A 72,089-nucleotide genomic window follows, 5' to 3' on the forward strand; every position below is an offset into this window, starting at 1 on the left:
ACAGTTGGATTCCAATAGACAGTTCAATTGGTCGTGAATGTAGAAATTACAGATATATATTTATTAGCTTAAAATAGACTCATTTATGTTGTGTTCTGTATGTTCTGTATAGATTTATCCTGGGGTTAGTAATTATCATACTTCTGAGATGGTCCTACTCGTGTAGATATATATTAATGCTATGCATTATGGAATATAAGTTTATGGTTTAACATGAACTATTCACTATGCAACTCTATTGGCAGGAGAATGCTACCCTAAAGAGAGGAGCTAATTATTTTAAATACAAATTCGCCAAATTCACTGAATTTTTATAAAATAACTTATTGAGGTGAATTGATTGTCCGTGAATCAAAAGTACTGCAAAATATCTAGTTGCCTTGAAAAGATGTGTATGACACGCCGAGGTCCAGCGTTCAGCGATGTCAGCACTTGCCCTTCAACAGCTCAAGTGAAGTTGTTATGTGACGCGAGCCCCAGCTTTTCTGTCCCTGCCTATGGCCATATAAGTTATCAACAGGCAGTGAGAGCTGAGGATGGCCACTCACTTCCTGTAATTACTTATAGTGGTCTGAAAAAGTGTTTTCCTTCCTCCTGAATTTCTATGCTTTTGCATAGACAAATTTAAATATTAGACAAATATAACACAAGTAAACACAAAATGTAGGTTTTAAATGAAGGTTTTTATTATTAAGGGAAGAAGAAATCCAAACGTACAGTGCCCTGTGTGAAGAGGTGTTTACCCCCCTTAAAGCATAAATTTACTGTGGTTTATCACATCAATAAATCACTTAACTAGGACCTGTCTGACAAGCTGAAGTAGACCAAAATATCCTCAAAAGCTAGCCATCATGGCGTGATCCAAAGAAATTCTGGAACAAATGAGAAACAAAGTAATTGGGAAATACACTGCTCAAAAAATAAAGGGAACACTTAAACAACAGCATATAACTCCAAGTAAATCAAACTTCTGTGAAATCAAACTGTCCACTTAGGAAGCAACACTGATTGACAATCAATTTCACATGCTGTTGTGCAAATGGAATAGACAACAGATGGAAATTAATGGCAATTATCAAGACACCCTCAATAAAGGAGTGGTTCTGCAGGTGGGGACCACAGATCACTTCTCAGTACCAATGCTTTCTGGCTGATGTTTTGGTCACTTTTGAATGTTGGTTGTGCTTTCACACTCGTGGTAGCATGAGACGGACTCTACAACCCACACAAGTGGCTCAAGTAGTGCAGCTCATCCAGGATGGCACATCAATGTGAGCTGTGGCAAGAAGGTTTGCTGTGTCTGTCAGCGTAGTGTCCAGAGGCTGGAGGTGCTACCAGGAGACAGGCCAGTACACCAGGAGATGTGGAGGGGGCTGTAGGAGGGCAACAACCCAGCAGCGGGACCGCTACCTCCACCTTTGTGCAAGGAGGAACATGAGGAGCACTGCCAGAGACCTTGAAAATGACATCCAGCAGGCCACAAATGTGCATGTGTCTGCACAAATGGTTAGAGACCGACTCCATGATGATGGTCTGAGTGCCCGACGTCCACAGATGGGGGTTTTGCTCACAGCCCAACACCGTGCAGGATGCTTGGCATTTGCCGCAGAACACTAGGATTGGCAAATTCGCCACTGGCACCCTGTGCTCTTCACAAATGAAAGCAGGTTCACACTGAGCACATGTGACAGATGTGACAGAGCCTGGAGACACTGTGGAGAGCAATCTGCTGCCTGCAACATCCTTCAGCATGACCGGTTTGGCAGTGGGTCAGTAATGGTGTGGGGTGGCATTTCTTTGGAGGGCCGCACTGTGTTGGGCTGGGAGCACAACCCCATCTGTGGACGTCGGGCACTCAGACCATCCTCATGGTGTTGGTTTCTAACCGTTTTGCAGACACATGCACATTTGTGGTCTACTGGAGGTCATTTTACAGAGCTCTGGCAGTGCTCCTCGTGTTCCTCCTTGCACAAAGACGGAGGTAGCGGTCCTGCTGCTGGGTTGTTGCCCTCCTACGGCCCCCTCCATGTATCCTGGTGTACTGGCCTGTCTCCTAGTAGCACCTCCAGCCTCTGGACACTATGCTGACAGACACAGCAAACCTTCTTGCCACAGCTCACATTGATGTGCCATCCTGGATGAGCTGCACTACCTGAGCCACTTGTGTGGGTTGCAGAGTCCATCTTATGCTACCACAAGTGTGAAAGCACAACCAACATTCAAAAGTGACCAAAATATCAGCCAGAAAGCATTAGTACTGAGATGTGGTCTGGGCTCCCCACCTGCAGAACCGCTACTTTATTGAGGGTGTCTAAATAATTGCCAATAATTTCCATCTGTTGTCTATTCCATTTGCACAACAGCATGTGAAATTGATTGTCAAACAGTGTTGCTTCCTAAGTGGACAGTTTGATTTCACAGAAGTTTGATGTACTTGGAGTTATATTGTTTTTTAAGTGTTCCCTTTATTTTTTTGAGCAGTGTATTAGTCTGGAAAAGGTTATGAAGCCATTTCTAAAGCTTTAGAACTCCAGTGAACCACAGTGAAAGCCATTGTCCACAAACAACAAACTGACTGTGGGAAACCACAGATGGGCAAGTCTGCAGAGCTGTTCACACACTCTATCCCTGAGGACAACTGTATGACTCTGTTACTTCTGCACTAGCTTGATCCCCATGTGAATTACCATTGCTCTCAACAATGGTGTAGTTTTATTGCACAGTTTTATGTAAGCTCACAGTACATTTCTCAAATAAGCAAAATTCATAATAATTTTATAACATTTTTTTCTTTTTAAAACCCCAGGTGATTAATCCATTGCACCTCCAATTTTTGCTTTTAATTCATTTACAATGTATTCTAAATAAATTAATAAATATGAACCCAACACACACATTTTAAAATTTATTTTAGTTTATTAAAGCAAAAAGTAAGGTTTAATTTCACTCTCAAAGGCTGCACTACAAGAACAGAGGAACAACTGATACTGATTACATAGTCCTCTTGACAAGGAGGCTCATTGATCAGGGACGCTTTTTTAGTTTTACGGTTGTCCTCAGGGTTCATCACACATGGGCATTTTTTAAATTTTATTTTCCAGGTGAATACACCGTTTCATTTTATGTATCTTCTCTCAAGTTTCCACTTGCGAGTCCTTTGAAAACAGATTTCTATATAGGTTACTTTAAAAATGACTCTATTGTATTGCATTAAAACTTAATAAAGTTTTTGTATATCATGTGTCCTACCATGTGGTACTGGACTGAACCCTGACATGTTGTCATGTGGTTCAGTTTTTTGGCGCCAACATTCAAAGCGTTAACATATTTAAATGATACTCCTACTGTCTCGTCATACATGTGATTTTTCCTGAAGAAGTTATATATTTTGAAATGCGTTGAAATAAACCACCACCTTACTTACCATGTTGGGATATACGTCTCCATTCTGTTGGCAGCGCGGAATTTGTCAACTAACTCCCTTTACAGTCTGATGCCTGATGGTCACTTGCTGACCCATGGATCCGCTGCGGCTGATTTTCTACATTGTATGCGTTTTTAACAGATTGAAAAGGTGAGTTTAGTCTGAGTGCAAAACTTACTGAATTTCTCAGATAAGACCATATTTGTGCTGATCTTTCCTACAGTTTCTTAGTAAAGTTAAGAGTTTGAACCCAACCATCTCCAATCTGTTGATCACGGAAATGCTGCCTTTCCACGTGTTGGATACAGATGGTTTCCAAAACTGATGCCATCGCAGTCCAGCCAGTACAAGTTGCCCAGTCGCCAGTACTTTTCTAAGAAAGCTGTGCCTGTGCTACACCAGCATGTCCCAGACAACATCACCCGTTCCTTGAAAAAAATCTGTCTGCCAGGGTGCATTTCAACACTGACACATGGTTCATCAATTTCTCCTCCACTATACTGGCCTGGATGAGCTGCTTCAGAAAACGCGGTCGCTGTATGCTCACTTCTGCTATTTGCACCCCGCAGGTCATCAACTTGCATGGCTACAGAGGTCTTTCAGCCTACCAGTAAACTGTTTGGTATGCGATTTGCCAGCATGGTGGAATTTCACCCTGCACATGTTGCAGTGACTGTGGCAGCAGCGGAGAACCCTGCTATAATATGTTCTTTTGCATAGCCTGGGCCAATGAAGTAAGGACATGGTGCAAATTACCCTTGTGAAGTGAGCACAGATGAAGGCCCTCTGCACCCTTCTGTGCAACTTTGAAATGACAACTAAGATGGTTAGAGCTGATGAAGCCATCATGAGCATCACTATTCTGCTTATTTACATGCTGCAACATACTTTGAATAGTCTGAGGTAGAGGTGGAAGCAAAGGAGGATGCGGAATGGATAATAGTATTTCTAAGTTCCAGACTGTTGTCACACAGGCGGGTGCCATGGGAGGGTGGATTACAGTGATCGAGGGGGGCTCATGGTACCAGATAAACTGTCAGTGAAGGTGCAGGAGGCAAGGAAGAAATGGAGGAGAATGAGGACGAAGTGGTGAAGGGTGTGCAACAGTCAGGAGAAGATGATATTGATCTCCTCTCTGTTGTTCATGCTTGGCAAGTGTTGATGGAGGAAGCAAGCTTGAGTGGTACCTCACTACAAACACATCATGGATTTGGACCTCATGGAAACGCCCAACACATGAGAGCCTTCTTGATGCATATTTATAACATCATGATGCCTGTATTCTTAGGGTTAGAAATAGTGCTGACTACTGGGTTGCCACTCTGCTTGATCCACTGTACAAGAGTAAATTTTGCCAGATGCAAATTAGCATTCATGAACTTGTGCATGCTGGAAGATCGAAACACATGTGTAGATACAGTATTCATTGCAGTTATTGACTTTGAGTCATCAACGCAAAAGCGTTAGCATCAGCAACAGCAGTTTAAGTGACAGAAGCAATTTTTTGTGAGATTAAAACTTTTTTTAGACCAACCCGTGCACAAGCGGAACAGAGTACAAGTCTGACACGTTGTGAACGACTGGAGACAATGGTGCAGGAATATATCGAGGTCAATATGAATGCCATCAGGGGGAATTTGGACCCTTCTGAAATTTGGACTTTAAAAATGGAAGAGGACTGCCTGAAGTCACCTGTCACACCTTTGAGGTTTTGTCATGCCCGTAAGCTAGCTTTCTCTCAGAACGTCTCTTCAGCGCTACTGGTGGTGTCCCTGATGGATAAGTGCTTCCAGCTGTCCCCTGAAAGTGCAGACTGCCTAACTTTCATCAAGGTGAACAAGTCAAGGAGTATCTTTATTGTGGCTTCTGTGCCTGCTGTTGTTACTGTTGCTGACGTTCCGAACAATTTTTTGAAATGTGGAGACTCCATGTTGAGTCTCCATCTTGTGGGTTGCCTGTAGAGGAAGGGGTTTCAGAGCCATATTTTATACTATTTTAACTCTGGGGAAATTGTTGCAACTTTAGTGGAGAGTGGCAAAAATGTTTTGAAATGTTTTGCACTTCAAGTTGGGTCTCCTTCATGTGTGTTGCCTATTGCAGTAGGGCTCCCAGACCTGCACTTACTTTCAATCAATGGGTAGCATGGTGGCTCAGTGGTTAGCACTGCAGCCTTGCAGCTCTGAATTCCTGGGTTTAAATCCCACCCAGGACAACATCTACAAGGAGTTTGTATGTTCTCCCCATGTTTACCTGGGTTTCCTCCGGGTACTCCAGTTTCCTCCCACATTCCAAAGATATACTGATAGGGAATTTAGATTGTGAGCCCCATGGGGACAGCAATGAAAATGTGTACAAAACCATAAAGCGCTGCAAAATATACAGTATTAGCGCTATATATTAGCTCCTATCATCGATATGTACCTTTTAGGTTATCCCTCAAGTACCCTCACTTGTCTTCCCTTCTATCAAGGTCCATGCTGTCAGACTCTACATCCCCTTCTCCATGTGAGTGGTGGTGGTGTATCGTCCTTCAGGACCCTCCCATCAGTTCTGGATCACTTTGCCACCTGGCTTCCACACTATCTCTCCTGTGACATCCCCACCCTTATCATGGGAAACTTCAACATTCCCATTGCTCTTCCCCTCTCACCATCTGCTTCTCACCTTTTATCTCTAGCCTTCTCTTTCGGCCTCTCGCAGCATATTAACTCCCCCACGCATGAAGATGGAAACTCTCAACTTGGTCTTCTCCCGGCTTTGCTCAGTGGATGATTTCACAAACTTCCCTCTCCCGCTCTCTGGCCACAACTTTCTATAATTCACTATCAAGAAGTGCCATCCCACCCAGGTCACCTCCACTTTCCACACTTTTAGAAACATACAGGCCATTAACACCCAGAAACTTATGAAGAACTTTCAGTCATCATTGGCCCCTATCTCCTCCCTCTCATGTCCTGATTCTGCACTGAAGCATTACAATGAAATACTTCAAAGGGCCCTGAATGAAACTGCACCTCCTATATATAGAACAATTAGGCACAGATGGCGACAACCCTGGCACACGCTGCAAAAACGCTTCCTACAGCGGTGCTCCAGGTGTGCCAAACGTCTGTGAAGAAAATCCAATCTACACGAAGATTTCATCCATTATAAGTTTATGCTTAAAACATACAACACTGCCCTTCACCTCTCAAAACAATCCTATTTCAACACCCTCATCACCTCATTATCCAATAACCTGAAACATCTCTTTGACACTTTTCATTCCCTACTCAACCCAATAGTGCAGGCCCCAACCACAGATCTCCACACTGACGATCTGGCTAATTATGTCAAAGAAAAAATTGATCATATCTGACAGGAAATTATCTCCCAATCACCTCATACCATGCACTGTCCTCCCTCCCCCACTGTATCTAGCTCACTCTCTGATTTTGAACCAGTAACAGAGGAATAAGTAATCAGGCTCCTTGCATCTTCTAACCCTACCACTTGCACCAGTGACCCCATTCCATCACATCGCCTCCACTCCCTTTCCCCTGTTGTCACCACTCACCTAACAAAAATATTTAACCTCTCTCTCTCTTACAGTATCTTTCCGTCCTCATTTAAGAATGCCATCATACAGCCATTACTTAAAAAAAATCCCTTGACCAAAACAGTGCCGCTAACTATAGACCTGTCTCTAATCTTCCCTTCATCTCTAAACTCATGGAATGCCTGGTTCATGCTCGACTTATCCGCTATCTCTCAGATAACTATCTTCTCGACCCTCTACAATGCAATTTCCGCTCTCTATCCTCTACTGAAACTGCCCGCACTAAAGTCACTAATGATCTTCTAAGAGCTAAAGCTAATGGTCACTACTCCATGCTAATTCTCTTGGATCTCTCCGCAGCATTTGACACTGTGGCTCATCAGCTCCTCCTCACTACGCTCCGCTCCATCGGCCTCAAGGACATCGTTCTCTCCTGGTTCTCCTATCTCTCTGACCGCTCCTTTACTATATCTTCCCCTTGCTCTTGGGGTTCCTCAAGGATCGGTTCTAGGCCCCCTCCTCTTCTCTTTGTATACTGCCCCTATTGGTCAAGCAATCATTAGATTTGGGTTCCAGTACCATCTCTATGCTGATGACACCCAATTATACACTTCTTCTCCTGATATCACGCCTGCCTTTTTGGAAAACACCACTGATTGTCTTACCGCTGTCTCTAACATCATGTCCTCCCTCTATCTGAAACCGAACCTGTCAAAAACTGAACTCCTCGTGTTTCCTCCCTTTACTAACCTACCTATGCCTGACATTGCCATTTCCGTGTGTGGTTCCACCATTACTCCTCAGCAACATGCCCGCTGTCTTGGGGTCATACTTGATTCCGAGCTTTCATTCACCCCCCACATCTGATCACTGGCGTGCTCTAGTTATCTGCACTTCTAAAACATTTCTAAAATTCGACCTTTTCTTACTTTTGACTCTGCAAAAACTCTTACTGTTTCTCTTATTCATTCTCGTCTGGACTATTGTAACTCTCTACTAATTGGTCTACATCTTACCAAGCTCTCCCCTCTCCAATCTGTCTTGAATGCTGCAGCTAGGGTCATAATCCTCACCAATAGTTATACCGATGCCTGTACCTTGTGCCAGTCCTTACACTGGTTATTCAGTATAAACTTATTACCCTCACCCACAAAGCACTTCATGGCTCAGCACCACCCTACATCTCCCTCGTCTCAGTCTACCACCCTACCTGTGCCCTCTGTTCTGCTAATGACCTGAGGTTAACATCCTCAATAATCAGAACCTATAGAAATAAAATTATTATTATTAATAAAGATTATTATTATTACTTATGTTACTAGTATTGTTGAGCATTCCGATACTGCAAATATTGGGTATCGGCTGATATTCGCTGTATTGGAATTCCGATACCGAGTACCGATATTTTTTCAATATCGGATACCAGAATCGGAAGTTCCCATAATGCAATGAGCCACTGTTGTGGCTGTGATTGGCTGCTGAAATGATGTCGGTGGTCTGTACGGGCCTGCAGGGGGTCTGTGCCGGCTGCCGGGGGTCTGTGCGGGCTGTCGGGGGTCTTTACGGGCCTGACGGGGGTCTATGCCGGCTGCCGGCAGTCTGTACGGGCCTGCCGGGGGTCTGTGCCGGCTGCCGGGGGGGTCGGTGCCGGCTGCCGGTGGTCTGTACGGGCCTGACGGGTGTCTGTGCCGGCTGTCTGTGCCGGCTGCCGGCAGTCTGTACGGGCCTGCCGGGGGTCTGTGTGCAGGCATCGTCCGATGGGCCTACAAGTCCCATCGGGTGATGCCTGCTACAATGACAGTGATTGACACATTAGCCAATGATGGGACAGTAGTAGTCCCATCATGTGGCTAATGTGTTGAATGCAAAAAAAAAAACATACATACTACATACATACAACATACATACTACATACTACATACATACTTCATATATACTACATTCATACAACATACATACATACTTCATACATACTACATATATACTACATTCATACAGCATCCACACATACTACATACATACTACATATATACAACATTCATACAACATACATACACACTACATATATACTACATTCATACAGCATACATACATACTACATATATACTACATTCATACAACATACATACATACTACATATATACTACATTCATACAACATACATACTACATACATACTTCATATATACTACATTCATACAACATACATACATACTACATACATACTACATATATACTACATTCATACAGCATACTACATACATACTACATACATACTACATTCATACAGCATACTAACATACTACATACATACTACATATATGCAACATTCATACAACATACATACATACTGATAAGAAAAGAAATACACTGCGCTATACTGGGAAATTAAAAAATAATATAACTGAGTACTCACTTGCTGGTGTGTGAAAAAATCACATGGTGGTGGATGTATAGCAGTATCCTGAGACTATTCACCTTGTCAGAGATGTATATTGCCTTTCATTTGGATGCCAAAACTGCTGAGTAGATAATACAGGGTTAAATGGGGGTGAGCCTTTAGTGTGTTTCCGAGGAAAAAAAAAAGTGAACTAATCTTGATTTACTCACTTAAGTATGTCAGAACCATATAAAATACATGCTGTAAATGTAGCTGTTGCTAGGTATTAAGATTGTAATGTTGAAGCCTGTTTCTGATGTAAAAAAATATAATAGTTGAAAAATAAAATGAAACACCAAAAAAAGAGGGGGATAAATAGATGTTTGGGATGATACCTGAATGCTGACCTTACTGCATGGCAATTTCAACAGGCGAGGTCAGAATGATTAATCCTGTGCAAAACAAATGGTGGCACAGGTCCTGCAAAGTGAATGAGCGTTAGTGACAGCTTGTGCCCGCTAGTGGAACGGGGTGCTTGATTCTGGTGCACTTACTTGCAGTGCCAGTGCTCAGTGAGGCAGACTTGGGTGCTCAGCGTGGGGGCTGGGGCTGCTGCTGCTACTGCTGCTGCTGCTTATCCGTATGAAAGTGGAGACTGCCGCTGCCTCGCGTGCTCCGGCCGAGAGCAACGCTGAGGGAGTCGGCGTGTGATGGGGCGGGGCTAGCGTGATGTCACACTGGGGTTAAGATGGTGGCTCAAAGGCAGCACAATACCGACATGTTTCGAGAGATGGCTACTCTCTTCATCAGGGTTGACTTTATGGTAAAAGCTGCGTTGGAATTTTCTCACAAGGCAATGCCAAAAGTGAGGCTAGGGACTATTTTTTTTACAGTGGCGGAGGAATACAGTGCAGAAGGATACCTACCTCCCATCATTGGATTCCTGCAGCCCCTAGAGAACGGTTGCATCAGCTGATGCTGCTGTTCTCCACGGGAGATCGTCGTGGGACACTCACTCGTGGATTTCTGCAGAACAGGGAGTATTTGGTGGTTTGTTTTTTTCATATTTTTTATAGATGACACTGGCTTTGGGGATCAAAGTGACAAGTAATGGTGAGTATGTACTCTATGTTATATGTACTGTATGTCTATATGTATGTATTGTATGAATGTATTGTATGTAGTATGTATGTAGTATATCTGTAGCATGTTTTATGTACATTGTATGTATGTATGTAGTATGTATGTATGTTGTATGAATGTAGTATATATGTAGTATGTATGTAGTATATATTAAGTATGTATGTAGTATGTATGTATGTTGTATGAATGTTGTACATATGTAGTATGTATGTATGTTGTGTGAATGTAGTATATATGTAGTATGAATGTAGTATATATGTAGTATGTATGTAGTATGTATGTATGCTGTATGAATGTTGTATATATGTAGTATGTATGTATGCTGCATAAATGTAGTATGTATGTAGTATGTGTGTATGTTGTATGAATATTGTATATATGTAGTATGTATGTAGTATTTATGTATGTATGTTGTGTGAATGCAGTATATATATAGTATGAATGTAGTATATATGTAGTATGTATGTATGTTGTATGAATGTTGTATATATGTAGTATGTATGCAGCATGTATGCTGCATAAATGTAGTATATATGTAGTATGTATGTAGTATGTACGTAGTATGTATGTATATTGTATGAATGTTGTATATATGTAGTATGTATGTAGTATGTATGTATGTATGTATGTTGTGTGAATGTAGTATATATGTAGTATGAATGTAGTATATATGTAGTATGTATGTAGTATGTATGCATGTAGTATGAATGTTGTATATATGTAGTATGTATGTAGTATGTATGTATGCTGTATGAATGTAGTATGTATGTAGTATGTATGTATGTTGTATGAATGTTGTATATATGTAGTATGTATGTGGTATGTAGTATGTATGTATGCTGTATGAATGTAGTATATATGCAATATGTATGTATGTAGTATGAATGTAGTATGTATGTATGTTGTATGAATGTTGTATGTATGTATGCTGTATATATGTAGTATGTGTGTAGTATGTATGTAGTATGTATGTATGTTGTATGAATGTTGTATATATGTAGTATGTATGTAGTATGTATTTATGCTGTATGAATGTAGTATGTATGTAGTATGTATGTATGTTGTATGAATGTAGTATGTATGTAGTATGTATGTATGTTGTATGAATGTTGTATATATGTAGTATGTATGTAGTATGTATTATGTATGTATGCTGTATGAATGTAGTATATATATAGTATGTATGTAGTATATATGTAGTATGTGTGTATGTGTATGAATGTTGTATGTATGTCGTATGTATGTAGTATGTAGTATGTATGTATGCTGTATGAATGTAGTATATATGTAGTATGTATGTAGTATATATGTATGTTATATGAATGTAGTATATAAGAAGTATGTATGTTGTATGAATGTTGTATGTATGTACTATGTATGTTTTTTTTTACATTCAACACATTAGCCGGATGATGGGAACGTCTTTTTGTAGGACTGCACATACAGTTGTGGCCAAAAGTATTGACACCCCTGCATTTCAGTCAGATAATTCTCAGTTTCTTCCTGAAAATGATTGCAAACACAAATTCTTTGGTATTATTATCTTCTTTTAATTTGTCTTAAATGAAAAAACACAAAAAGAATTGTCCTAAAGCCAAATTGGATATAATTCCACACCAAACATAAAAAAGAGGGTGGACAAAAGTATTGGCACTGTTCGAAAAATCATGTGATGCTTCTCTAATTTGTGTAATTAACAGCACCTGTAACTTACCTGTGGCACCTAACAGGTGTTGGCAATAACTATATCACACTTGCAGCTAGTTGACATGAATTAAAGTTGACTCAACCTCTGTCCTGTGTCCTTGTGTGTACCACATTGAGCATGGAGAAAAGAAAAAAGACCAAAGAACTGTCTGACGACTTGAGAAACCAAATTGTGAGGAAGCATGAGCAATCTCAAGGCTACAAGTCCATCTTCAAAGACCTGAATGTTCCTGTGTCTACCGTGCGGAGTGTCATCAAGAAGTTTAAAGCCCATGGCACTGTGGCTAACCTCCCTAGATATGGACGGAAAAGAAAAATTGACAAGAGATTTCAACGCAAGATTGTGCGGATCTTGGATAAAGAACCTCAACTAACATCCAATCAAGTTCAAGCTGCCCTGCAGTCCGAGGGTACAACAGTGTCAACCCGTACTATCCGTCAGCGTCTGAATGAAAAGGGACTGTATGATAGGAGACCCAGGAAGACCCCACTTCTTACCCCGAGACATAAAAAAGCCAGGCTGGAGTTTGCCAAAACTTACATGAAAAAGCCTAAAACATTTTGGAAGAATGTTCTCTGGTCAGATGAGGCAAAAGTAGAGCTTTTTGGGCAAAGGCATCAACATAGAGTTTACAGGAGAAAAAAAGAGGCATTCAAAGAAAAGAACACGGTCCCTACAGTCAAACATGGCGGAGGTTCCCTGATGTTTTGGGGTTACTTTGCTGCCTCTGGCACTGGACTGCTTGACCGTGTGCATGGCATTATGAAGTCTGAAGACTATCAACAAATTTTGCAGCATAATTTAGGGCCCAGTGTGAGAAAGCTGGGTCTCCCTCAGAGGTCATGGGTCTTCCAGCAGGACAATGACCCAAAACACACTTCAAAAAGCACTAGAAAATGGTTTGAGAGAAAGCACTGGAGACTTCTAAGATGGCCAGCAATGCGTCTAGACCTGAATCCCATAGAACACCTGTGGAGAGATCTAAAAATGGCAGTTTGGAGAAGGCACCCTTCAAATATCAGGGACCTGGAGCAGTTTGCCAAATAAGAATGGTCTAAGATTCCAGCAGAGCATTGTAAGAAACTCATTGATGGTTACTGGAAGCGGTTGGTCGCAGTTATTTTGGCTAAAGGTTGTGCAGCCAAGTATTAGGCTGAGGGTGCCAATACTTTTGTCTGGCCCATTTTTGGAGTTTTGTGTGAAATGAGCAATATTTTGCTTTTTGCTTCATTCTCTTTTGTGTTTTTTCATTTAAGACAAATTAAACAAAGATAATAATACCAAAGAATTTGTGTTTGCAATCATTTTCAGGAAGAAACTGAGTATTATCTGACAGAATTGCAGGGGTGTCAATACTTTTGGCCACAATTGTAAATAAAAACTTCACTTAAAAAGTACAATTCAGTTGAGTGCCAAGTTACTTTATTATTATTCACTTGGGTCTGGGTAACCTACTTGTGCACCTTGTGGTAGTGCTACGCTATACTTGACATTGCAGACACACACAGACCCCCGGCAGCCGGCACAGACCCCCGGCAGGCCCGTACAGACCCCCGGCAGCTGGCACAGACCCCCGGCAGACCCATACAGACCCCCCGGCAGCCGGCACAGACCCCCGGCAGGCCCGTACAGACCCCCGGCAGCCGGCACAGACCCCTGGCAGGCCCTACAGATCGCTGGCAGCCGGCACAGACCCCTGTTAGACCCGTACAGACCCCTGAGAGGCCCGCACAGAGCCCGCCTGTGCACACAGACACGCACAGTGTCCGCCCACGCGCCGCCCACACTCTTCCCCCTCCCAAACTGGATGTACAAGGAAAGAAAGGGGTTTTTTAAATCCGATATTTCTGTCCCATTGACTTGAATGGGACTTCCGGTATCGGAATCGGCAATAACCGATACTTTTTGTGTATCGGGCCGATACAATCCGATCCGATATTTCTGGATATTGGATGGTATTGCTCAACACTAGTTACTAGCCTTAAATGTTTCTAACAATAGTAGTGTCATGATCCAGACCGGGGTTGGAGTCCTGTTTTCCCTTTTTCCTGGTCTGGTCATGAAGGGGTTAACCTTTCTCAGCCTCAGTCTGTGTTGAGGTTTGCTATATATCACCGCTGCTTCATGCAGGCTATGTTTGCTTATTGTTTTGCCTAAGTCTGCTGTAGCTGACTCTTATTTTTCCTCCTGCGTCTGCTGTCTGAACCTGTGTCTCTGCTTTCCCCATTCCTGTTTTGACTCAGTGTTCTCTTTCAGTGTATTGACCTCCCGATTCTGACTTGGCTTGTATCCTGACCTGCTTCTGTCTTTTGCCTTTTGGCTTATCTGCTTCCGACCATTGCTGATTCTTTGGCTTGTTTCTGACCACGTATATTGCTGTGACCTCTGGTACGTTGTTCCCTCTCTGTTGCTGACCCAGCTTTTCTAACTTGTCTGAGGTTTGCTATTTATTGCCGCTGCTTCCTGCAGGTTATGTCAGTTATAGTTTTGCCTAGGGCTGCTGTAGCTGACTCTGATTGCTCTGATTTGTGCTCCTGCATTTGCTGTCTGAACCCGCCCGTGTCTCTGTTTTCCCCCACTCCTTTTTTGAGTCAGTGTTCTCTTTTAGTGTATTGACCTCCCGGTTCTGACTTGGCTTGTATCCTGACCTGCTTCTGCCTTTTGTCTTATCTGCTTCCGACCGTTGCTGATTCTCTGGCTTGTTTCTGACCACGTGTATTGCTATGACCTCTGGTACTTTGTTCCCTCTCTGTTGCTGACCCTGCTTTTCTGACTACTCTTTCACCACCTAGTGGCTTCTGCCTGCTGCTCTGTGGTTTCACTGTGAGTGTACCTGTTTTTCCTTCACCCTCACCCATGGTGGAGATTGTGTGCTACTGTGGTGCAGCAGGCATGACATGTCTATGAAGCTGAGATTTGTGACACCTGAGTGTGGCTGAGTAAAAATGCATTTTGAGCTCTTGCATGAGGTCTCAGTGCTCCCAGTCCCTCACCCACCTTGTCTTAATTTAACCTTAATTTCAAAGCTCTAAATGCTGTCCCAGACACTGATGCCTCATGTATGCCCCATGGCTGACCGCTGCTGTGCCATTTTCAAATTTCTACTATGGGTCAACAAGTGACACTTTTCCTGGTGTCTGACCTCATTTTTGGAAATGTGTGAACTCCAAGTTAAGTACCCTTCATGTGTGTTGCCTGAATTTGGTAGGGCTTTCAGAGCACTAGACCAACACATGTCACTCATCCACCTGTTACTGATCAATGTTTAAGCTAAAAATGCTGGTCCAAGCCCTATCGCATACATCCATGCTGCACAATTATACTGTTTGTACTCTGCTTGAATTTATGCCCCTTTTCCTAGTGTCTGCCCCCAATTTGAGTTGTTTTGGCAGCTGTAAGGAGATAGCAGTTTTCCAGGCCTGTGTCTGCACAGTTTAACTGATTAGAGTCCTCTAGTGTTGATACTGGTATTGATGCTGATCCATCATACTAACAGTGCTTCTAAGGGTTAATCTTATGCTTTGCTGTTTGTATCAGATACATTCTGAGTTTAGCCTAAGGACAGTTGCAGGAGTAGGGAAAGTGGCAGAATACAGCATCTAGGCAGGACTTAGGGTTTTGCAGTCCATTGCTTAATATGCACTGTGGGGAAAATAAGTATTTGATACACTGCAGTTTTCAAGCTGTTTAAATAAGTATTTGATATGGTAGAAAAACAGAACTTAATATTTGGTACAGAAACCTTTATTTGCAATTACAGAGGTCAGACATTTCCTGTAATTCTTGGCCAAGTTTTTATACTCTGCAGCAGGGATTTTGGCTTACTTCTCAAACAAATCTCCAGATATTTCAGGTTTCGGGGTCGTCTTTGGGCAAAATTGAGTTTCAGTCCACTCCGAAGATTTTCTATTGGGTTCAGGTCTGAAGAGTGGCTAGGCCACTACAGGGCCTTGCAATGCTTCTTACGGAGCCACTCCTTACCGAGCCAAAATTATTGCTGGTTGGTAGGTGACCAAACACTTATTTCATGCAATAAAATGATTTTTTAAATTCATACAATGTGATTTTCTAGCTTATATTGTAAGATTCTATCTCTCACAGTTGAGGTGTTTCTACGATTAAAATTATAGACCTCTCCATTCTTTGTAGGTGATAAAACTTGCAAAATCATCAGTGTATCAAATACTTATATTTCCTACTATACCTGCTGCACATTCTTTTCTTCGGGGGGTTAAAAAATGAACGATATTGTCAACCATAGAGTATTATGTGCTTTAAGCTACATTCCGTTGGTAAAGAGCACTCCAAAAAAACACATTCAAAACGTTTTCTGTATTTAGTTAGTCATCCATAGATTATTACATGCTTTCTTTTACATTTCAGTGGTATAAATTTTTGGATTGAATATGTAATCCATACAGTGTAACATACTTAGTAGGCCGACAAGGCAACAAAGATGGCAGAATCCCGCGAGACTCCCAAAAGTGCGACTGGAGGAATATTGGAGCCAGGGCAAGCTGGCACGACAGCAGAGGTGGCAGTAGCCTTTGGTTAATTTTCCAAGGATCACTAGGTCCTGATCCCAGGCTGCAGCCTTCACCGCTGGGGCTCTTGGCGGACTGCTAATGGGACTGCCAGGATCCAGTAACTTGTGAATAGACTGTGGGGCCTAGGCTGGTTGGAAGAGAGAAGGAGGTGAGTCAGGACAAGGGATGGAGACATGCTAGTGAGCCCGCTAGCTGCAAGATACCGGGGTGAGGTTGTAATGTACAACCAGCAGTGGAGACCGTGGTCAAAAGAAGAGTTTGGGTCCCTCCATCACATCTTGTTCAACCAGCGGGCAGTAGAAAAGAAACACTTACCTAGAAGACTGCAAGAACTGATGGCTGGAATCATGGTCACTTTCCTCAAAACGGAGGGGCAACTTGGTGTGTATGTGGGGAGTGTGATCCGAGAAGGGAGTGAGCAGGATGAACCCATCTTACACAATGAACAGGCCAGGGAGAGGCTCCTCGAGGTGGCTCAAGATAAGACTACCACCCCTGAGAGATCGTACTGTCCTTGGGGTTCACCACTTTCTATGCGGGAGTAGGTGATGGTGCAGCTGAGACAGAGGTCTGTCGCCCTTTTCCTCATTACCCTCCTGATCATTTTTTCCTGGCTTTGCAATTTTTGCAAAGCTTTTATGATGTAGGAGTACATAAACTACACTTTCAAAATATCTGAATGAGGTCTATAAGTTGTTGCCTTCAAGGGTCTATGGATGACTATATTCCCCTCCTTAGATTTTGCTCCTGACTTTGCATTTTGCGCAAAGCTTTTATGAGTGTAGAAGTGCCACAACTGTACATTCTTAATTTTTTTTATGAGGCACTTTATTTCTTGTCTTTATGGGTGTATGGTTGACCCTTCCTTTATATTTTTCTGACTTTGCACTGTGTGTAGGAGTACCACAATTACACCTTGTTCACAATATTTAAATGAGGTAATACAGTTGCTGCCTTCAAGGGTGTATGGATGACTGTTTGTAATTTTTGGCAGACCTTGCACTGTATGTATAGCCTTTATGAGTTTAGAAGTACCACTACATGACAATTTAAACATAATATGGATAAGGCTCTCCTTTATGCCTAATAGAGGGTATATCTGAGTCCCTATTCCATCTAATTTTTGGCAGTTCTTGCTTCCTTCATAAATTACACTATTTCCAATTTTTTAAATAAAAATTATAAAGTTAGCAAAAAATTAATTAAAAATTCTCCCTGGGCTCCCATGACCTCTCCTCAGGGACAAAGCCATTCTAATCTACCAGGAAAAAGGTCTTTCCCCTTACCCTTTTCGTGGCCTAAATATTCTCAACCTCTAAGACATCCTCCTAGCTGATGGGTTCAGGAGTGGTACCCGGGTCCTTAAAAAAAGAGCTCAATACAACTGGTTTGAGGAGGAAAACGTGAAAGAAGTTAGGCACACATAAAGAGGCAGGCAACTTCAACTTGTAAGACACGGCATTAATTTGTTTCAAGACCTCAAAAGGACCAATGAAACGAGGTCCTAATTTATAAGATGGCATCTTCAGATGGATGTATCTAGAGGAAAGCCACACTTTGTACCCTCTAATAACGTGGAGACGGTCAGAAAGAGGAGCGCTAGCCGTGCGTTCTCCTAAAAAATGCAGCTCCAGCCAGCGTTGTGGATCATGCACTAATAAAAAGAAGATTTTAATTCACCCTCTCCCTTCCTTGCGCTCTGTTTGTGACCAGGATACAACCCAGAACTGACACTTTGTACCCTGGCTGAAAGGTCAGAGCATCCAGGCGTCTCTTTTCGGCAAACCTCTTTATACGTTGCAATGCCTTTTTTAGGATGGTCTTGGTGTCTCCCTACACTTTGGAAAAATCCTGAACAATAGTGTCAGCAGCTGGAATGCCTGAAGAGCAAGAGACAGGAATAGGGACTCCAGGTCCAAGCACAATCTGGAAGGGAGACTTAGCAGAGGACTCACTTACATGATTGCTGTAGGCAAACTCTGCCCATGATTGTAACTTACTTCAGTCATTGTGGTGCACATTAATGAAGTGATGCAGGAAGCCGGATTCGATCTGATTGACCCTTTCCACCTAACTGTTGGATTGAGGATGACACGCAGAAGAGAAATTCATCTCCACATCCATTAGTTTACAGATCACTCTCCAAAACTTCAAAGTGAATTGGACACCTCTGTCTGACACGATATGAAGAGGAAACCCATGGAGACGGAAAATATGCTGAATTAAGTAGTCTGCAAGTTCAGGAGCAGAAGGAAGACCTGACAGAGGGGTAAATTTGGCCATCTTTGAAAAACGGTCCACCACAACCCATATAACGGAGCAGCCAGAAGAGATGGGGAGATCCGTAATAAAGTCCATAGCAATGTTCTGCCAGGGAACAGAAGGAATGGGAAGCGGCAGAAGATGTCCGGATGGAAGATGCTTCACAGTTTTGTTTCGGGTACAGGAGGGGCAAGCTAAAACATATTCCAAGATGTCCTTACACATGGTAGGCCACGAATATTAACGGGAAAAGAGTTGCGAAGTCTTCCTCTGCCCAGCATGACTGGACAACTTAGAAGAGTGACACCACTCAAGAACTCATCTCCTGTCAGAACTACCAACCAAAGTCTTACCGGGAGGAATCTGAGACAGGTTGACAGAGGCCACTGTCACGATTCGGGAGGGTTTGATGATGTGTTGAGGTTCCTCCTCCAAGTTGGGAGGCAGAAAGGACCTAGAGAGAGAGTTGGCCTTGATGTTCTTGCTAGCAGGGCGAAAATGACGAACAAAGTTAAATCAAGCAAAGAACAGAGACCACCAGGCTTGACGTGGGTTCAGCCTCTGTGCAGACTGGAGATAGTTGAGATTCTTATGGTCGGTGAAAATAACGACCTAGTGAACTGCTCCCTCGAGAAGATGACGCCTCTCTTGCAGAGCCAACTTGATGACCAGTAACTCCCGATCTCCGATGGAATAATTTCTTTTGGAAGCGGAAAAAACCTTTGAGAAGAAACCACAAGCGACCATTCACCAGGAGGAAGACTTCTGAGTAAGAACTGTTCCTGCACCTATGGAGGAGGCATCCACCTCGAGGAAGAACTGTTTATCTGCAATTGGCCGATGGAGCACGGGTGCGGAAGAGAAGGCTTTTTTCAGAGAAGTAAATGCCTCCTCTGCTTCGGGAGACCATTTCTTGAAGTTGGCGCCTTTTCGGGGCAGAACAGAGATGGGAGCTACTCAAGTTGAGAAATGTGGAATAAATTGATGAAAATAGTTAGCGCTAATAAATACCACCATAAGATATAAAAAGAGCTAAACAACATGTAACATTGTTCCTGTATAAAACCTCTTTGTGCATTTATATAATCCTTCTATTCTACTGCATATATTTACTGTAATTTTGGAAACATTAAAATCAAAATTCTTCCTTTGCGCTACAGTTTCTGGTGCTATATCAATCTTTAATAAGAATAATCATTATAGAGCAAGTAATACTGGTGTGCTGTGTAATATAATAAATAATTGAGTATACTGTGTCCATATCAGGCCATGCCAGCGATATCAAAGGATAGTAAAATTGCCCGTTATATAAGTAGGTCTGTATGATTAACAGGACAGTCTTGAAGTTGTGTCCTTATTTTGTATTTCGACGACAGACCCAGACCTTTTTCTAATGTCATATAACGCCTTTAATCATTGTATAATTAAATATTATTCTTGTAACTTAGAGACACAGGATACATTATAGTCCTTTGTTTACAGTGAGCACATCTATTAATTCCTTAATAACTATTTTATAATGTGTCCTAATGTTCCTTTTTATGAGCGGACACTAACGTATGTTGAAAACTTCTGAACAAAGTGATATTGAAAACACAAGCTGCATTTCATATGGATGTTTCTTGACCCCGAAGTGTTGTTTCCCAGAGGATATGGATGAGAGCTGATGACATTCGATTTTACCTTGTATCAAACAAAGAAAGCTGAATATCTGGTTAATTCCTATTAAATGCTATAAGGCATGCACAGAAAGCATTATACTAAGAGCCATTTTCTATATTTTAAAAGTCAGTTTTGCCTGCTGTGTGATGCAAGTAAGCACATCAAATTGACAGAAGATATAAAGTAAAAGCTTCTGTACACATCTATTTTTAAATTGTATCTGGAAGGAAGATGAAAATGACTACAATGATGTGAAGAAACTATAAAGCAGACAAGTCTGAGAAAAAGCAGTAAAGAATTTATTGTAAATTATGCTTTGTTCACATCCATACAGGGCTGACATTACGGTAATGAAAACTGGGCAACTACCCAATAAAGGGTGCCCCTGCATAAGCGAGCAGGTAGGCAGTTGAAAATCGGAAGAAGAGACTGTGATTCAGTCTGTGTGTTGCTTTTCCAGACAAAAGACGCAGCCAAAGTCATGACTTGCTTGGCGGTGGACGACATCGAGCAGACAGTAGTTCAGACGTACGCATAGATAGGATTGAGGAAACATGTAGGCAGCTGAATAGCTATGAGAAGTTTCCTTGTGTTCCATAACTGTGACTGAGCAAACATAGGGTTACTCAGACTGGTGTTTCTTGTATTAGAGGGTTGCTCATTCATGATCTTCAGCAATCTCCTGCCCACCCATAGGCTATGAGAAAGGTGAGGCAGGGTCATACTACACAGAGAGACTGTGGGGGTTGTATTACAGCTGGTGCAATGGCTTCACCAGAGTAGGAAGAAAGAAAGAGGTTGAAGACATGGTGAGTGTGTGTGTTCCTTCAACCATTCAATGTGAATGTGATTATGTATATAGTGCACGTGCATTGTTAAAATTGGCCCAATGGCATGCGGGGTAACAGTCTTATTGCTTGCAGAAGTGTGTTTTTTAATGAATATCTGATTTATTTTAGCAAAACTGAAAGTTGATTAGTTGCAGCCAAAGTTTTAACAATTGCAGTCGCAGAAAGTGCAATCTTGACAGGACCATGCATGGTGGCCTGCCGACCCCAAATTTACTTAGATGTGCATCCTCAGATGTATATTCAGGTTAAATGTATTGTGTTGCAGAGACACACTGGGTCCCTGCACTGCAGTAATATACCGCTAGCCAATCAGAGGTGACATCATGCCATACAGGCACTCTGAAGTCAGTTGCTGACTCCTGCACAGCTACAGAGGAGGGTGCTGCACCGCCTGGGAGCAGAAGAAGGTAATTAGAATATGAAGACATTATACCAGAATGGGGGCATTATACCAGAATGGGGGCATTATACAAGGATGGGGGCATTAAACCAGAATGAGGGATATTATACCAAAATGGCGACATTATATCAGGATGGCAATATTATAATAGGATGGGGAACATTATACCTGAATGAGGACATTATGTCAGAATGGGGATACTATACCTGAATGGGGACATTATACCACGATGTGGTGCATTATACCAGAATGGGGTACATTATACCAGAATGGGGTGCATTACACCAGAAAGCGAGATATTATACCAAGATGGGGGACATAATAACAGAATGGGGGCGTTATACCACGATTTGAAACATTATACTAGGATAGGAACAATAAACCAGTAGTTTGCAGTTTTCATTCAGTAACATCCACTGCTGCTTGTTTCTGGAAAACAACCATGGAGTCAAAATATTCACTACATCTGTAGATACATTCCCAAAGGGTTATAATCTCCAAAATGAGGTCACTTGCTGTATAACAGTACTGCTTAGCCATACACTGAGACTCGGGAGGGACGGAGCGCTATTTGTCAATGCAATGGGGTATTTCTACATTCAGCAGAAATTGTGGGACACATTTTGGTTCCAATTTTACCCATTTCCCAGTGTGAAAATGTAAAATCTGGGGCTAAAACATATTTTTGGTAGTAAAAATGTAATTATTTTTTTCTTTATTGCCCGACGGTATAAAATGCTGTAACATACCTGTAGCATCAATAGTTGGTAAAATGGGGTCCCTTATGGGGTTATACTGTTTTGTCAAATCAGGGGCTCTGCCAGTGTGACATTGCACATTCAAACCAGTCGAGTTTCTTCCCTTCTGAGCTTTGCACTGTGCACCAAAGGTAGCTTGAAATGTTTTATTGTCACTTCTAAAAGTGGAGTAAAAGTGTGACACCATTGCTCTCAGCATAGATCTGGGAGTCAGAGATGTTTCCAGGGGCCTTTCCCATGCTGTTCTCCTTCCATTCATCACTTTTCCCATCCATTTAAACATTTTCACTGCCCCCAGATCTCTTTGTATTATGTGCTGTAAAAAAGCATGGCTTTCTCATTGACTCAGAGCAACCCACTATTGGCCTAGATTTTTGGCACTTCCACCAATCAATATAATCCTACAAGAACAAGGAAGTCTATGCCAGATATACAATTTTTCATTCTTTATTTAATGTATGCGTACACATTTTTGCCGATGGGGGCACACCGGCCGCCTCCCATGTTTTGTGCTGGCACAGCTATATTGATGATGTACTATTTTTTTGGGACGGGACGGTGCAGTAGCTCGAGGAGTTCATGGCGTGGCTTAATGTTAATGACTTTGGTATTCAGCTTACCTTTAAATATGATTCTAAATCTATCGACTTTCTAGATGTTACTCTGGAGGTGGATCATGATCGCCATATCCAGACTGACGTCTACAGAAATTCGACTTCGGTCAATTCCTTATTACACGCTGAATCTGCACACAATTTTTCTACCATCAGAGCCGTTCCTGTTGGTCAATTCGTCAGGATGAGACGAATTTGCTCCACTGATGACTGATTTGAAAACCGTGCCCGGGATTTGCGGACACGGTTTCAGGACTGAGGATACAGCAACAGGTGTATAAGGAGAGGCTACAACAGGGCGAGGAGCACGGCATGTAGGGACCTGTTGTATCCCCGGGCAGGTACGGGAGGTAGAAGAGACGGTGGGGTTAACTCTGGTTTTGTTGGCCCCTTTCATTTTCTCACCTTCAATTGCGAGTGGGACCATATGAGAGAGATCCTTTTGAAACATTGGGTTGTCTTGAGTTCCGAACCATCTTTACATTCAGTTATTGGAGATCGCCCTATGATGACCTCCCGGAGGTCTAAAAATGTAAAAGATCTTCTTGTTAGGAGTCATTATGTTCCAGCACCCACTAATCTGTTTGGCTCCAGGGGCCCAATAGCTTGATCCATTTCTTGCGGCCACTGTCTTGCCTGCTCGAATGTCCTGCTATGCTCTACGCTCCATACTTCGGATGGGTCTAAAGAATTTCAGATTGTCCAACGTATATCGTGTGGCAGTACCAATGTTATATATTATGCAACATGTGGGTGCCCGTTGATATACGTTGGCTTAACCTCAAGAGAACTATGTGTAAGGGTGCATGAGCATGTGCGGGACATCCGGGCGGCCAAGTCAGTGGCTGACCTCTCTACCCTCAAAACTATTCCTCGCCATTTCAAAACGTCTCATAACTGTGATCCAAAAACCTTTATGGTGAGAGGAATTGATTGCATTCATTTGGGGGTTAGAGCGGGGAACTATAAGAAAATATTGGCCCAAAGAGAAACCAGATGGATTGTCACCTTGGACACAGTGACCCCTAAGGGCCTCAATGAGTCCCTGAGATTTGTGTCCTTTTTATAGGTTTTTTATAGGTTTTGTGTCTCTCCTGCATTCACTATTGTACATATTTTCCCCATTCCCGTGGGCATTCTATTTATTTTTAACCTATTTGTTTTTTCTTTATTCTTAGTGTTATCTTTTATAATTGTTGGTAGTGTTGAGCATTCCGATACCGCAAGTATCGGGTATCGGCCGATATTAGCGGTATCGGAATTCCGATACTGACTTCCGATACTTTTGTCATATCGGATTCCGGAATCGGAATCGGAAGTTCCCATCATGCTATGAGCCTGCTTGCTTTGATTAAGCCAATGGGAATCCTCCGAAGTGTGGGCACATCCTGTTAGGCATGTAGGCATGTTAACTATTGGCATGGCTGTGATTGGCTGCCGAAATGATGTCATGATGCACTATAAAAGCCACCGCAGCCGCCATTTCTGGTTCACTCTGCTGTGAATTCAGTTAGGGACAGGCTGCTGTAGAAGACTGTGAAGGACAGTTAGAAATAGCGATTCCACCAAACATCTAGTGCTTTACCCAGGCTACATAAACCACCACTGTAGCCTTCTTTGCCATAGCAGCAGTGTTCACAGCTGTCTGCAAGGGCTGTGTGAGTGCAGCTCACGCTGTGGAGTGGGTCCTGCAGCCACGTCAGGCTGTAGGCCACCCAGTGTGATTACTGCTGCCTCATACATCTTTTAATTTTTGAGCTGCATTTTTTACATAATTTCAATCTAGTGTGCTTCCATCCGTATCCATATACGTTGGTTGCAAACACTAGTAGTAGACAGCGGAGCCTTTCTGCAGCCTTTCAGTGCTAGTGTCCACTTTGCTGCACTGTTCACAGCTGTCTGAGAGGTCTCTGACTGTGTGTGAGTGCAGCTCACGCTGAGTAGTGTGTCCTGCAGCTACGTCTGGTTGTAGGACGCTCAGCGTGTCACTGCCTCACACATTTTTCTTTTATTGCAGCTCATTTTTTCTTCTATTAGTGTGCATCCATCCGTCTCCATCTACGGTGGTTGCAAACACTATATAGGAGTACACAGCGGAGCCTTTCTGCAGCCTGTCAGTGCCAGTGCCCACTTAGCTGCACTGTTCATGGCTCTCTGAGAGGTCTCTGACTGTGTGTGAGTGCAGCTCACGCAGAGTAGAGTGTCCTGCAGCTACGTCTGGTTGTAGGACGCTCAACGTGCGTCACTGCCTCACACATATTTGTCTTTGAGTGCAGCTCATTTTTTCTTCTCCTATTAGTGTGCATCCATCCGTATCCATCAACATTGGTTGGTTGCAAACACTATATAGGAGTAGATAGAGGAGCCTTTTTTTCTGGCTTGTGCCCTGCCGGCGCAGCCAGATTAGTATTACCCAATTTTTTTGGAGCCTCATCTTTTGCATTGTAGGTTACCTGCCTGCATTGTAATAGCTCCAAAAAGTTGGTGATACTATCAGTTTCAATTCTTTGTTCACATACTTTGAGTTTGTTTCCAACAAAGAAACCACAAAAAAAGTTCACCAAACACTACATTTGGAACTTGTGTAGGCCACATCAGCTCCTATTAAAGTGTAGTCCACACACACACTTCATAAAATTAGTGTTTCTTGTACCTGTAACCAGCTGTTCAAGAATAAGCACACTAAGGCCCCCCTTTGTACTTTTCTGCCTATCTTAAGCAGTCTGGCAAGATGAAGAAGGCAGGGAGTAAGGCGCGTGGGCGTGGGCGTGGGCGTGGAGTTTCAGCAGGGAGAGGACGTGGGGATTCTGCAGGGAGAGGACGTGGGGATTCTGCAGGTAGAGGACGTGGGGATTCTGGGCCTGCTGCGGGCACCAGTGGATCAGCATCCCCCAGTTTTAGCAGGCAACAGTCCTTTATGCGCAGCTTTGTAGGTCCTCAACGTACCCCACCGCTACGGGAGGAACAAATTGAAGCCGTTGTCGGATGGATGGCAGCTAACGCATCGACTTCAATTACTTCCACAGCCTCTCAGGACCAGAGCACCGAAGAGCAACCATCTGTCTCTTCACCACCTGCCAAAGTGCCCAGGCAGTCAGAGAGACATGGACAGGAGCCATCACAGTCTCTACTTCTGTTCTCGGAATCTGTTGGCTTGGAAAGAGGGGGCCAGCCAAGCAGCATTCCTGAATGTGAAGAAGAGGGAGTATGCAGTGATGCGCAACTTCTTTGTCCCTCTGAATCTGAAGAGGCGAGTGGGCCAGTGCCTATGGTCAGCACACCTCAGTACGCATCAGATGATGACGAGACTCAGTTGCCACTTTCTGGTGCGTACGGTGCTGGCGAGACAACCCCGGAGAAGCAGCTGTTTGAAGAGGGGAGGGAAGATGATGAGGTCCTTGACCCATCATGGCGTGAGGAACAGGAAGGTGGTGGGAGCAGCTCGGAGGAAGAGATTCCCCTACCGGCCAAAACAGGAGGCAGAGGGAGGGGGAAGACTTGGTTGCCTGTACCCTCCACTTCGGCACCCGTTAGGAGCATTCCTCATTCCAAAGGCAAAACGGGCGCTCCCAAGAGTTGCAGTGCATGGTCCTTTTTTGACACAGTTGCAGATGACATTTGCTTTGTCAAATGCAAGCTGTGTCATCAGATAGTCAAAAGAGGGAGAAATGTCAGCAACCTCAATACCACAAATATGTGGAAACATGTGCGGACCAAGCACGAGTTGGAGTTGCAGAGACACCCTGAAGACGTAGGCCAACGTACAGCACCACCTACCACCTCTTCAGTTCGTGTTGGGGCCTCTTCCTCCAGCTCACACACTGCTGGTTCGACTTCCTCACAGGATCGCCAAGGAAGAACCTCTGCCACTGTTGTCCGGAGACCCTGTCAGATTCCACCCATAGCAGCACGTTCCCATCCATCACAGCCATCGGTAGCACAGGCATGGGATAAAAGGCGCCCTTACTCGGCAAACCATCCCCGAGCACAGTCTCTGAATGCTGGCATTGCCAAACTTCTGGCAGTTGAAATGCTGTCATTCAGGCTGGTGGACACTGACACCTTCCGGGACTTAATGGCATTGGCAGTCCCCCAATACAACGTGCCCAGCCGCTTTTATTTCAGCAGGCGAGCCGTCCCTGCCCTGCAGAAACATGTTGAGGGCAAAATAAAACATGCGCTACTAAACGCCGTTAGCAGCAAGGTCCACCTGACCACCGATGCGTGGACCAGTAACCATGGACAGGGACGATACCTTTCCCTCACTGCCCACTGGGTCAATGTTGTGGAGCCGGGTACAGATCTGGAGAGTGGCGCTGTACGTGTTCTTCCAACGCCACGGATTGCAGGACTCCAGTCTGTACACATAGACTCCTCCTCCTACTCAAGTTCCTCAGAAACAGCAGAGCAGGAGCCTGTTACGACCGATATGAGCACAGCCGTGGCCAAACATCAACAGGCTGTACTCAAATTAATTTCTTTGGGGAATCGAAGCCACACAGCGCAGGAGCTCTGGAATGCTATCAAGCTGGAGAGCGATGTGTGGTTTGGGCCAGCGAATCTCCAGCCGGGCTTGGTAGTGTGTGACAATGGCCGAAATCTGGTGGCAGCTCTTGGCCTAGGCAACCTCACACACATCCCATGTCTGGCACATGTGCTTAACTTGGTCGTGCAGAGCTTTCTGAGGGACTATCCGGATCTTGATGCACTGTTGCACAAGGTCCGCATAGAGTGCGCTCACTTGCGGCGTTCCAGCACGGCAAGATCGCGCTTGGCCTTCCGGAACATCGCATCATATGTGACCTACCCACCCGGTGGAATTCAACGTTACATATGTTGGAGCGGTTGTGTGAGCAGCAGGCAGCAGTCATGGAGTACCAGCTGCATCAGGCGCAAACAAGTCGCACTGTGCGCCGTTCACACTTCAGCACCATTGAGTGGGCCTCTATGAAGGACATCTGCCTCGTTTTGCATGCCTTCGATGAATCCACGCGGATGGCGAGTGCAGATGATGCACTAGTCAGCATGACTGTCCCCCTTATCTGCCTGCTTCAACAAACACTGCAAGCACTAAGGGATGAGGTTTCGGAAGAGGTGGAGGATGAGGAGTCCCAAATGCCATCTGCTTCTGGACAGTCTGCGCTACGTGTTTCCTCACAAAGGCCTAGGCAGGGGACACTTTGTGAGGAGGATGAGGAGGAGTCGATGGAGGAGGAAGACATCTCTCCAGAGGAGGGAGGTACACAAACCTCTACTCAGTATGTACAGCGAGGGTGGGGTGATGCAGAGCAGGCCGAGGTCACGCCTCAAACAGGGGACAGCGGTTCTTTGGCAGTTGGGAGTCTGCAGCACATGGTTGATTTCATGCTGCAGTGCCTGAGAAACGACCGCCGCATCGCCCACATTCTCGTCTCGGCTGATTATTGGGTGTACACCCTCCTAGATCCTCGCTACCGGGACAGCGTACAAAGGCTCATACCAACGTTGAACCGGGAGCGTAAACTGCGGGAGTACGAAGAGTCACTGGTGCAGTCCATAATGTTTTCCATTCCACCCGACAGCATTGTTGCTAGTGCTTTACAAAGCAGCTCTGTGCGTCGAGGCAGTGGAGGAAACTCTGCACAAAGAGGGATCAGAGGCAGTGCCGCAGCACAAGGCAAGACCACTATGGCCCAAATGTGGCAAAGTTTTGTGTGTCCACCACAATTGTCTACACCATCAGCAACGCCTCGAGTCAGCAGGAGGCAACGCTTCCGTCAGATGGTGTCAGACTACATGTCTTGCCCTGTCACTGTACTCCCAGATGGCTCTTCCCCCTTCAAGTTTTGGGTCTCTAAGCTGGATACATGGCCAGAGCTTAGCCAGTATGCATTGGAGGTGCTGGCTTGCCCTGCTGCCAGTGTATTATCGGAACGTGTCTTTAGTGCCGCAGGTGGTGTACTAACAGACCGTCGCACGCGACTATCTTCAGATAATGTTGACCGGCTGACTTTTCTGAAAATGAACAAGGCCTGGATCTCCAAAGACTTTGCCATTCCTCTTACACACTAAATTAGTGGTTGGCAACTGTATCCAGGTCTGCTGGTGTGTTCATTTTTCCACCACCTGAACTATAATCCCTGTGCTTCAACACAGCCAGTTGTCGCTCAGATGTGTCGTCTGCACAGAGAAACACACTAGCTCCTGTGTTAGTGGGGTTCAGTAACGCCAGCTGATCCCCTGCTGTGTGGACGGCAAAGTCACCAGCTTCATCAACATTCAAACCACTACTGATTTTTAACCGTGCCCAACTTAGGTCTCTGGCTCCACTGTCTCTACTATTTCCCCTGACCTCCAACCCCGCCATCTACATCTCTGAAGTGGCGTCAGCACAATCTACACTTGTTCCTGTGTTCCTGTGGCTCAGTCCCATCAGTTTATCCCCTGATGTGTGTCCGGCATGGTCTCCTGCTCTGTCCACATTCCCATAACCAGTAGTGGGAATGAGGACAGAGCTGGCGAACTTGCCGGACAAACATCAGGGGATCAACTGACGGGACTGAGCACCAGTAACACAGGAACAAGTGTAGATTGTGCTGACGCCACTTCAGAGATGTAGCTGGCGGGGTTGGAGGCCAGGGTAAATAGTAGAGACAGTGGAGCCAGAGGCCTAAGTGGAGCATGGTTAGAATCAGTAGTAGTCAACAACCTCCATAAAAACCGCTGCCCATTGGCCTCTGCATGCGGCATGCGTAATCCTGGGCTCCAACAGTGTCAGTTGGTGTTCAGAAGTGTCGTCTCCACAGAGCCAAACACATTCGTTCAAGTGTTAGTGGGGTTCAGCACTGCCAGCTGTTCCCCTGCTGTGGAGATGGCAAGTCTCCTGCTGCCTTCACCTGCCAAAATCCAGTAGGCCCCAGCCTGCTCCACGCCTAATCCTGGGCTCCAACAGCGTCAGTTGGTGTTCAGAAGTGTCGTCTCCACAGAGCCAAACACATTCGTTCAAGTGTTAGTGGGGTTCAGTACTGCCAGCTGTTCCCCTGCTGTGGAGATGGCAAGTCTCCTGCTGCCTTCACCTGCCAAAAGCAACAGGCCCCAGCCTGCTCCTCACCTAATCCTGGGCTCCAACAGCGTCAGTTGGTGTTCAGAAGTGTCGTCTCCACAGAGCCAAACACATTCGTTCGAGTGTTAGTGGGGTTCAGCACTGCCAGCTGTTCCCCTGCTGTGGAGATGGCAAGTCTCCTGCTGCCTTCACCTGCCAAAAGCAACAGGCCCCAGCCTGCTCCTCGCCTAATCCTGGGCTCCAACAGCGTCAGTTGGTGTTCAGAAGTGTCGTCTCCACAGAGCCAAACACATTCGTTCAAGTGTTAGTGGGGTTCAGCACTGCCAGCTGTTCCCCTGCTGTGGAGATGGCAAGTCTCCTGCTGCCTTCACCTGCCAAAATCCAGTAGGCCCCAGCCTGCTCCACGCCTAATCCTGGGCTCCAACAGCGTCAGTTGGTGTTCAGAAGTGTCGTCTCCACAGAGCCAAACACATTCGTTCAAGTGTTAGTGGGGTTCAGCACTGCCAGCTGTTCCCCTGCTGTGGAGATGGCAAGTCTCCTGCTGCCTTCACCTGCCAAAAGCAACAGGCCCCAGCCTGCTCCTCGCCTAATCCTGGGCTCCAACAGCGTCAGTTGGTGTTCAGAAGTGTCGTCTCCACAGAGCCAAACACATTCGTTCGAGTGTTAGTGGGGTTCAGCACTGCCAGCTGTTCCCCTGCTGTGGAGATGGCAAGTCTCCTGCTGCCTTCACCTGCCAAAAGCAACAGGCCCCAGCCTGCTCCTCGCCTAATCCTGGGCTCTAACAGCTTCAGTTGGTGTTCAGAAGTGTCGTCTCCACAGAGCCAAACACATTCATTCAAGTGTTAGTGGGGTTCAGCACTGCCAGCTGTTCCCCTGCTGTGGAGATGGCAAGTCTCCTGCTGCCTTCACCTGCCAAAAGCAACAGGCCCCGGCCTGCTCCTCGCCTAATCCTGGGCTCCAACAGCGTCAGTTGGTGTTCAGAAGTGTCGTCTCCACAGAGCCAAACACATTCGTTCGAGTGTTAGTGGTGTTCAGCACTGCCAGCTGTTCCCCTGCTGTGGAGATGGCAAGTCTCCTGCTGCCTACACCTGCCAAAATCCAGTAGGCCCCAGCCTGCTCCACGCCTGATCCTGGGCTCCAACAGCGTCAGTTGGTGTTCAGAAGTGTCATCTCCACAGAGCCAAACACATTCGTTCAAGTGTTAGTGGGGTTCAGCACTGCCAGCTGTTCCCCTGCTGTGGAGATGGCAAGTCTCATGCTGCCTTCACCTGCCAAAAGCAACAGGCCCCAGCCTGCTCCTTGCCTAATCCTGGGCTCCAACAGCGTCAGTTGGTGTTCAGAAGTGTCATCTCCACAGAGCCAAACACATTCGTTCGAGTGTTAGTGGGGTTCAGCACTGCCAGCTGTTCCCCTGCTGTGGAGATGGCAGTCTCTCCTGCTATCTCCGCATTCCAAAGACAGTAGGCCTCTGCCTACACCCTCCTATTTCCTGGGCTTCAACACAGCCAGTTGTAGCTCGGAAGTGCCGTCCACACGGAAAGAGACACTTGCTCCCTTGTCTCAGTGGGGTTCAGTAATGTCAGCTGATCCCCTGCTGTGTGGATGGCAGTCTCTCCTGCTGTCACCACATTCCAAATACAGTAGGCCTCTGCCTACACCCTCCTATTTCCTGGGCTTCAACACAGCCAGTTGTAGCTCGGAAGTGCCGTCCACACGGAAAGAGATACTTGCTCCCGTGTCTCAGTGGGGTTCAGTAACGTCAGCTGATCCCCTGCTGTGTGGATGGCAGTCTCTCCTGCTGTCTCCACATTCCAAATACAGTAGGCCTCTGCCTACACCCTCCTATTTCCTGGGCTTCAACACAGCCAGTTGTAGCTCGGAAGTGCCGTCCACACGGAAAGAGACACTTGCTCCCGTGTCTCAGTGGGGTTCAGTAACGTCAGCTGATCCCCTGCTGTGTGGATGGCAGTCTCTCCTGCTGTCACCACATTCCAAATACAGTAGGCCTCTGCCTACACCCTCCTATTTCCTGGGCTTCAACACAGCCAGTTGTAGCTCGGAAGTGCCGTCCACACGGAAAGAGATACTTGCTCCCGTGTCTCAGTGGGGTTCAGTAACGTCAGCTGATCCCCTGCTGTGTGGATGGCAGTCTCTCCTGCTGTCTCCACATTCCAAATACAGTAGGCCTCTGCCTACACCCTCCTATTTCCTGGGCTTCAACACAGCCAGTTGTAGCTCGGAAGTGCCGTCCACACGGAAAGAGACACTTGCTCCCGTGTCTCAGTGGGGTTCAGTAACGTCAGCTGATCCCCTGCTGTGTGGATGGCAGTCTCTCCTGCTGTTACCACATTCCAAATACAGTAGGCCTCTGCCTACACCCTCCTATTTCCTGGGCTTCAACACAGCCAGTTGTAGCTCGGAAGTGCCGTCCACACGGAAAGAGATACTTGCTCCCGTGTCTCAGTGGGGTTCAGTAACGTCAGCTGATCCCCTGCTGTGTGGATGGCAGTCTCTCCTGCTGTCTCCACATTCCAAATACAGTAGGCCTCTGCCTACACCCTCCTATTTCCTGGGCTTCAACACAGCCAGTTGTAGCTCGGAAGTGCCGTCCACACGGAAAGAGATACTTGCTCCCGTGTCTCAGTGGGGTTCAGTAACGTCAGCTGATCCCCTGCTGTGTGGATGGCAGTCTCTCCTGCTGTCTCCACATTCCAAATACAGTAGGCCTCTGCCTACACCCTCCTATTTCCTGGGCTTCAACACAGCCAGTTGTAGCTCGGAAGTGCCGTCCACACGGAAAGAGACACTTGCTCCCGTGTCTCAGTGGGGTTCAGTAACGCAAGCTGATCCCCTGCTGTGTGGATGGCAGTCTCTCCTGCTGTCTCCACATTCCAAATACAGTAGGCCTCTGCCTACACCCTCCTATTTCCTGGGCTTCAACACAGCCAGTTGTAGCTCGGAAGTGCCGTCCACACGGAAAGAGATACTTGCTCCCATGTCTCAGTGGGGTTCAGTAACGTCAGCTGATCCCCTGCTGTGTGGATGGCAGTCTCTCCTGCTGTCTCCACATTCCAAATACAGTAGGCCTCTGCCTACACCCTCCTATTTCCTGGGCTTCAACACAGCCAGTTGTAGCTCGGAAGTGCCGTCCACACGGAAAGAGACACTTGCTCCCGTGTCTCAGTGGGGTTCAGTAACATCAGCTGATCCCCTGCTGTGTGGATGGCAAAGTCTCCTGCTGCCTACACAGTCGTACCACTACTGATTTTTAACCGTGCTCCAATTAGGCCTGTGGCTCCACTGTCTCTCGTATTTCCCCTGTCCTCCAACCCTGCCAGTTACAGCTCCGAAGTGGCATCTGCACAATCCACACTTGTTCCTGTGTTACAGGTGTTCAGTCCGGTCAGTTAATCCCCTGATGTGTGTCCGGCAATGTCGCCTGCTCTGTCCACATTCCCATAGTTATGGGAATGTGGACAGAGCAGGCGACATTGCCGGACACACATCAGGGGATTAACTGACCGGACTGAACACCTGTAACACAGGAACAAGTGTGGATTGTGCAGACGCCTCTTCGGAGCTGTAACTGGCGGGGTTGGAGGACAGGGGAAATACGAAAATCAGTGAAGCCACAGGCCTAAGTGGAGCTTGGTTAAAATTAGTAGAAGTCTACAACCGATCTTAAAATTTCTTCAATGCAGCCTCAGCCTGCTCCGTGCTTGTCCCTGGGCTTCAACACAGCCAGTTGTTGCTCGGAAGTGCCGTCTTCACAGAGTAAAACACTAGCTCCTGTGTTTGTGGGGTTCAGTAACGTCAGCTGTTCCCCTGCTGTTTTGATGGCAATCTGTCCTGCTGCCTCCCAATTGACAGCACATCAGGCCTCAGCCTGCTAAGTGCTTGTCCCTGGGCTCCAACATCGCCAGTTGCTGCTCATAACTGACTTTGGCACGGGTACTCCCTCCTGCCCAGCTTGGTTCCAGCCCTGCCTGCTGTTTCCGGGAAGTGTCAATGTCAGTTTGCCACCCCAAGTTGCTATGTCGTGTTGCGGTTGGGTTAGCCGAGGCTAGGGTGCCAGCAGTTTAGGTGCTTCCTATGTGGACTGCGGGTTCTGGTAAGAAAGGCTTGTTCTGTAGTGCCAGTAGGACAAGCACCCCCTGTAGGACTGTGTGATTCGGTAACTGCGGCCAGCTTGCGGCATGCCAACTTTGCTTTTCAGGGGTAACTTCTGCTACCCCTCCGGGTTCCAGCACCGTCAGCTGGTTCTCGTCAGAGCCTTTGGCCTAGGTGCCTCCATCTCGGTATCCGAGTTCCGGCAACGTCTGCTGGTCCTTGGTAGTGCTTTGTAGCACAGGTACCTCCTGCTTAGTAACCGGGTTCCAGCACCTTCAGCTGGTCCTCGGTTGTGCCATTGGCTCTTATTCCTTCTGCTGCCCCTCCGGGTGCCAGCACTGTCAGCTGGTCCTCGCTATTTCCATTTGCTCTTGCAGCTTATGCTACCCCTCCGGGTTCCAGCACCGTCAGCTGGTTCTCGTCAGAGCCTTTGGCCTAGGTGCCTCCATCTCGGTATCCGAGTTCTGGCAACGTCTGCTGGTCCTTGGTAGTGCTTTGTAGCACAGGTACCTCCTGCTTAGTAACCGGGTTCCAGCACCATCAGCTGGTCCTCGGTTGTGCCATTGGCTCTTATTCCTTCTGCTGCCCCTCCGGGTGCCAGCACTGTCAGCTGGTCCTCGCTATTTCCATTTGCTCTTGCAGCTTATGCTACCCCTCCGGGTTCCAGCACCGTCAGCTGGTTCTCGTCAGAGCCTTTGGCCTAGGTGCCTCCATCTCGGTATCTGAGTTCCGGCAACGTCTGCTGGTCCTTGGTAGTGCTTTGTAGCACAGGTACCTCCTGCTTAGTAACCGGGTTCCAGCACCGTCAGCTGGTCCTCGGTTGTGCCATTGGCTCTTATTCCTTCTGCTGCCCCTCCAGGTGCCAGCACTGTCAGCTGGTCCTTGCTATTTCCATTTGCTCTTGCAGCTTATGCTACCCCTCCGGGTTCCAGCACCGTCAGCTGGTTCTCGTCAGAGCCTTTGGCCTAGGTGCCTCCATCTCGGTATCCGAGTTCCGGCAACGTCTGCTGGTCCTTGGTAGTGCTTTGTAGCACAGGTACCTCCTGCTTAGTAACCGGGTTCCAGCACCGTCAGCTGGTCCTCGGTTGTGCCATTGGCTCTTATTCCTTCTGCTGCCCCTCCGGGTGCCAGCACTGTCAGCTGGTCCTCGCTATTTCCATTTGCTCTTGCAGCTTATGCTACCCCTCCGGGTTCCAGCACCGTCAGCTGGTTCTCGTCAGAGCCTTTGGCCTAGGTGCCTCCATCTCGGTATCCGAGTTCCAGCAACGTCTGCTGGTCCTTGGTAGTGCTTTGTAGCACAGGTACCTCCTGCTTAGTAACCGGGTTCCAGCACCGTCAGCTGGTCCTCGGTAGTGCCATTGGCTCTTGTTCCTTCTGCTGCCCCTACGGGTGCCAGTACCGTCAGCTGGTTCAAGAGGACAAAGAACAGGAAGACAACCACCAAGATGCAGAACAACAAGAGAGAGAAGACAAAGAAGCATAAAAAAACAAAGCAGAAGAACATTAAGCATAAGACTAATACTCTGAGCAAATGATATTATCTTATTTATAAGCAGAAGAAGACTAAGCAGTGTATGGGGCTGAGTCCGTTCCTCCTCGTGGTGCCCCTGGAAAAGGCCTGCTGCTGCAGGCCAAACTGAACGCGGACAAATCCTGTTGTAAATCTTTTGTGACAGGCAGAACGGAAGGTGTAAACTTCTAACTTTTCTAGATAACAACTACAGGAATGCCTGACACAAACAAGAATATGATGAAGAAGAATAGGAAGAAGATGAAGAAGTTGAATATGTAGAATAATAATTGTTGAATAAGAAGAATATGAAGAATGTAAGAAAAGGAAGAAGAAGAAGTATGTAACAAAAGGAAGTAGAAGAATTTAAAAAAAGGAAGAAGAAGAAGAATGTAAAAAAAGGAATAAGAAGAAGAATGTAAAAAAAGGAAGTAGAAGAATGTAAAAAAAGGAAGAAGAAGAAGAAGAAGAATGTAAAAAAAGGAATAAGAAGAAGAGGGTAAAAAAAGGAAGAAGAATAAGAAAGAAGAAGAAAGAAGAAAGAAGAAGAAGACATACATGTCTGGCAAAATATAAATGAGGCTAACATAGTCAATATCTTTGTAACTCCTAACGTCTTTAAAAAAAAAGTTTAATTCCTGCTATTCCATTTGATTGGGCTAAACCTCTATGGCTTTAATGTCTCCTCCACCTCCCACAATACATTCTACATTATTCTTAGTTGTTTTTCTTCATGTAGAATTAACCTACAAGGAAAGAAAAGGTTTTTTTTAATTCCGATATTTTGGCCCCATTGACTTGCATTGGTTCCCGGTATCGGAATCGGCGATACCGATACTTTTTTTTAAGATCGGCCGATCCATTCCGATCCGATATTTTCAAGTATCGGCTGGTATCGCTCAACTCTATTTGTTGGCTGTCTTGGACAATGGGACATTTCGGGACGTATGCTGCGGATGTTTGCTCCAGTTATGCAGTCGTGTTGACATGAAATTTTTGCGAAGATTTGACTCCACATGTTGATCTGCCACCTGTCCCCTAGTTTTTCGTGATTTATGGACAGTTTCTATATACATATTATTGATTCATTGGGGACACAGTGTATGTGGCCATAAATATTTAAATTTCTCTCTTTGTAAAAATGTGTTTTTGTCATTACTGCCTACTTGATCTTAAGGTCTCAGATTTGTACCCATTATATGTGTGTGTTTTTAATAGTATGATGTCTATTTATATATGCAATCTTGTAATATTTACACCAGTGGTCTGTATTATGATCTACGTGCTTATTTTTTGGCTGTGTGCATGCGATCTGTGCTCCCCAGTTGTCCTCCCCATGGAGTCGGTGTCTCTCTGTCTTCAGACGCAGGCGCGGGGGATAATTTCCCTGCATGTGCGCTCTGTAGCCTGGCGCCTGCTCCATGGTAGAGGACCTGGCGGTAGCACGGTGCATGCGCTGCTACGGCCGTCTCTATTGGCTCACACGGGACACATGATGGCACATGTGACCGTTACTACCACTACAAAAGGTTCTTCAGTCCATCTCAGTTTCTATCCTCCTTGAGAAAGCGCCTGTTTTGAGCGCGAAACGCGCATCGAGGGTATTCTCACGGCCTGGGGCACCTGTGCACTGTTTGGTAAGCTTCATCTATTTGGTATTTGGCGCCATATATGATGCAATTGTTAATATGTCACTGATTTAGCTTATCGTCACTGGTGTATACCGCCTGTTCGCATACTGGCTAACTGGCCCTTAGGATAATTATCCTTTAAACCTACTACTGAGGCTATTTATGGGCATTTGTGTTGGTTTTTGAATATGCCGGCGTATTTTATATACTATTTTGGCCAAAATCTTCTGAGTGCACTTGGTGATATGTACCATTTCCCCCCGCAAGTTAGTTCCTGATATTGGTGTCAATTGATTATCTGCAATTTTGCTATTTATATGTATTGTTTGTGCTAGAACTTAATAAAGATTGTATTAACTTTTTTATACATTATCCAGATTTGTCAGCTCCTTTTTTCTCCTTTTTCTCCATGTTTATGGAGCAGAACCTACTACTGTTATGGCGGTTTATTTTCATGGGTTACCGCCTGTTGTTCTGTTTAAAGTGTTGGGCCTTGGTTTGTTGCTAAATAGATAAAATGAGAGGAATACAATTACAAAAAATGATGCATGCATAGGGTGCATGCCATATCCTATTCGGAATAAGTATCCAAAGAAAAAAGCATTATTCAAATCCTATATAATCCTAAAAAATATACAGTATTCCATCTTATTACTGAATATTATATAAGGATGGAATTAGACTATATGATGTAACAAAGTAGAATAAATACACTGAAAATACACTTGTAAGATTAAATACTTAGGCTGTTATGCCTTCTTGGTGAAATAATATTTACAAATATATATATACTGTATATATACAGTTAGGTTCATATATATTTGGACAGAGACAACATTTTTCTAATTTTGGTTCTAGACATTACCACAATGAATTTTAAACAAAACAATTCAGGTGCAGTTGAAGTTCAGACTTTCAGCTTTCATTTGAGGGTATCCACATTAAAATTGGATGAAGGGTTTACGAGTTTCAGCTCCTTAACATGTGCCACCCTGTTTTTAAAGGGACCAAAAGTAATTGGACAATTGACTCCAAGGCAATTTCATGAACAGGTGTGGGCAATCCCTTTGTTATGTCATTCTCAATTAAGCAGATAAAAGGCCTGGAGTTGATTTGAGGTGTGGTGCTTGCATTTGGAAGGTTTTGCTGTGAAGGAAACATGCTGTCAAAGGAGCTCTCCATGCAGGTGAAACAAGCCATCCTTAAGCTGCAAAAACAGAAAAAACCCATCCGAGAAATTGCTACAACATTAGGAGTGGCAAAATCTACAGTTTGGTACATCCTGAGAAAGAAGGAAAGCACTGGTGAACTCATCAATGCAAAAAGACCTGGGCGCCCACGGAAGACAACTGTGGTGGATGATCGCAGAATAGTCTCCATGGTGAAGAGAAACCCCTTCACAACAGCCAACCAAGTGAACCACACTCTCCAGGAGGGAGGCGTATCAATATCCAAATCTACCATAAAGAGAAGACTGCATGAAAGTAAATACAGAGGGTTCACTGCACAGTGCAAGCCACTCATAAGCATCAAGAATCAAAAGGCTAGACTGGCGACTTTGCTAAAACATCTAAAAAAGCCAGCACAGTTCTGGAAGAACATTCTTTGGACAGATGAAACCAAGATCAACCTCTACCAGAATGATGGAAAGAGAAAAGTATGGCGAAGACGTGGTACAGCTCATGATCCAAACCATACCACATCATCTGTAAAACACGGCGGAGGCAGTGTGATGGCTTGGGCATGCATGGCTGCCAGTGGCACTGAGTCACTAGTGTTTGTTGATGATGTGACACAGGACAGAAGCAGCCGAATGAATTCTGAGGTATTCAGAGCCATACTGTGTGCTCAGATCCAGCCAAACGCAGCCAAACTGATTGGTCGTCGTTTCATACTACAGATGGACAATGACCCAAAACATAAAGCCAAAGCAACCCAGGAGTTTATTAAAGCAAAGAAGTGGAATATTCTTGAATGGCCAAGTCAGTCACCTGATCTCAACCCAATTGAGCATGCATTTCACTTGTCACAGACTAAACTTCAGACAGAAAGGCCCAAAAACAAACAACAACTGAATACCACCACAGTGAAGGCCTGGCAGAGCATCAAAAAGGAGGAAACACAGCGTCTGGTGATATCCATGAGTTCAAGACTTCAGGCAGTCATTGTCAACAAAGGGTTTTCAACCAAGTACTAGAAATGAACATATTATTTACAATTATTTAATCTGTCCAATTACTTTTGGTACCTTTAAAAACAGGGTGGCACATGTTAAGGAGCTGAAACTCCTAAACCCTTCATCCAATTTTAATGTGGATACCCTCAAATGAAAACTGAAAGTCTGAACTTCAACTGCATCTGAATTGTTTTGTTTAAAATTCATTGTGGTAATGTCTAGAACCAAAATTAGAAAAATGTTGTCTCTGTCCAAATATATATGACCTAACTGTATACTAGCTGAATTGGCTCAAAAGGTTGTGCAATAAAATATTAAGTTAAGAGTACCATCATTTCTGTCCAGGTCTATTTCCTGAGTTTTATTTTTATTTTAAATTCTGTGAAAGCATGGGTGAAAAGCAATGTCTTCATTTGTTCATTTTCATAGATTTTTGATTTATTATTACTTTTGTGAGATTCAAGTTATTTCTGTGACCATTGTGGGTTTTTCTGTCAATAAACGAGGGGTACCAACAATTTTGATTATGTGTGTATATATATATACACTATTAGAGTTGAGCGATACTGTCCGATACTTCAAAGTATCGGATCGGAATGGATCGGCCGATCTTAAAAAAAAGTATCGGTATCGCCGATTCCGATACCGGAAGTCCCATTCAAGTCTATGGGACTTCCGGTATCGGAATAAGAAAAACCCTGTTTTTGCCTTGTACAGCCTCTCTGGGGTCTGTACGGGCCTTTCGGGGGGCTGTGCCGGCCTGCCAGGGGGTCTGTGCAGGCTCCGGTGGTCTGTGCCGGCCTGCCGGGGGGCTGTGCCGGCCTGCCGGTGGTCTGTGCAGGCTCCGGTGGGCTGTGCCGGCCTGCCGGGGGGCTGTGCCGGCCTGCCGGTGGTCTGTTCAGGCTCCGGTGGGCTGTGCCGGCCTGCCGGGGGGCTGTGCCGGCCTGCCGGTGGGCTGTGCAGGCTCCGGTGGGCTGTGCCGGCCTGCCGGCGGGCTGTGCCGGCCTGCCGGTGGTCTGTGCAGGCTTCGGGGGTCTGTGCAGGCATCGTCCGATGGGACTACAAGTCCCATCGGGCGATGCCTGCTACCATGACAGTGATTGACACATTAGCCAATGATGGGACAGTAGTAGTCCCATCATCCGGCTAATGTGTTGAATGTAAAAAAAAAAAAAAAAAAAAAAATTACATGCTACATACATGCTACATACATACAACATGCATACTACATACATGCTACATTCATACTACATACTACATACATGCTACATTCATACTACATATATACTACATGCAACATACATACTACATATATACTACATGCAACATACATACTACATATATACTACATGCATGCAACATGCATACTACATATATACTACATGCAACATACATACTACATATATACTACATGCATGCAACATGCATACTACATATATACTACATGCTACATACATACTACATATATGCTACATACATACTACATATATACTACATGCATGCTGCATACATACTGCATGCTACATACATACTACATGCTACATACATACTACATATATGCTACATACATACTACATATATACTACATGCATGCTACATACATACTGCATGCTACATACATACTACATGCTACATACATACCACATATATACTACATACATACTACATGCATGCTACATGCTACATACATACCAAATACATACTACATACATACTACATGCATGCTACATGCATGCTACATGCTACATACATAACACATATATACTACATGCATGCTACATACATACTACATGCTACATACATACCACATACATACTACATGCATGCTACATACATACTACATGCTACATACATACTACATATATACTACATGCATGCTACATACATACTACATGCTACATACATACTACATACATACTACATGCATGCTACATGCTACATGCATGCTACATACATACTACATGCTACATACATACTACATATATACTACATACATACTACATGCATGCTACATACATACTACATGCTACATACATACCACATACATACTACATATATACTACATGCATGCTACATACATACTGCATGCTACATGCATGCTACATACATACTACATACATACTACATGCTACATACATACCACATATATACTACATACATACTACATACAATACATTCATACAATACATACATAGACATACAGTACATATAACATAGAGTAACATACTTACCAATACTTGTCACATTGTTCCCCGAAGCCATTGTCTTTTACGGAATAAATATTAACATAACAAACCACAAAAATACTCACCCACGATCCGAAGCAGTCCACGAGTGTGTCCCACGACGATCTTGGGTAGAGAACGGCAGCATCAGCTGTTGCTGCCGTTCTCTACGGGCTGCAGGAATCCAATGACGGAAGGTAGGTATCCTTCCGCACTGTATTCCTCCACCACTTAAAAAAAAAAAAGTCCCTAGTCTCACTTTATGCCATTGCTGTGTGGGAATTTCCCACGCAGCAATGGCATAAAGTGAGACTAGGGACTTTTTTTTTTAAGTGGCGGAGGAATACAGTGCGGAAGGATACCTACCTTCCGTCATTGGATTCCTGCAGCCCGTAGAGAACGGCAGCAACAGCTGATGCTGCCGTTCTCTACCCAAGATCGTCGTGGGACACACTCGTGGACTGCTTCGGATCGTGGGTGAGTATTTTTGTGGTTTGTTATGTTAATATTTATTCCGTAAAAGACAATGGCTTCGGGGAACAATGTGACAAGTATTGGTAAGTATGTTACTCTATGTTATATGTACTGTATGTCTATGTATGTATTGTATGAATGTATTGTATGTAGTATGTATGTAGTATATATGTGGTATGTATGTAGCATGTAGTATGTATGTAGTATGTATGTAGCATGCATGTAGCATGCAGTATGTATGTAGCATGCATGTAGTATGTATGTAGTATGTATGTAGTATATATGTAGTATGTATGTAGCATGTAGTATGTATGTAGCATGCATGTAGTATATATGTAGTATGTATGTAGCATGTAGTATGTATGTAGCATGCATGTAGTATGTATGTAGTATGTATGTGGTATGTATGTAGCATGTATTATGTATGTAGCATGCATGTAGTATATATGTGTTATGTATGTAGCATGCATGTATTATGTATGTAGTATGTATGTAGTATGTATGTAGCATGCATGTAGTATGTATGTAGTATATATGTGGTATGTATGTAGTATGTATGTAGTATGTATGTAGTATGTATGTAGCATGCAGTATGTATGTAGCATGTATGTAGTATGTATGTAGTATGTATGTAGTATATATGTAGTATGTATGTAGCATGTAGTATGTATGTAGCATGCATGTAGTATATATGTGTTATGTATGTGGTATGTATGTAGTATGTATGTAGCATGCATGTAGTGTATGTAGTATATATGTGGTATGTATGTAGTATGTATGTAGTATGTATGTGGTATGTATGTAGCATGCATGTAGTATGTATGTAGTATATATGTGGTATGTATGTAGTATGTATGTAGTATGTATGTAGCATGCAGTATGTATGTAGCATACATGTAGTATATATGTAGTATGTATGTAGCATGTAGTATGTATGTAGCATGCATGTAGTATATATGTAGTATGTATGTAGCATGTAGTATGTATGTAGCATGCATGTAGTATGTATGTAGTATGCATGTAGTATTTTTTTTTTTTTTTAACATTTAACACATTAGCCGGATGATGGGACTACTACTGTCCCATCATTGGCTAATGTGTCAATCACTGTCATGGTAGCAGGCATCGCCAGATGGGACTTATAGTCCCATCGGACGATGCTTGCACAGACCCCCGGACATCAACACAGCCCCCCGGCAGGCCGGCACAGCCCCCCGGCAGGCCGGTACAGACCCCCACAGAGTGCACAGACCACCGGCAGGCCGGCACAGCCCCCCGGCAGGCCGGTACAGACCCCCACAGGGTGCACAGACCACCGGCAGGCCGGCACAGCCCCCCGGCAGGCTGGTACAGACCCCGGGCAGTCCACACAGCCCCCCGGCAGGCCGGCAGTGACCCCCGGAAGGCCCGAAATGACGGCGCATCATGATGCGCACACACCGCGCATCATGATGACGTAATTTTGGCTGTCAATGAACTTTGAACTTCCGATTCCGATGCCGACTTCCGATATTGAAAAAATATCGGAAGTCGGTATCGGAATTCCGATACAGCAAGTATCGGCCGATACCGATACTTGCGGTATCGGAATGCTCAACACTATACACTATATACAGGATATATATATATATATATATATGGAGCCAAGTGGCTCATGCATTAGTTTTAACTGTGTATGGATGTTCCAATTACTACAGGTCTTGAACACTTGTAAATTCAGAGGTCTAAATATTTTACGGAGGTAAGTATTGGGGCAAATAGCACACTGGGAGAGGTAAACATTGCCACCAGTTACCTTTTCCACTATATACTAAAGGGCCAAGACTTACATTCGGTGTGGTTATAGCAAGAAGTTTAATCAAAAGTATTTATGGTGCCATAACAGTGCAGCATAGGATCCAATATGTCTTGTTAGCCAAGGTGTAGTAAATATAAAGTATGCTGCAAAGTTAGATATAATGTATAATGAAACATTTTTACTATCCAACAGATGTTTGTTCAAAAAAATGACATTGGCAAAAACCTTATAGATAGTAGAGTAGAAATTAGCAGCAAGTATGGTATATAGATTAGCAGCAAATATGGTATATACAGGCAGAGTGGAGCATACAACCTGAGAATGCAGCACAAAGCCTCAATGCGCGTTTCACGCTTTGCTTCAAAATATTTTTTTTTTTATATCCGGCAGACTTCCTTGTTCTTGTAGGATTATATTTCTCATTGACTCGTTATTCGAAACAAGCACTCGAGCATTTCTAGTTATAATCAGCTTAGCAAAATTTCAGAGAGGATCATGTCTGGATGGATCCTCCCTCTGGCCCATGTGCTTTCTCCTCTTCACAATTCTCTGCCAATCCCAGTGGCCACCACAAAATGGCAAACATTCATCAAATTTTGCTGTAGGATAATTACTCAGAAAATTCCATTTAAAAGGGTTATTCACTAAAACAAGCACTTTTTTTTCTATTTCAGCTTGTTACCTCTCCTTATTAGATGATTAGGATTTACCTGACAAAAAGAGGACTATCCCATACACCTGCACTGTAAGAAGCTTAGACCCCTATATACAGGGGAGGTGACAGCTTAAATCTGCCCCTAAAAGCAAAGGTCAGAGCTAGCTTAACCATTTAGGTGCTGCAATCACTGACAGCAGAATTTTAATGGGTCCTCACTGCCAAATATATGTGATTGTTAGTGCCAATGCATTGCCATGGTAGCAGGGATCCTTTGGCAGCAGCCCATCACCGCCCATTATGAACACCTTTGAAATCATAATTTTTATTATAATCTTAAATAATGGAATGTAATAAACTTACTTGTAAAAAAAAAAATCAAATCACTTCAATTTTTCTCCTTCTGAAAATGAAAAAATAAATAAAAAAATAAACACGCATGGTATCACCAGGTCTGTAAAAGTCTAAATCAACAAAAATATTAAATTAATTAACCCATGTGCTAAGTGATATAAAGAAAAACAAAAAAGTCAGAATCATCTTCATTTTTCAATCACCGTACAGCCTTAAAAAATTAAAAAAATTATTAAGTCCTTATACTCCATACAAAAATGGACCCCCCAAAATAGCTTTATTGATTCTTTACCATTTTGCATCACTTTAAATAATTCCAGATTTTCAGTACTACTACATGGTAAACTGAAAGCTATCATTCAAAACTACAAAACTGCAACAAATCCTCAACTCAAACAAATGGGAAAAAAAAGGTGCTCGTTGCTTGGGTCGGGCAAATTGGAATACTCGGGTACTCGGACAGAACAACAAGCCCAATGTAAGTGTTTCATTTAGGAAGGAGGGACTCTTAAAGTCTTAGAGCCTATTTTTACAGGAGCATCAGGCAGCATTAATCTGCTTAAAAGGCCATTATTAAACAGTGGGTCTCCTAAACTGTTATAGCCTATGCAGTGAGTAGATGGGCTGCCAAGAATTATGACACACCAATGCCCCTTTCACGAGATGTCCAGTAGGGTGTCTATAAAAAATGTTGTACTGAATGCAAGGCCTGCCCTGCTTCCAAGTCATATGCACCCAAATATACCTTAGAACCCAGGTACTGGATGGGCCCAGAAAAATCCACTTCACATTATTCATTTTGTACTCCTATTCTGTTTGTTATGCATTGACTGCAAGGCCTTCCCTGCTACCATGTCATATGCACCGCAATAAGCCTTTGAACCCTCATACTGGATGGGCACAGGAAAATCCACTTCACATTATTCATTTTGTACTCCCATTCTATTTTCTCATGCATTGACTGCAAGGCCTGCCCTACTACCAAGCCATATGCACCTCAATAACTCCAATCCCCCCTTGGAAGAAACATGGAGGAGGGTCTTTTAACAAAAAATGTCCCATTAAAAAAGAGGGGGTCTCCTAGACTTGTAATACCCATACCATAAGTGTGTTGGCTGGCCAACATTTTCCCCTGTGGGGTACACCTCAACCTTTTCCATAACAAGTATTTAATACCCAGCAAAAACACCCACCCTTGTTATGATTTTGACACTGGCTGGAGCAGCTTGGAACATGGAGGGAGGCCTGATTAAAAACTATGCCCATTTTAAAGGAGTGGGTCTCCTAGACTTGGAATGCCCATACATTAAGTGTGTTGGCTGGCAAACATTTTCCCCTGTGGGGTAGATATCAACATAGTGTGTAACTTTTTTTAGGGGCATCATAAACACCTTGAGAAAATCTAACAAGGTTTCCTACACAGTTACTGCTGGGAAGGTGCATATTTTTAGTAACAATATGGCGGACGAATCGTTGGATGAAGTGATCTGGAAAAGGGGCATGGTGATGACAGGAATGGGAAATAACATGATTAATAACAGCAGTGGCTATGGGAGGTATAAGATCCAGGATACAGCCAACAATAATTCGTCGTTTAGCCACCATCAATTACCAGAATTGGTTTCATGCCCGTTTGAAGATCGGTGTAACAGATGCGCGTGTGAGACTTGGCCTAAGAAATGCCCGTCCAAAATATGTTGCCAAAGACACACGTGTCTGTATAAAGGGCAAACTGCAACATGTTCGTGAGATGCTGAATTAGAGAAAGCAGATTAGTGTTGGAGGAAAACCAAACAAACCAATGGATGCTCGTGAAAAACTAAGTTTAAAGAGGAGTGCACCGTCCGTAACTATAAAAAACACACCGGTGGCACCAGCTTCTTCACCTTCAACCATACATATTACCAATAATATCCTAATATTCCAGTCTAAAATTAATTGTCCTAGTGTAACGAACACTGTTAAAGGAATGGCACAAAACGTACATAACCACGACCTTTGGAAACACCTGATTTCCTCTTTACAACATATGGATGGTGATGGCATTGATGACGACTTAGAAATTTACCATATCCACACCAATAAGATGAAGATCACAGCTGCAAAAAATGTGCAAAAAAGACAGTGAATGTCTGGAAATTCTTTTTCTCTAGGGCAAAGTTTACCTCTTACTAAAGTGGTATCTAAGCAGGCATACACATTTCTTAGGTGTATTCAGCGTGAGATGCTTGAAAGATTATGCATTCTGATTTGTCCATGTCCACTTTTTGAAGGTGAGCAGATGAGAAGGATGATATAGCGGGAAGACGTGTGATTTTGATCAGTAAGGAGGTGATGTCAGGTACAGATAGGTAGATATGCATGTCATCGGTGTAGTGATGGTATTGCAAACTGTGCCTTTACATTAGCTGTCCCAGGCCGAAGGTGTAGATGGAGAAGAGTAGGGGTCCTAGAACAGAGCCTTGGGGAACTCCAAAAAACAGGTGTTGAGGTGAGGAGGTGGTGTGGGAGATGTAGATAATGACTGTCCCCCTACCAGTCTTGTTTTTTTTTTAAAAGACTTGGCCGATAACCCCAAAAAGGACACTTGCAACACCGGTCATGGTTACATCAGAAGGGGTAGTAAAACTACCAGCCTTATCACCACCAGTATGATCAGGCACATGGCAGCAAACTACCCGACTTTGTTGGTTGAACATCAGGCTCTATGAACAGTATCTGCGGGTGATACCACTGCTTTTTCTGCTGTTGTGTTTGTAAGCCAATCCCCTGTACACGGTGCATGCAAGGATGCCCTGCAACTGCTGTTGACCACAGGCAAATTGCACCATCATCAAGCACGTCCACATCCTTGTCCCAGCACAGCCTTCAGTTGTCCATAGCCCAGTCATTGGACCGTAAGCGGAAAGACACAGCCAACGGCCCACAGGCCACATTACTAAATTCACAAATTTCTTGTCTGCTTGAGCTCTAAATGTTGCATATTAGGCTCATGGGAGATGGACGCTTTCTGCAACTGAATGGCGGTGACAGTAACAAGGTACTCAGTCCCCACCTGCTGGGTATGCCATCACGACATTACACAAGCAGGCACGTGTCCCACAACTTTACCCGGGCCATCAACAATGCTGTTACAGGGAAAGTGCACCTAACCACAAACCCGTGGACGAGTGCTTGTGGGCAGGGATGGTACATCTTGCTGATGGCACACTGGGTTTGTGTAGAATAAGTCATGACCCAGTCAGTCATTGGGAGACCATGTCACAGATGTATGGAGGAGACAGGTTGTGGAAGGCTTTGTATGTCATATTTAGGGTTTTGAACTGTAGCCTATGGGCAATAGGAAGGCAGTGAAGGGCATGGCAGAGAGGAGAGGCTGGGGAATTATGGAGGGACAGTTGGATTACTCTAGCAGCAGAGTTTTGGATAGACTTGAGTGGTGCAAGAGTGCTAGAGGGGAGGCTAGAGAGTATAAGGTTACAATAGTCGAGACGGGAGATCATGAGGATGTGCACAAACATTTTTGATTTTTCTTGGAATGTACGGATCCAGGCAATGTTTTTGAGTTGTAATGGGCAGGAGGAGGCAAGGGCTTGGATCTTAGCTTGAAAGAGAGGGCAGAGTCGAGTATCACCCCGAGGGCACGAACATGCGGGAATATTTGTCCCGGTGTGCCGTCCCGACATTACACAGGCATGTGTCCCACAACATTACCCGTGCCCTCCACAATGCTGTTACTTGGAAAGAAAACCTAACCACAAACACGTGGACAAGTGCTTGTGGTCAGGGATGGTACATCTCACTGAGGGCACAATGGGTTAACATAGTGGAAGCCGGGACCCACTCCAACCTTGGTATGGTGCACGTCCTCCCAAACCACAAGTATTGCGGGCCCTATGTCAATCTGGGTTGCCCCCACAGTCTACAGCTCCTGCACCTTCTCCTCCTTTGCCTCCTCTTTAACCTCCATCTACAAAAGGTAGCACATCAGTCACAAGCTGGAAGCACTGCAGCACTGCCAAATGAAAGCTGGAACAGGCTGTGCTGAAGCTAAAATGCTTCTGTGACAAACCCCAAAATACTGAATAGTTTTGGACAGCTCTGAAAGAGCAGGCAGATCGGTGGCTGAGATGGCTGAACCCACATGGTTGTGTGTGACAATGGCTGGAACCTGGTGGCTGCTCTGTGTCGAGGTGAGCTCACACATGTGCCATGCCTGGCTCATGCGCTTAACCAAATTGGTCACCGTTTTTTGAAAAGCGACACGGAGCTGGCAAATCTGCTCGGAAAAGTGCAACGCTCGAAATACCCATTTTAGAAAGTCAGTTTCAGCTATATCCGCCCTTCCCGTGATTTAGCAGCGCTTGCAGCTTCTGGCTCAATGACTGGTGTGTGATTCCCCCAGGCCTTGGAACTCTGCACTACAGATGTTGGAAAGGATTTGTGAGCAGAAGAGGGCAGTTGGTGACTAATCTAGCATCCAGCATCAACAAGGTTGTTGGTATTCAGTTCTGTTTTCACACATAACATGTGAGGAGTGGACATGGATTTCTGACATACTGTATGTAACATCCTCCAAAACTTTGACGAATCCACAAAGAGGGTGAGCGTCAATGACACCATAATTAACGTCTCCATCCTGCTTATCTGTGTTCTAATTTGAAGATTGAGAGTTATTATGTGTGCGGCCTGGTTTTTTTTTTGCTAAATACTGCTGTATGTAAGTACAGTGACAGCCAGGACAAAAAAATAAAACCGTCGTAAACTGGCCAAACTTTGAGCATGCACAGATATGAACTAGCATGGAGATACCACTATGACAAATGTGTGGGCTGTATTTTTTTTTTGGCTAAATACTGCTGTATTTAAGTACAGTGACAGCCAGGACAAAAAAAGAAAACCACCGTAAACTGGCCAAACTTTGAGCATGCCTTCCCCAGGATCAACAATGCAGAACAGCTGCACTAAAAATAGGCTGAACTAGATGGACATAAGGTCTTCCTTCAGCCTTCAAAACTATGTTGCTATGTTACATGTACAGATATGAGCTGTCACAGAGCTACCACTACAACAAATGTATTTATTTTTTTTATTTTTTTTGTCTAAATACTGCTGTATTTAAGTACAATTAAAATACTCTGTTGTAAGATATATGTAACAGTAAGCAGGGTTCAGAAAGGTGCTGCCCGGTATGGGCTCGCTGGGCAAAATGGCTTTTTATGTGCAACTCCCAAAAGAGAGAGGCGGGGATCTCCCAAGACTTGCATGAGCAAGAAATCAATGGATTTAGAACACATGAAACATGCACAAAAAATGAACAGGTCAATAAGACCTTGTTCACACCACCCAAGAACTAAGACACAGAAACAAAACACAGTATGACAAACGTGCATAAATACTCTGTTGTAAGATATATGTAACAGTAAGCAGCAAGTGCTAGTAAAAGATGTTAACAAAACCAGGGTATTTTGTTGATACTTTTTTTTGCAAAAAAATGTACGCTAAGCCACTCCGCCACGTCAAGGCATACCCTTCTCGGAGCAGTCCTATCTAATATATTTAAAACCTGAACATGTGAATAATACCTTCATGAGCAGGATTCAGAAAGGTGCTGCCCGGTATGGGCTCGCTGGGCAAAATGGCTTTTTATGTGCATGTCCCAAAAGAGAGAGGCGGGGATCTCCCAAGACTTGCATGAGCAAGAAATCAATGGATTCAGAACACATGAAACATGCACAAAAAAGACACAGAAACAAAACACAGTATGACAAACGTGCTCAGTGGCAGGAGCATCAGACAGGGATATGATCGGGCAAGGAGAACTCCACGTGACACTCTACTGCACTCTAAGAAGGGCAAACGAAACACTGAATCTGACGGTCCTATTCGTTTTATTACTACATTTAACCATCAGTGGACAAATATGCGTCAGATTCTTATTAAACATTGGGGTATCTTGAAGGCTGATCCTGTCCTTGAGTCCACTTTGGGTGACTTTCCTGCCATGATGTCCCGACGCTCCAAAAACTTGGGAGACTTACTGGTCAAAAGTCATTATGTCCCTACCATCCGTAATGTCTTTGGTTCTCGTGGTCCGACCCCAGGTTTTGTGCCCTGTGGACACTGCCTTGCATGCGCCAATGTTCAGCGGAGTACTAACTTTACTGCCTCGGATGGCTTGCGCACCTTTGACATTCGCTAGTGTATATCCTGTGGCAGTACTAATGTGGTTTATTATGCCACTTGTGGCTGCCCCAGGATATACGTTGGCTTGACTACCAGAGAACTCTGAGCACGGGTGCGTGAGCACGTCCGTGACATTGGCGCTGCCAAGGCGGTTTCTGACCCCTCGGAACTTAAAACAATCCCCCGGCACTTTAAAACCCATCACAATTGTGATGCCGGGTCTCTCAAAATATGTGGTATTGACATCCTCCATCTTGGTATTAGAGGGGGCAATAATAAGAAGATCTTGGCCCAGATGGAGACCCGCTGGATTGTTCTACGGGCAATAATAAGAAGATCTTGGCCCAGATGGAGACCCGCTGGATTGTTCTACTCGATACTATGGCTCCTAGGGGCCTAAATGAACACCTCAGCTTTGCCCCTTTTTGTGAGTCCTTGATATGTTACTGGCTTATTATTATTCTTTGTTGGTTCCATCACTGTTCAGATGTCCCTGGTTTTATTTTTATTTTTTAACCTTTGTTTTTAATCTTTTCTTATTTCTTGCATTTTTCTGTGTGGTTATAGGATCCTCTTCCGTGATGTATCTAGGACCCTTACATCCGAAATGGCTGCAGAAGTTAGGAAAGATGTCCTAATGATGGACCTATTGGGATATATTGTTTGTTTATATTACAGTTCGATTTATGTGGTCCTAACTTTGTATTTATTTGTATTTTGTTTTGCGTCATGTGCACATTATAAATATCTGTATCTGTGATCTGTATCTTAATGTTGTCACTGTGGTGGCTATTTATTATTCGTCCCGTTTATCACGTAATTTAGGGCCATCTTAGCATATTATTACAATCATGTAAACCTATTTGCCCTTTGTGCTATTTTATGATTTACCCCCCCTTAACTTTACACTCTAATATTGGTATTGTGGGGGATTTATTATTGTAAATATGCACTATGCACTTTAAGGCTGCCGGTATACATTACTATGCCCTTCCGGGATATTCTGGGCGAGCCAAGGCGGATATGCGCATTTGCGGTGGTGGGCGCCTGTGTTCTCTGGCTGCAGAGCATCTCCATGCACACCGGGATATTTCTATCCCGTTTGTGCATGTGACGACATGACGCCCGGGCTATGTGGAGGACCTGGCGCGCACACTGCGCTTGCGCCGATACAAACCGCTGTCATTGGCTCCTTAACTCCACGTGACACATCACATGGGCTACTTTAAGGTCCTATTCCTCACCACTTACTATCCCCTTGAGAAAGCGGCATCAGTGCCTGCGAAACGCGCGTCGGGGGTGGACGTCTGGCCGCGGGGCACCTTCTCTGGCATTCATTTTATCCCGGTAAGGTGAGTTGCTAAATTTTGGCACACATTCTTTACTTGATAGCCTTATATGCTTTACTCTCTTTGGTCATTTGACTGGAGCGCTTACTAATTTAGGGTTATGTTGTCAGAGGGGTGGCCCTTTTTGCCTGCATGTTCCTTGGTGCACTATAGTTATTTTACTTTGTGATACTTCCTGTATATTTTGTATGTACAATAAACATTGATATTTATTAATTTCATTTCTTCTCACCGTGAACTACTTTTTCTCTGGTGTTGTGTATTTAAGTACAGTTTCACCCAGGACAAAAAAAGAAAAACTCCGTAAACTGGCCAAACTTTGAGCACACACAGATATGAGCTGCCACAGATATACCACTACGACAAATGTGTGCCCTGTTTTTTTAATTTTTGGGCTAACTAGTGCTGTATATCAGTACTGTGACACCCAGGACAAAAAAAGGAAAACCTGCCTAAACTGGCCAAACTTTGAGCATGCACAGATATGAGCTGCACGGAGATACTACTACGACAAATGTGGTTTTTTTGGCTAAATAGTGCTGTATAGTGTTGAGCGACTTTTGGTTTTTTAGGGTCGAGTTTCGTTTCATGAATCCCGACTTTTCCAAAAGTCGGGTCGAGCAAAATCGGCGGACTATAGGGAAAAGTCGGGGTCGTCCCGAAACACGAAACCCAATGTAAGTCAATGGAGAATTAAAGTCGGCAGTGAGAGGAGGACAGGAAACACACCTACAGTGCCCATTTGAATGCCAAAAGCATCAATTCTTCTTACTTAAGCTTGTCAACCTTAATTAACTTCATAATACTAGTTACGCACTGAAAAATGGGGGTTATTTGGCTAAAGTTGTGGGGGGGTAGGGCTGGCTCCAGGTTTCATGTGCCCTGGGCAAAAGAGCGCCCCTTTAGCACATACCACAACTCATGATGCTCCGATACGGCAGAGAAATAGCGGTATAGTACAATGAAAAATACTTCACTTTTTACATCTCATGACGAGAAACATCTATTTCTCCATACAGAATCATTGGTCCCATATAATGTTTGAAACAGTATATGATGAGCTCCACATAATGCTACAGTATATGTTGGTCCCCATGGATGAAGCTCCACTGTCTTATGGACCCAAATAATGCTCCAAACATAATGGGCCCCATTTCTAATGCTCTAGTGTATAATGGGCCCTGTAAATGCTGCTCCAGTGTCTGATGTCCACCTTTGGAATGTTCCAGTGTATGGTGGGCCCCATCTATCATTCTCCAGAGTATAGTGCTCCCCAAAAATTGCTGTCCCAACATTGAAAACAATGAAATAAGTCTCCTCGCTAGGGAATCCCTGTACTAGTCTGGACTCCTCGTCGTCCCCATCTTCCAGCTCACTGCACAGTATTTCAACCTTGCAAGTGCTGTGATCCTGAGCAAGCAGGGGGGGCCCACTCGTTGGCGACGGCACTGGCGCAGGGCCCCTGATAGTACGGTGGTGTGTCTAACGGCAGGTGTGCCGAACCTGCACTTTCATCTGCAGCTTCCTCTTTGTCACCGTGTAAGATGGAACTGTATATGGGAAGGGTAACCTGAGTTTCATCAGGGTCAGATTCAGGCCGTGTAGCGTGCGAGGGGAATGTAGTGGTCTGGGTCAATGTACCAGCAGATTCATTGAGCAGTGGCTGGGCATCAGTGCACTTGTGTCGCCTCCAGGAGTACGGTCGCCACAGTGGCATTACCTTCCTCCTAGGGAGTGTGATGTCATGCTTGGGAGCAACGAAGGATCTCTCTAGCAGGTTAACTTATTGGGCGGCGTTATTCCCACGAGTCACGACCCTCCAAACAGCGTTCATGAAGGCAAAGTGTTTGTTTTACGTGGGCAGTATGGTTGCAAAGCTGAACCTTAAAGGAATGTCCAGAAGGGCACCACCAGGAGTGAAGCCTACGGCGTAATTTGACTCAACATGGGCAACCTCAACCATCCAGCCACAAAAAAGATGCACACATTGCAAGCTTAATTCCGTTAATGAACGAGACTCCGTCATGCCCCGTGGTCCGAGTCCGGCTTACTAGAGGGACACGCGAGGCTCTGGCACGTGAGATTGGCCAATAACTGGTGTGTCATGCCCTTACATGTCTGTGGCTGCTTGTGCGCTACACTGAAAAGGCCAGCGTTTGTCGCTTACAGGTGCAGATAACTCGCTGAACGACGTTATTGATGGGGATATGGGATTACAATTATTACCCGCGAACGATGATTTCCCAGTAAGTGCAGGTCAACCGCAGTTCCGGAATTAGGCCTAACCGTCATTCCTGAAAAAATGAAAAACTTACGTGTGCAAACCACAGGTGCTGTAGCTTGCTTAACAGCTTGCCAGCCGTTCTCAGGCCCAGTATGGATTACACGTGATTGCACAAAGGTGAGAAAGGGTACCGTATCCCCAGATAACATGTATGGATAGCATAGTGTACACATTCAAAATATATGTCTATAGATCAGGAGGCAGGCTCAGACGGTGTCGGGCCCAGTATGGATTACACGTGATTGCACAAAGGTGAGAAAGGGTACCGTATCCCCGGATAACATGTATGGATAGCATAGTGTACACATTCAAAATATATGTCTATAGATCAGGAGGCAGGCTCAGACGGTGTCAGGCCCAGTATGGATTACACGTGATTGCACAAAGGTGAGAAAGGGTACCGTATCCCTGGATAACATGTATGGATAGCATAGTGTACACATTCAAAATATATGTCTGTAGATCAGGAGGCAGGCTCAAACGGTGTCAGGCCCAGTATGGATTACACGTGATTGCACAAAGGTGAGAAAGGGTACCGTATCCCTGGATAACATGTATGGATAGCATAGTGTACACATTCAAAATATATGTCTATAGATCAGGAGGCAGGCTCAGACGGTGTCGGGCCCAGTATGGATTACATGTGATTGCACAAAGGTGAGAAAGGGTACCTTATCCCCGGATAACATGTATGGATAGCATAGTGTACACATTCAAAATATATGTCTATAGATCAGGAGGCAGGCTCAGATGGTGTCAGGCCCAGTATGGATTACACGTGATTGCACAAAGGTGAGAAAGGGTACCGTATCCCTGGATAACATGTATGGATAGCATAGTGTACGCATTCAAAATATATGTCTGTAGATCAGGAGGCAGGCTCAAACGGTGTCAGGCCCAGTATGGATTACACGTGATTGCACAAAGGTGAGAAAGGGTACCGTATCCCCGGATAACATGTATGGATAGCATAGTGTACACATTCAAAATATATGTCTACAGATCAGGAGGCAGGCTCAGACGGTGTCAGGCCCAGTATGGATTACACGTGATTGCACAAAGGTGAGAAAGGGTACCGTATCCCCGGATAACATGTATGGATAGCACAGTGTACACATTCAAAATATATGTCTATAGATCAGGAGGACGTGATTGCACAAAGGTGAGAAAGGGTACCGTATCCCTGGATAACATGTATGGGTAGCATAGTGTACACATTCAAAATATATGTCTGTAGATCAGGACGCAGGCTCAAACGGTGTCAGGTCCAGTATGGATTACACGTGATTGCACAAAGGTGAGAAAGGGTACCGTATCCCTGGATAACATGTATGGATAGCATAGTGTACACATTCAAAATATATGTCTGTAGATCAGGAGGCAGGCTCAAACGGTGTCAGGCCCAGTATGGATTACACGTGATTGCACAAAGGTGAGAAAGGGTACCGTATCCCTGGATAACATGTATGGATAGCATAGTGTACACATTCAAAATATATGTCTATAGATCAGGAGGCTGGCTCAGACGGTGTCGGGCCCAGTATGGATTACACGTGATTGCACAAAGGTGAGAAAGGGTACCGTATCCCCGGATAACATGTATGGATAGCATAGTGTACACATTCAAAATATATGTCTATAGATCAGGAGGCAGGCTCAGACGGTGTCAGGCCCAGTATGGATTACACGTGATTGCACAAAGGTGAGAAAGGGTACCGTATCCCTGGATAACATGTATGGATAGCATAGTGTACGCATTCAAAATATATGTCTGTAGATCAGGAGGCAGGCTCAAACGGTGTCAGGCCCAGTATGGATTACACGTGATTGCACAAAGGTGAGAAAGGGTACCGTATCCCCGGATAACATGTATGGATAGCATAGTGTACACATTCAAAATATATGTCTACAGATCAGGAGGCAGGCTCAGACGGTGTCAGGCCCAGTATGGATTACACGTGATTGCACAAAGGTGAGAAAGGGTACCGTATCCCCGGATAACATGTATGGATAGCACAGTGTACACATTCAAAATATATGTCTATAGATCAGGAGGACGTGATTGCACAAAGGTGAGAAAGGGTACCGTATCCCTGGATAACATGTATGGGTAGCATAGTGTACACATTCAAAATATATGTCTGTAGATCAGGACGCAGGCTCAAACGGTGTCAGGCCCAGTATGGATTACACGTGATTGCACAAAGGTGAGAAAGGGTACCGTATCCCCGGATAACATGTATGGATAGCATAGTGTACACATTCAAAATATATGTCTACAGATCAGGAGGCAGGCTCAGACGGTGTCAGGCCCAGTATGGATTACACGTGATTGCACAAAGGTGAGAAAGGGTACCGTATCCCCGGATAACATGTATGGATAGCATAGTGTACACATTCAAAATATATGTCTATAGATCAGGAGGCAGGCTCAGACGGCGTCAGGCCCAGTATGGATTTGACAGCCCAGACTACACAGTGGAGGAGCAGGAAGAGGTAAAGATTGCAAATGCTGGGGCCCTGCCCAAGCAAGGGGGGCCCACTCGTGGGCGTCGGTACTGGCACAGGGCCCCTCATAGTACGGCGGTGTGTCTGACGGCGGGTGTGCACCACCACTGTCAGAGACACTTGATTGCGCTATGAGGGACCCTGTGCCAGTGCCCGCGCCCAAGAGTCGGCCTACCCACCTGTCCAGGGCAACGGCACTCGCACGGTTTCGTGCGCTAGGTGGTGACTCCAGCCATGGTGGGGGAGGCAGCACAGTTAGGGAGTTTTAGAAAGTGGCATATGTTGATGTTGGACATTCAGCTGATGCAAAATTGTTCAAGTCCCAGGAAGAGGAGGACCAAAGCAAGCCATTTTTCTGGCAACCTATGTGTCATCAAGGGAAGGTGGGACAAAATCGTTGGAAACCCATGCATGGTTCATTTTAATGAAGGTTAGATCATCCACATTTTGGGTTGACAGACGGTTCCTTTTTTCTGTCAGGATTGATCCAGCTGCACTGAAGACTCTTTCCGATAGCACACTTGCAGCTGGGCAAGCGAGCTCCTGTAAGGCATATTGTGCCAATTCAGGCCAGGTGTCCAGTTTAGCGGCCCAATAGTCAAAGGGGAATGACCTGTGCGGAGAACATCGATATGGGAGGAAAAGTAGTTGATAACCATAGTTGACAACTGTTGTCTCCTGTCACTTTCCATCGATGCTGTATTAACAGTTGTGTGAGAGGTCCGTGAAAAATCAGTTCACAACATTGTCATGAAACCCCTGTCTCCAACGCCACTTCTGCTGTGTGCACCACGAACACCTCTGCCAAGCTGCCCCTCGCCCGTACGGCTCGTGTGAGAACCATCACCGCTGCTGTGTGCTGGGAATGCCTCAACCAACCGGTTAACCAGAGTTGCTTGTTTAGTAGCCAATATTAGGTCAAGGTTCTCCTGTGGCATGATGTTTTGTAATTTGCCTCTATAGCGTGGATCCAGGATGCTGGCCAACCAGTAGTCGTCATCGTTCATCATTTTGGCAATGCGTGGGTCTCTTTTTAGGATCTGTAAGGCATAATCTGACATGTGGGCCAATGTTCCCGGTGTCAATGATGCACTGCGAGTGCTGGGTGGAGGAGCACTTTCTGGCAAATCCACATCCCTCCAGTCACGCACAAACCCTGTACCAGACCTTGCCAAGCCAACATTTTCACTTGCCCCACGAGATGCATCCTCCTCCCCTAAGTAATCATTCCCATCATCATCCTCCTCCTCCTCTTCTTCCTCCACCTCGTCCAGGAGAGGTCCCTGAGCAGACAATGGCGGAATGTCATCAAGGATTCCCTCCACCTCTTCCTCCTCTTCAACATTGGCTGCAGACGCCTGCTCCTTAAGGTGCGTCAAAGTTTACATGAGCAGACGCATAAGTGGGATGCTCATGCTTAGGATGGCGTCGTCTGCGCTTACCAGCCGTGTGCATTCCTCGAAACACTGAAGGACTTTACAGAGGTCTTTCAGCTTCGACCACTGCACACCTGTCAACTCCATGTCTGCTCTCAAAGTGCCTGGCCGTGTATCCTCCCACAAATGCATTATGGCCTGCCTCTGCTCGCACAGCCGCTCAACCATGTGCAGGGTGGAGTTCCACCTTGTTGCAATGTCAATAATGAGGCGGTGGTTGGGAAGGTGGAGCAATCGCTGCAGCTTCTGCATACGAACGGAGTGTACAGGCGACCGGCGGATGTGCGCGCACAGTCTTTGCACCTTCTGGAGCAGGGCTGTTAACTCCGGATAATTATTGAGGAAGCACTGCACCACCAGGTTCAAGGTGTGAGCCAAGCAATTTATGTGGCTGAGTTTTGAAAGGGCTATGGCTGCCACAAAATTACGGCCGTTATCACTAACTACCTTCCTGCCTCAAGATGTACACTGCCCAGCCATGACTCAGTTTGTCGCTGCAAGTACTCGGCCAGCACCTCGGCGGTGTGTCTGTCGCCCAAACACATCATCTGCAACACAGCCTGCTGACGCTTTCCACTAGCTGCTCGATAGGGGGACACCTCGTGTGCAACAGTGGCAGCTGCAGATGGAGTGCTCATACGACTGCGCTCTGTGGACGAGCTTTCGCTTCTGGAGGAGGAGGAGGGTCGAACGCCTACAGCCAACTGTTTCCTATACCGTGGGCTAGGCAGCACTGTCCCACCACTGCTGTCCCCTGTGGACCCTGCATCCACCACATTAACCCAGTGCGCAGTAATGGACACATAACGGCCCTGGCCCTGCCGACTGGACCATGTAAGGTGCACCTTTCCACTCACTGACTGCTTGAGTGTATGGACAATGCGGTCTTTCACATGATGGTGGAGGGCTGGGATGGCTTTGCAAGAGAAGAAGTGGCGACTGGGTAGGTCATAGCGTGGTACTGCATAGGCCATGAATTCGCGGAAAGCTGCGCTTTCCACCAACCGATAGGGCATCATCTCGAACGAGATTAGTTTGGCAATGTGGGCGTTCAAACCCAGTGTACGCGGATGAGAGACTGAGTACTTTCTTGACCTACTCATAGTGTCTGGGAGGGTGAGCTGGACTTGAGAGCTGCATATGGTGGAAGTAGCGGTGGACAGGGCGGACTGAGAGAGGGTTGATGATGGTGATGGAGTTGGTGTTCTTTCTGATGGCCTAGATTCAGTCTTTCGTTGATATAACAGTGGGATTCCCTGACTGCTGTGGCCTTGCAACGACACCTCAACATTTGCTGCTGTGCTAACCGGTGGGCTTACAGTGGGGGAAACAATGTAGCGTTGCTGACTACCTACTTTGTGATCAGTTGCACATGTGGTACTTGAGGTTTGTTGTTGTGTCCACGCTTGCAAGTGCATGCTGGCTAAATGTCTAAGCATGCAACTGGTATTCAAATTTTTCAGATTTTTCCCTCAGCTAAAGGTCTTTGCGCACTTCTTACAGATAGCCTTGGCCTGATCATGAGGATTTTGTTCAAAAAAGTGCCACACTGCACTCTTCCTACTTTGGCAGACATTTTGCGGCCTAGCACGCTGTGATATTTTGACCCTCTGGACAAGCTGTCCAGCAACTCTTTTGATTTTTGGAACCTGTCTTTGGAGTGCTCCGGGCCTGCCAGATAACAGCTGTTGCGATGTCGATGTCTGCTGTGGATGCTCCTCCTCCTCATCTGAGCTATTGGAAGCAGCACCCTCTTCCCCCAATGGATGCCAATCTGGGTCAACAACTGGTTCATTCATCACCTCCTCTTCAATGTCATGTGCACCTTCCTCTGTGTCACTGTGTATGGTGGTATAGTGTGCAGGAAGGGGCACCTGAGTCTCATCAGGGTCAGAATCTGGCTCTGTACACTGCGAGGACAATGTAGTGCTCTGAGTGAATGTACCAGCAGAATCATCTATCAGTGGCTGTGCATCAGTGCACTCCATGTCAGATTCATCTTGGCCTGGGTAATTCACCATTTCACTTGATAGTCCAGGCATGGTATGTGAAAACAGCTCCATGGAGTTATCAGTAGTATGGCCTGCGTCATCCTTCAATCTTGGTTGGGGTGAAGGACACAAGGAAAGGTGTGGTTCATGAACATGAGCCTCCAATGACTACTCAGTGCTTTTATTTTTTACAACTTCAGAAGAGGAGGCGATAAAGCTGGAGGCTGAGTCAGCAATGTAAGACAAAACTTTTTCCTGAAGCTCTGGCTGTAAAAGCGGTTTGCCAACTCCTAGAAAACTAAGCCTGCGAGGCCTTGTGGAGCCAGACGATGACGCAGGCTCAACACCTCCTGCATTCGGTCCTATTTTGCTTTTGCCACTACTATCAGATCCACCACCAACACCATCATTACCAGCTGCTAACCCCCACCCAATTCCACGGCCTCTTCCACCAGCCTTCCTCATTTTTGGTAGAAATGTAGACAAAATCCAACAAACTATATAGTAATGTAAAACAAGGTACAAGGTGTCTATAGGACACACTTGTGGACACTGGACACTTTTGGATTGTGTGAGGCCCACTGAATATCACAGCGCTATGTCACAGGCTGGATGTCGCAGGTGTGAAAAATGTCACTAGAGGATAACGGAGATTTTGAATTTCTGCACACACTTGTGGACACTGGACACTTTTGGATTGTGTGAGGCCCACTGAATATCACAGCGCTATGTCACAGGCTGGATGTCGCAGGTGTGAAAAATGTCACTAGAGGATAACGGAGATTTTGAATTTCAGCACACACTTGTGGACACTGGACACTTTTGGATTGTGTGAGGCCCATTGAATATCACAGCGCTATGTCACAGGCAGAAATTGGCTAGTGTATGACAAACTACAAGGTGTAAATAGAATTGGGCAGAATAGGAATCTCCCTAGAGTGTAGGTCTGTAAGAATGGAACAAGTCCTCGAATTATCCTTACAGAGCGACACACAGATAGCTTCACTGTGGCCTTGATAACAGCCGTTACACGGTACTGAGAGAGGAGCGTGCACGTACACGGCTGTCCGGTGTACGTAAAATTGTCAAGCTCCGTGTTTTTTAAGTATACGGACTGACACACGCTGTCTCTCTATAGTTTTGAATGTGATCAAACAGCAAATATATTTAACTGTTTGAAAACTAGACAAAACTAGAAGGTGCAGGTCTGTAAGAACGGAATATGTCCTCGACTTAATCTTACAGAGTGACACACAGATAGCTTCACTGTGGCTGTGATAACAGCCGTTACACAGTACTGTGTGAGGAGTGTGCACCGCTGTATGGTGTGAAAAAATGCACGCTCAGTACCTCACCAGGACAAAAAAAAAACTTGGGATTGCTTTTAAAAAAGCAGTTTGCAGAGCAATGGGTAAACAGCAATGCAGCTGTCAGGAAGCCTTAGAAGGCAGCCTAACAACCAACAGCGCTGATCCAGCAAAATATAGCCTCCACTTGCACTGCACACACAGTGACTGGTGTGTTGTACAGGCAAAATCGCTAGCAGCAGAAGCAGTTTTTGGTGTCTTCTTCCCTGCCTAACGCTCTCCCTACAGAATCAGCAGCAGCAGCTCTCCCTATTCTGAGATCAGCATGAGTAACATGGCGGTCGGCGTGCACGCCCTTTTATACCCCCTGTGACGCCCACCAAAGCAAGCCAATCACTTGCATGCCCTTCTGAAAGATGGTGGTGACCCCTGCCTATGTCATCACGTTGCCCACAGTGTCCGTGGATCCTGATTGGCTGAAAAAGAGCGCAAAACAAACTTTTGAAACGCGACTTTGGTGCTTAAGTCGCCGACCTCGTGGCCGACCTCATCCTAGGGTCGGGTTTTGTTTCATGAAACCAGACTTTGCCAAAAGTCGGCGACTTTTGAAATTTTTCGACCCGTTTCGCTCAACTCTAGTGCTGTATACACTCACTGGCCACTTTATTAGGTACACCATGCTAGTAAGGGGTTGGACCCCCTTTTGCCTTCAGAACTGCCTCAATTCTTCGTGGCAGAGATTCAACAAGGTGCTGGAAGCATTCCTCAGAGATTTTGGACCATATTGACATGATGGCATCACACAGTTGGCGCAGATTTGTCGGCTGCACATCCCTGATGCGAATCTCCCGTTCCACCACATCCCAAAGATGCTCTATTGGATTGAGATCTGGTGACTGAGGAGGCCATTTGAGTACAGTAAACTCATTGTCATGTTCAAAAAAACAATCTGAGATGATTCGAGCTTTATGACATGGCGTATTATCCTGCTGAAAGTAGCCATCAGATGTTGGGTACATTGTGGTCATAAAGGGATGGACATGGTCAGCAACAATACTCAGGTAGGCTGTGGCGTTGCAACGATGCTCAATTGGTACCAAGGGGCCCAAAGAGTGCCCAGAAAAAATTCCCCACACCATGACACCACCACCACCAGCCTGAACCGTTGATACAAGGCAGGATGGATCCATGCTTTCATGTTGTTTACGCCAAATTCTGACCCTACCATCCGAATGTCGCAGCAGAAATCGAGACTCATCAGACCAGGCAACGTTTTTCCAATCTTCTACTGTCCAATTTCGATGAGCTTGTGCAAATTGTAGCCTCAGTTTCCTGTTCTTAGCTGAGAGGAGTGGTACCCAGTGTGGTCTTCTGCTGCTGTAGCCCATCTGCCTCAAAGTTCGACGCACTGTGCGTTCAGAGATGCTCTTCTGCCTACCTTGGTTGTAACGGGTGGCAATTTTAGTCACTGTTGCCTTTCTATCAGCTCGAACCAGTCTGCCCATTCTCCTTTGACCTCTGGCATCAACATGGCATTTCCGGCCACAGAACTGCCGCTCACTGGATTTTTTTTCTTTTTCGGACCATTCTCTGTAAACCCTAGAGATGGTTGTGCGTGAAAATCCCAGTAGATCAGCAGTTTCTGAAATTCTCAGACCAGCCCTTCTGGCACCAACAATCATGCCACGTTCAAAGGCACTCAAATCACCTTTCTTCCCCATACTGATGCTCGGTTTGAACTGCAGGAGATTGTCTTGACCATGTCTACATGCCTAAATGCACTGAGTTGCCGCCATGTGATTGGCTGATTAGAAATTAAGTCTTAACACAGTTGGACAGGTGTACCTAATAAAGTGGCCAGTGAGTGTATATTGTAAGTACATTTTCACCCAGGACAAAAAAAGAAAAATGCCGTAACTGGCCAAACTTTGAGCACACACAGATATGAGCCGCCACGGAGATACCACACCGAAAAATGTGTGGCCTGTTTTTTTTTATTTTTTTGCTAAATACTGCTGTATGTAAATACAGTGACAGCCAAACAAAAAAATAAAACCGCCGTAAACTGGCCAAACTTTGAGCACGCACAGATATGAGCTGGCACAGAGATACCACACCAAAAAATGTGTGGCTTGTATTAAAAATACACCTAGGGCTAGCTATATACAGCCAATATATCCTACAGGTAGCAGCAGCAACGGAACACAGAAAGGGAATGGACCCTCTTGATGTATGCAATGATCTATATACACACATACAGTGCCTGTAGGCCTTGAACTGATGTGTATAGAGCGACGTACGCTACCCTGCCTACCTAACACTTGGACCTACAGCTGTGGCCAAAAGTATTGACACCCCTGCAATTCTGTCAGATAATACTCAGTTTCTTCCTGAAAATGATTGCAAACACAAATTCTTTGGTATTATTATCATCATTTAATTTGTCTTAAATGAAAAAACACAAAAAGAATTGTCCTAAAGCCAAATTGGATATAATTCCACACCAAACATAAAAAAGAGGGTGGACAAAAGTATTGGTACTGTTCGAAAAATCATGTGATGCTTCTCTAATTTGTGTAATTAAAAGCACCTGTAACTTACCTGTGGCACCTAACAGGTGTTGGCAATAACTAAATCAGACTTGCAGCCAGCTGACATGGATTAAAGTTGAATCAACCTCTGTCCTGTGTCCTTGTGTGTACCACATTGAGCATGGAGAAAAGAAAGAAGACCAAAGAACTGTCTGAGGACTTGAGAAACCAAATTGTGAGGAAGCATGAGCAATCTCAAGGCTACAAGTCCATCTCCAAAGACCTGAATGTTCCTGTGTCTACCGTGAGCAGTGTCATCAAGAAGTTTAAAGCCCATGGCACTGTGGCTAACCTCTCTAGATGTGGACGGAAAAGAAAAATTGACAAGAGATTTCAACGCAAGATTGTGCGGATGTTGGATAAAGAACCTCGACTAACATCCAAACAAGTTCAAGCTGCCCTGCAGTCCGAGGGTACAACAGTGTCAACCCGTACTATCCGTCAGCGTCTGAATGAAAAGGGACTGTATGGTAGGAGACTCAGGAAGAACCCACTTCTTACCCTGAGACATAAAAAAGCCAGGCTGGAGTTTGCCAAAACTTACCTGAAAAAGCCTAAAACTTTTTGGAAGAATGTTCTCTGGTCAGATGAGACAAAAGTAGAGCTTTTTGGGCAAAGGCATCAACATAGAGTTTACAGGAGAAAAAAAGAGGCATTCAAAGAAAAAAACACGGTCCCTACAGTCAAACAGGGCGGAGGTTCCCTGATGTTTTGGGGTTGCTTTGCTGCCTCTGGCACTGGACTGCTTGACCGTGTGCATGGCATTATGAAGTCTGAAGACTACCAATAAATTTTGCAGCATAATGTAGGGCCCAGTGTGAGAAAGCTGGGTCTCCCTCAGAGGTCATGGGTCTTCCAGCAGCACAATGACCCAAAACACACTTTAAAAAGCACTAGAAAATGGTTTGAGAGAAAGCACTGGAGACTTCTAAGTTGGCCAGCAATGAGTCCAGTCATGAGTCCCATAGAACACCTGTGGGGAGATCTAAAAATGGCAGTTTGGAGAAGGCACCCGTCAAATATCAGGGACCTGGAGCAGTTTGCCAAAGAAGAATGGTCTAAAATTCCAGCAGAGCATTGTAAGAAACTCATTGATGGTTACCGGAAGCGGTCGGTCGCAGTTATTTTGGCTAAAAGTTGTGCAACCTAGTATTAGGCTGAGGGTGCCAATACTTTTGTCTGGCCCATTTTTGGAGTTTTGTGTGAAATGATCAATGTTTTGCTTTTTGTTTCATTCTCTTTTGTGTTTTTTCATTTAAGACAAATTAAATGAAGATAATAATACCAAAGAATTTGTGATTGCAATCATTTTCAGGAAGAAACTGAGTATTATCTGACAGAATTGCAGGGGTGTCAACACTTTTGGCCACAACTGTATATACTCTGGAAATAGTCCTTAGAAGGACTGTTGGTTTAGCTGGATTTGAGTAGTTTAGGATGGTAGACCCCACACTAACTAATAAATCCCCAATTCTGACCCTATATTGGCAGCAGCTCTCCCTACACTATCTCAATCCAGAGCTGAATGTGCCGAGCAGGCCGGCGTTTGGTCACTTATACCCCTGATGATGCTGTGCGGTCAGCCAATCACTGCACAACCACAACAAAGATGGCTGCGGCGCTTCATTGCCTAGCAGACGTTCCCTGCATCGTGTGATTGGGTCTGTAAAGTCTGCCAAAAAAGCTGGGTGGAGACCTGAGTTCCCGCCGAGAAATCCTGGAAATGCTCGGTGCTCGCCTAGTACACCAATACTTAGTTCCGATACTTTTTTCATATCGAATACCGGAATCGGAAGTTCCCATAATGCTAGGAGCCCGCTCGATTTGATTGAGCCAATGGGGATCCTCAGAAGTGTGGGCACATCCTGTTAGGCATGTAGGCATGTTAACTACTGGCATGGCTGTGATTGGCTGCTGAAATGATGTCATGATGCACTATAAAAACCGCAGCAGCCGCCATTTCGGGTTCACTCTGCTGTGAATTCAGTTAGGGACAGGCTGCTGTTGAAGACTGTGAGGGACAGTTAGAAATAGCGATCATCAAACATATCTATTGCTCTACCCAGGCTACATAATCCACCACTGTAGCATTTTTGTAGCCCAGCAGCGCTGTTTTAATAGCTGTCTGCAAGGGCTGTGTGAGTGCAGACCCATGCTGTGTAGTGTGTCCTGCAGGCACATCTGCTTGTAGGCCGCCCAGCGTGTGTCTCTGCCTCATACACATTTTTCTTTTATTGCTGCTTTTTTTTTCTCCTGTATAGTGTGCTTCCATACGTATCCATATACGTTGGTTGCAAACACTTAAGGAGTGGTCAGCGGAGCCTTTCAGCAGCCTTTCAGTGCTATAGCCCATTTCTCTGCACTGTTTTTGGCTGTCTGATAGGTCTCTCTATGTGTGAGTGCAGCTCACGTTGCAGTGTGTTCTACAGCCACCGCTAGCTGTAGTCTGCTCAGCGTGCGTCACTGCCTCATACATAGTCCTTTTTTGCAGCTAATTTATCCAGATTTTTGCTCCTATATTAGTGTGCATCCATCCGCATCCATTGTCATTGGTTGGTTGCAAACACTATATAGGATTAGATAGAGGAGCCTTTTTGCTGGCTTGTGCCCTTCAGGGCCAGCCAGACTAGTATCACCCTATTTTTTGGAGCCTCATCAATTGCATTGTAGGTTAGCTTCCTGCATTGTAATCGCTCCAAAAAGTTTGTGATACTATAGCTTTCAAACTTTGGTCACATCATTTTCTTTCCCCCCCCCAAAAAAAAAGGAAATAAAGTTCACCAAACACTCCACTTTACAGTTGTGTAGGCCACATTAGATCATATTAAAGTGTAGTACACACACTCTTAGCCAAATTAGTGTTTCTTATACTGGTTAGCAGGTGTTCAGGAATAAGAACACTAAGCCACCCTTTTTTATTTTTCTGCCTATATTTATCAGTCTACCAAGATGAAGAAGGCAGGGAGTAAGGCACGTGGTCGTGGCCGTGGAGTTTCAGCAGGGAGAGGACGGGGGGATTCAGCAGGGAGAGGACGTGGGGATTCTGTGTCTGCTGCGGCCACCAGTGACCCGGCATCCCTCACTTTTACCAGGCAACAGTCCTTCATGTGCAGCTTTGTAGGACCTCGCCGTACCCCACTGCTGAGTGACGAACAAATTGAAGCCGTTGTCGGATGGATGGCAGCTAACGCATCCACTTCAATGACTTCCGCATCCTCCCAGGGCCACAGCACTGAAGAGCAACCATCTGTCTCTTCACCACCTGCCAAATTGCCCAGGCAGTCTGAAAGCCCTGGACAGGAACCATCTCAATCTTTACTTCTGTTCTCAGAATCTGTTGGCTTGGAAAGAGGTGGCCAGCCAAGCAGCATTCTAGAGCGTGAAGAAGAGGGAGTATGCAGTGATGCGCAACTGCTTTGTCCCTCTGAATCTGAAGAGGCGGGTGGGCCAGTGCCTATTGTCAGCACACCTCAGTGCTCATCTGATGATGATGAGACTCAGTTGCCAATTTCTGGTGCGTACGGTGCTGGCGAGACAACCCAGGACCAGCCGGTGCTTGAAGAGGGGAGTGGAGATGATGAGGTCCTTGACCCATCATGGCGTCAGCCACAGGAAGGTGGTGGGAGCAGCTCTGAGGAAGAGATTCCCCGAACGGCCAAAAGAGGAGGGAGAGGGCAGGGGCAGACTTGGTTGCCTGTAGCCTCCACTTTGGCACCCGTGAGGAGCAATCCTCTTCCAAAACACAAAACGGGCGCTCCCAGGACTTGCAGTGCGTGGTCTTTTTTTTACACAGTTGCAGATGACATTTGCTTTGTCAAATGCAAGCTGTGTCATCAGAAAGTGAAACGAGGGAAAAATGTGAGCAACCTCAATACCACAAATATGTGGAAACATGTGCTTACCAAGCACGAGGTGGAGTTACACAGACACACTGAAGATGTAGGCCAACCTTCAGCAGCACCTGCCACCTTTTCAGCTCGTGTTGGGGCCTCTTCCTCCAGCTCACACACAGCTGGTTCGGCTTCCTCACTGGAACGCCATGGAAGAACCACTGCCACTGTTGTCCAGAGACCCAGTGAAATTCCACCCACTGAACCACATTCTCAGTCATCAGCACACTCCCAGGCCACTCACCAGCAATCGGTAGCACAGGCATGGGAGAAAAAGCGGCCATACTCGGCAAACCATCCCCGAGCACTGGCTCTGAATGCCGGCATTGCCAAACTACTGGCCCTTGAGATGCTGTCATTCAGGCTGGTGGAGACTGACACCTTCCGGAACTTTATGTCATTGGCAGTTCCACAATACAATGTGCCCAGCCGCTTTTATTTCAGCAGGCAAGCCGTCCCTGCCCTGCAAAAGCATGTGGAGGTAAAAATTAAAAATGCGCTACTAAACGCCGTCAGTAGCAAGGTCCACCTGACCACCGATGCGTGGACCAGTAGCCATGGACAGGGACGATACCTTTCCCTCACTGCCCATTGGGTCAATGTTGTGGAGCCGGGTACAGATCTGGAGAGTGGCTCTGTACGTATTCTGACAACTCCAAGGATTGCAGGAATGCAGTCTGTACATATTGAGTCCTCCTCCTACTCTAGTTCCTCGGAATCAGCACTGCATGAGCCTGTTAGGCCAGATATGAGCACAGGTGTGGCCAAACGTCAACAGGCCGTCCTTAAATTAATTTCTTTGGGGAATCGGAGCCACACAGCACAGGAGCTCTGGAATGCCATCAAGCAGGAGAGCGATGTGTGGTTTGTGCCAGCGAATCTCCAGCCAGGTTTGGTAGTGAGTGACAATGGCCGAAATCTAGTGGCAGCTCTGGGCCTAGGCAACCTCACTCACATACCATAGAAATTACCAAAAAAAGGAAGCAGTCAAAAATCCATAAAATAACAATGTTTATTGAAAATACTAATAAATATAGACACACGGTATATGGAAGGGGAGGAACAGCATATAAACAAGCACAATGGTCCTTAGGGCCAGCTATGCTGCAAACACCTCATCAGGCAAATAGTATGCAGAGCTAGACATTATAGCCAGTGATAAGTCAGGGGCACATAATTACATGTAATATGGCAAGAGGTGTGTATAACATCATCATGTAGCAAGTGCTACTGCCCTTAATGAAAGATGTTCCCTGACAAAGTAAAGGGTACAAGGTCATTAAATAAATTGTGCACTGAACACATCATAGCAACAATATAGAGGACTGCACAACTATACCTGGGAAGCAGTGAAGCAGCAAGGTCGGTCCTGTCCCCGACGCGCGTTTCGGAGCCAAAAAGGCTCCTTCCTCAGGGGGCGTGGAGAGTGGCGCAACCATCGGGTTTATATAATGCGCCTGCCATAGGTCATCAAGATGCGCAACAGCCCATCATCAGCCAGCTGGATCGGTGCTGCGGCGAAACCGGATACACGCGGGCCCACGTGATCCAGCACACCGGGCAAGGAACGCCCACTGGCTAACCAATGGACAGCGCGCATGCGTGTAAATGACGCCAGGCTGAAGCTGCCATATTTAAAAAGGGCAAAGTATGGGGCAAGCATAAATGAATGTACAAAATAACAAGGTATAAATAGAATATACCCAGAATATAGCGTCAAGGTACAAACTAATAAGAAATATACAAAAAAGCATATATAAAAAAATAATATATTGACAGCAAATATTACACTGGGCATATTGCACCGGCCTATATCAATAACAGATGGCCATTGCCAATAACAGACGGCTGCATATAGAGTACATCAATGCTCACATATTCGGCAAATTCGGAGCTAAATTGACTCACAATTATGTGAAACCCTATGTTTTTGGGTCTATGTTGTACAAAAAATAGTATCCATATAAAGATGCAGCCATCAAAATTTACACATAGACTATTACTATATGCCAGAATATCTTACGACCAACAAAAAAAGCCCCACATATGGATGGTTAAATACATGGAGGAAAGGTCACAATGTACATATACACAGTGAAATAAAAAAATTACAAAACACAAAAAGTTAACAAAATATGATTGACCAACATGAAAATATACAGTACACTAGACTATAGTACAATATGGATGGCACAAAACAGACTGTCACTATAAGATTGACAAGTATATACTACCCCATATATATATTATATATTAATAAAATTAGTAGACTGATACATAACACAAATCTGTCAAATTATGTCAAATTATATAAAAAAAAGCCAACATAGGTATGGCATCCATATAACAACTCTATGGTGCCAGACGATCTTCAGACTCTATCCACAATTCCAAAAGACATCGGATCATGTTCAGAATACTACAAGAATAAAAGACAGAATAATTAAAATACAAAACCACAGTGCTCGTATGAGTATCAACTCAGGTGAAACTACAAATATGGAACATATGAGATATTTTCATTTAATCCACGTGGATGAATAGTGTCTAAAGTCCAAATCCATCTGGTTTTGTACCTCGCCAAGCGATTGGACAATTTGCCACCCCTTATATTGATGCTAAGAGCATCAATACCCCTTACTTTAAGGAGTGTAGCATTGCACTGATGGAATTGCTTGAAATGTCTGGGCAAGGTCTTTAGACTTCCATCATCATCACAGGTAGCTGCAGCCTGTATGCCCAAGACATGTTCCCTTGTACGCACTTTCAATTGACATGTGGTCATCCCCACATAAATGAGTCCACAAGGGCAGGTAGCATAGTATATCACGTACTGAGTGGTACATGATATACGTTGCTTAATAGAGAATGTCCTGGTACCGTCATAATTGGTAAAAGAGGTACTCCTCTCAATATTCGGGCAGGCTATACATCTGCCACAAGGGAAGCATCCATTTTTAGTCGGGATATCATCCAAAAAAGTACGTATTGGGTGATCCGCATAGTGGCTAGCCACCAACTGATCACGTAAATTCCTTGCCCTTCTAAAAGTAATGGACGGATATTCCGGGAGAAATTTACTCAAAATTGGATCCACCGCAAGGATAGGCCAAGCCTTTCTCATTGCATCACGCATCATCTTATGTTGGGGGTGGAAGGAAGTGATGACCCTAACAATATCACTCCCCTCCGTTTTTTTGCGATTCCCATAGAGTAGATCATTACGAGTCACATGTTTAGCACGTTGATAGGCTTTTTTAACGCTCCGTCTACTGTATCCACGGGA

Source organism: Dendrobates tinctorius, unplaced genomic scaffold (assembly GCF_039654945.1).
Source record: "Dendrobates tinctorius isolate UK_male_01 unplaced genomic scaffold, ASM3965494v1 ptg000035l, whole genome shotgun sequence".
NCBI classification, from domain to species: domain Eukaryota; kingdom Metazoa; phylum Chordata; class Amphibia; order Anura; family Dendrobatidae; genus Dendrobates; species Dendrobates tinctorius.